This window comes from Pelodiscus sinensis, chromosome 5, assembly GCF_052426305.1.
Source record: "Pelodiscus sinensis isolate ZL-2025 chromosome 5, ASM5242630v1, whole genome shotgun sequence".
Taxonomy (NCBI): domain Eukaryota; kingdom Metazoa; phylum Chordata; order Testudines; family Trionychidae; genus Pelodiscus; species Pelodiscus sinensis.
The window spans coordinates 17,863,649-17,935,737 of NC_143056.1; the positions used below are offsets into that span (position 1 = coordinate 17,863,649).

The 72,089-nt window shown below is 42.6% G+C and overlaps 1 protein-coding gene across 4 annotated transcripts; it reads right to left on the minus strand.

Moving 5' to 3' along the window:
• Positions 1 to 19,885: 19,885 nt before the first annotated feature.
• ZBTB42 (zinc finger and BTB domain containing 42) lies at positions 19,886 to 27,099 on the minus strand. Of its 4 annotated transcripts, none has more exons than XM_006132423.5 (2): positions 26,800 to 27,099; positions 19,886 to 24,647 (listed from the first exon to the last, which is right to left on the minus strand). In XM_006132423.5, the coding sequence occupies exons 1-2, from the start codon at positions 26,843 to 26,845 to the stop codon at positions 23,203 to 23,205; spliced, it is 1,491 nt and encodes a 496-aa protein (XP_006132485.3). In that variant the 5' UTR covers positions 26,846 to 27,099; the 3' UTR covers positions 19,886 to 23,202. The 4 variants fall into 4 exon arrangements, with proteins under 4 accessions (XP_006132485.3, XP_075782565.1, XP_006132487.1 ...); XM_075926450.2 differs by lacking the exon at positions 26,800 to 27,099 and adding an exon at positions 26,147 to 26,278; XM_006132425.5 differs by lacking the exon at positions 26,800 to 27,099 and adding an exon at positions 25,313 to 25,436.
• Positions 27,100 to 72,089: the final 44,990 nt, after the last annotated feature.

The following is a 72,089-nucleotide window of genomic DNA, read 5'->3' on the forward strand; positions in this document are numbered from 1 at the left end:
ACTGATGTAAGGCCGATCCAGTGCTCTGTTACGTTCTCTGATGAATATTTAATACCAATCTCTTCATATTGTAACTTTCTGGCTGGTTGGGAAAGCAGACACCGCGGAGGGAATACTTGAGTGACAACGTGGTCTCGTTTGTTAGGAATGGCTGGGTGGAATTCAGCTCTGGAGGACACACTACAAAGAAACTGCTAGGGCAGCAATGTTCCAGCAGCTGTTGAGAGGGAAAGTTGTAGGTTTGCCCAGCTTGACTTCCCAACCTTTTCTCTTCCAGTTAGAGGGACCCAGCTGGTCTCTCTCTTCAGTCAAACAGCACTAACGCTAAGCTCTAAAGCAGGGGTTCCCAAACTGGGGGTCATGACCTCTCATGGGGTCATGAGGTCATTATGTGGGGGTCATGAGCTGTCAGCCTCCACCCCCAAACCCTGCTTCCACTCCAGCTTTTGTAATTAGGGCCCTACCAAAAGTCATTTGAAATTTAAGACTGAAATCTGGTGTGTTCTGAACTTTTACCATATACTTTACAGATTTCAGGGAGGAGACCACTGTTTCTCAAATTGGGGGATCCCCTAACTCCAAAAAGAGTTGCAAGAAGGTTGGAAGATTATTTTAGGGGCAGGTTGCAGTATTGCTACCCTTACTCCTTCGTTGCCGTCAGAACTGGGTGGCTGCTGGCTGGGTGCCCAGAGCTGAAGGCAGTGTCTTGCCAGTCAGGGCTGTCCGTGAGGGGTAGGAGGGGATGCACGGTCTAGGACAAATCAGCCTGTGTTTCTAATCCGCTGGGGGGGGGGGGGGAGAGGAGTGCTCTCCTCCAACTCTGCCTAGGCCCTGCCCCCACTCCACCTCTTTCTCCAATGTCCCATCCCAGTCTTGCGTTTTCACACCCCCACAATGTGTATTCACACCCCCACCAGTACAATTATAAACAGCTGAAATAATAAAGTTTGTGAGTTTTTTAATCTTGTGACTGTAAAATTGACAAAATTGAACCAAGAATTTGGTAAAAAATGTGGTTTTAATGTATAGGGGAGGGAGGTAATAGTATTCAGCAGTTTCTGTGTGGAAGTGTGAGAATGACTGGTCTAAAACAAGAGCTCAATGGTACATGGCACCTTTCTCCCGCTAGAAACTGGGCCCCTCAGGTGCAGTGAAGTTGGTGTTAACACCACTGGCGGAAGAATGCCCCCCTCTCCCATCCCTCAAGACACACCCATTAGCGACAGTAGGCCTGACCTCGACTGCCCAGGCCATCCACCTCAGGGTTGGTCTTCACTAGAAAAATAAAGTCAGGTTAGAACATGCTCTAGAGGACACAGGAGATTAAACAAAGATGTGTTTTAGCAGCATAGTCAGTGCCTATTTGAATTCAATGTAGGGCTTGTTAATATGAACCAAGGAAATGTTCTGCCACAGACTGATGTTTCTACTGAAGACCAACCCTTAACAGGAAGTGGCCTAAATACTGTCATCCTGGCCTGAGAGAGAGAAAGCATGCACACACACACACAGAGAAAAAAGTTTTTAAGTCAGTGGGAATGCAATAGAAAAGGAAGGGAGTGGTTTTATTTGTATGTTACGGAAACAAACAGCAAGATGTCACACCTGCTCTGCCAGAGGGCAGTACGAACATGACAGAGAGCCAGGGCAGGTGTAGTATTGTTTTAGCATCATTTTACAGTCTAGAACACACCCTCTTAATTTAATGCCAGTATCATCCTGTGATGTAAGAGCCAACTGTAAGGGACAGAGCAAAGAAGAGAGAAATTTGTAGGGCTGCAAGTAATTACAAAATTAATCACCATTAATTCCTCTGTTAAACAAAATAGAACAACATTTAAATGTATTTTGGAAGTTTTCTATCTTTTATTTCAGTTAGAACACAGAATATGAAGTGTACAGTGCTCACTTAATTTTTATTACAAATATTTGCACTGTAAGAAACAAAAGAAATAACATTTTTCAATTACCCCATGAAAAATACTGTAGTGCAATCTCTATCATTAAAGTTCAATTTAAAACGTCCACTTTTATGTTGAAAAAAACCTGCATTCAAAAATAAAACAATGTAAAACTTATAGCCTACAAGTCCACTCAGTCCTACTTCTTTACTCAGACAAAAAAGTTTGTTTACATTTCCAGGAAATAATGCTGCCAACGTCTTGTTTACAGTGTCACCTGAAAGTGAAAGTAGGTATTTGTATGGCATCATTGTAGCCAGCATTGCAAAATATTTACATGCCAGATGCAATAAAGATGTGTGGGTATGTCTAGACTACACCTGTCTGTCGACAGAGAGATGTAGATTAGGCACATCTAAATTGCTAATGAAGCCGTGATTTAAATATCCCAGGCCTCATTAGCATAAACATGGCCACCACTTTTTTCAAAATGGCGTTTTTTCGAAAAAAATGGCAGTCTAGATGTATGGATCTGTAAACCTCATCCCTCGACAGAGGGATGCAGTCTAGACGTAGCCTATCTGTCCATTTACACTTCAACCACCGTTCAAGAGGACATGCATCCCTGCTGCTAACAGGTCCTGCTTGATAACAATCCAAAGCAATGAGGACTAATACATGTTTGCTTTCCTCATCTGAGTCAGAAGCCATAAGCAGAACGGTGACTCTCTTTTTTGGTTGTTCAGATTCTGTAGTTTCTGCATCGGTGTCGCTCCTTTAAGACTTTCTGAAAGCAAGCTCCTCATCTTGTCCTTCAGATTTTGGAAGGCATTTCAGATTCTTAAATCTGAGGTCACGTGCTGTAGCTATCTTTAGAAATCTCACATTGGTACCTTCTTTGCATTTTTTCAAATCTGCATTGAAAATGTTCTTAAAATAAACGACACGTGCTGGATCATCATCCAAGACTGCTATCACACGAAATATGGGTAAAAAAGAGCAGGAGACATTTAATTCTCCCCCAAAGAGTTCAGTCACAAATTTAATTAACTTATTTATTTTTAATGAGCGTCATCAGCGTGGAAGCATATACTCTAGGATGGTGGACAAAGGACAAAGGGCATATGAATGTTTAGCATATGTGGCATTTAAATACCTTGTAATGCTTCTACAGTAGTGCCATGTGGATCCCTATTCTCGCTTTCAGGTAAATAAGAAGCAGGCAGCATTATCTACTGCAAATGTAAACAAACTTGTTTCTTTTAGCAATTGGTTGAACAAAAAGTAGCACTGAGTGGACTTGTAAGCACTAAAGTTTTATCTTGTTTTGATTTTGAATGCAATTAGGTAACAGTCTACATTTGTAAGTTGTACTTGCATGAAAGAGTATAATCACTTCAGTATTTGTATGAGGTAAATTGAAAAGCATAGTCTTATTTTTACAGGTCAAATATTTGTAACAAATACAAAGTGAGCGTTGCACACTTTGTATTGTGTTTAACTGAAAAAGTAGAAAAACATTCAAAAATATATAATACATATAATTGGTATTCTATTTAGCAGTGTGATTAAAACTGCAATTAATCATGTTTAATTCTGTTGAGTTAATCACATGAGTTAACTTGTGGACCACAAGTTGAATATGAGTCAACAGTGTGATGCTGTTGCAAAAAAAGCAAATATGATTCTAGGTTGTATCAACAGGTGTGTTGTAAGCAAAACTCGTGAAGTCATTCTGCCGCTCTACTCTGCACTAGTTAGGCCTCAGCTGGAGTACTGTGTCCAGTTCTGGGCGCCACATTTCAAGAAAGATGTGGAGAAATTGGAAAGGGTACAGAGAAGAGCGACAAGAATGATTAAAGGTTTAGAGGACATGACCTATGAAGCCAGGCTTCATGAACTGGGCTTGTTTAGTTTGGAAAAAAGAAGATTAAGGGGGGACATGATAGCGGTTTTCAAATATCTAAAAGGGTGTCACAAGGAGGAAGGAGAAAATTTGTTCCTCTTGGTTTCTGAGGACAGGACAAGGAGTAATGGGCTTAAAGTGCAGCAGGGGAGGTTTAGATTGGACATTAGGAAAAAATTCCTGTCAGGGTGGTCAAATATTGGAATAAATTGCCAAGGGAGGTGGTGGAATCTCCCTCTCTGGAGATATTTAAGAACAGGTTAGATAGACATCTGTCAGGGATGGTGTAGACGGAGCTTGGTCCTGCCTTGAGGGCGGGGGGCTGGACTCGATGACCTCTTGAGGTCCCTTCCAGTCCTATTATTCTATGATTCTATGACAGCCATAGACATTTTATGTCACTTAAAGAGAAAAGAAAGTGCTTAAGTCTCTCCCATCTACCCCAATTTGCTACAGATCCAGAAACATTCCAAAATACTTTTATGTGCCTCACCTCCTAGATAGTTAGGCTACAGGTCCATTTGCATAACTCTCCTGGTCATTTCTCCTACTTCTATGCATCTAGACAAATGCACAGAGTTGCCATTTTTTGATAAAGACCTCAGAGATAAGCAGATGGTTCTATTTACATTCTCTCTGTGTCATTTTAAAGCCACATTGGGCCAGATTCTAATCTCAATTATGTTGTAAATCAGGGCAACTCTATTAACTTCATTGCATCTCATCCAGCATCTTTACAGGACTGGACCCTGACACAGGATTTCCACAAGAGTTTTAGTAAGTCTGATAAGATTTCTTAGGTTTGTGACACTCATTCCATCATTCAGATTTCATTCATAATCACTGTTTTTGCTAAATTATGAAACCTTATATTATTTCAGACTACATTTTACTGCCGTAATTGAATTTGAAGCAGACCTCTGTGGGCATAGTCCCACATTAGAAATACATTCCCTCTCTTCCTTATAGATGTGTTTATGTTTCACTTTGAACTATATTAAGTAGAGCTAGCCAAAAAAAAATTTGCATTTTTTTTCCATGGAGCATGTCCTTTTTCAGACCAGTTGTTGTATTGATCTGACACAAGGATTCTTACATGAAGCAAACAAAAAAACCTTGTAGGTCTTTTGCAGACAGGATCAAGAACTGGTAACATGTGACTTTTATTGGTTTGCATCTGGCCCAGATTCAGTAGAGATAGACACACACAGTGTTACGAAGAGTGGGTGATCTTAGATTAGCTCCTATCTGACAACCTGCATCATGTTTGACACTCACAGGCAAAAGGCCACAGATTTAATAGCAGGCAGCCTTAAATACACTCCTACCCACAGAGGTGGTTTCTGCAGAACAAAGTTGCAGAACCCTTCCAGTGTCATGGCACATGCTGTGCTAGTGCTGGGAATAAATGCAGGATTTCAGAGCTTTTAATCTTATGCTTTTCAATCGCACTAAATTAACTTAAGGATTTTTTTCCCCCACCTACCATGCATCAGTTTGAGCTGTATTTAGTTTTGTTGTAGTTCAGGACATTCTGATTCTTGGCAGGGGAGGGGTAGGTTACATACAAGTATTCCCTTTAGCCTGTAATTTCAAGGTCCAGCTGAGGGCAAGCTATCAGCGAACCTACATCTTTTCATGAATATCAGCTTTCTGGGTACAGAACTGAGGATTTCATTCTTTGTTCCTGAATTCATTCTTTCCATCACAGGGTCCAATGGAATGTGATCTGTCTAGATGCCAGCACCTCTTAGGAAACTGTAATATAACAGCTATATCATTTAGGTGGATTATTCATGAGGAGAAAGAGAGAGGGTAAACACAGTTAAAATGGCCAGACCCTCTGCTGCAATAGCTCAGGACTGACACAGCTCCAGTGAAATCCATGAGCTGCACTGATTTATACCAACTAGCCTAAATAGCTGTGTTTCAGCCACGCAGCTAAAGTTTTGGGTTGCATATTGTATTCCACACATGTAAATATTTTTCTTGTAGGTAACTTACAGGACTTGGTTGAAGGTAGGAGAGCTATGAAGGTTGCTATAAACAGTCTCAGGTAAATTTCAATGATTTGACACCAGCTGAAAATTTTTTGTATTTTTTAAAGGGATTTGCTGAAATATTCCCTTTGGAATGAACCAAAAGAAATGCCTTGTTGAGAGGAATCCCATGCAGTAATTTGAAAGGTCTCATTTAACAAAACAGAATGAAGAGGCAAGAAAAGAAAACACATCTAGAAGAAAAAGGTAGCCCAAAGAGTGATTGCCAGATTACCACATGGACAAAGTTAAAAAGGGACGCCAGTTGTTGCCAGCACAACAGTCTGCAGACCATGCCAAAGAGCCAGATGCTGCTACCAGCACAATATCCCTCAAAGCTTGGGGAATGGGTTTCATTAGTGCCATCCAAAGCTCCATCCATGAAGTGAATGCTGGAATAGCGATTTGCATGGAAAGAAGACTAACAAAACTAACATGCTCAGGAAAACACGTGCAACACCTGTCAAGACCTCACAATGTTAGGAACTATTAGGAAAGAGAAAATAGGACAAAAATACATAATACCTTGTGATGCGGCAGACCAGGCCCTGAGGCCAGAAAAGGGCCATAGAGAAGTCCTCCAAGGAGGCTAGAGTAGCTGCAGAGAAACCAGGAAGGCCTATAAGAAGAAGCTGCAGGACCAGAATTAGCTCAGTGTCTCTGGAGTCTTGAAGAGGTGTAGACCATGGCTGGCTGGCTGAGAAAGCAGCAGCCCCACAGAGAGCTCCATGGAGAGAACTATTGTAGACTATGGGACTTGAGATACATGTCCTAAGGTAAGAGGGAGGAGCTGACTCCAGGAGGGGAAGCCCTAGAGGTACCACTCTATAGCTGAGTGGGGAAACAAAGAGAGAGAAATAGAGGGACACTACACAGGGCACCAGAACGGACCCCTATTAGAAGTGTATTCCAGAAGGGGTTTGAGTGACTCTCACCAGGCTGTGAGACTTGACTGGAGGGCTGAGTAGCCAAAAGAGGCTGATAAATTGAGGCAGTGCAGGTGCACACACTTAGCCAGACGGGATGCTCATGGGAGGTGAATGCCACCCTGTTACATGATCCCATAAAAATCCATAGTACAACCATAGCTTGAATACTGAGTGCAATTTGGTTGTTCCTTCTCCAAAAAGATAAATTAGAAATGGAAAAGGTGCAGAGAAGCACAATAAAAATAATTAGGGATATAAGACAGCTTCCATATTCGGAGAAAGATTAAAAAGACTGGGACTGTTCGTCTTAGAAAAGCGATCACTAAATGGGGAATATGATAAAGGTGTAACCCATCATGACTAGTGAGGAGGAAGTGAATAAGGAAGTGTTATTTACCCCCTTCATATAACACAAGTACCAGGGGCACCCAATGAAACTAACAGGCAGCAGGTTTAAGATAAACATAAGGTAGCATTTCTTGACATAAGAGTCAACCTGGGGATGTTGTGAAGGCCAAAACTGTAACAGGGTTAAAAGCATAATTTGTGGACCTAACTTACCTATTCACCAACAGAGTCAGGGAGACAACCCCGAGTGTCCCTTGCCTCTATCTGCCAGAAGCTGGAACTGGACAATAAGGAATGGATCACCCCACTTCATTAGCAATTGTGATACGTCTAATTTACATCCCTTTTACGAAAAAGGGATGTAATCTAGATGTAGCCAAGGACTGTAGTAACGAGGGACTTTGACTACCCAGAGATTAACTAGAAGAGTAATATGGCAAAATACAAAATAATCCAATACATCATTGGAATGTATTGGGGACAATTTCTTTCAGAGGGTGTAGGAAGTAACTATGGGAACAGACATTTTAGACTTAATTTTGTTAAAAGAAAGGATTTAGGTGCCAATCTGAAGGCTGAACACAGTTGGAGAAAAGTGATCATGAAATGATAGATTTCATGATTCTAGGGAAATAAAGACGAGAGATAATGAACTTTAAAAAGCAGATTAAAACTCAGAGAACTGGTCAGTACAGTCCTTGGGAGGAAATGTGTGTAGGAGTGCTAGCAGAAAGTAATAAGTAATAGCCAGAATCATAGAATAATAAAACTAGAAGGGACCTCAATAGGTCAAGTCCACTCTCCTATCAACCTAATTAGTCCAACCTAATTTCCTTCTAGTGGATAGAGGGGGAAGCAATAGACGTGCTATCTCTTGATTTTAATAAGGCTTTTTGACATAATCCCAGATGACATATTCATACGCAAACTAGTACCAGAGTTGATCGGACAGTGCTCTCTAGTTGATTTAGTGGCTCTCTTATTCTCTCTTGCTCCTTCTCTTATTCTCTATTAGATTCATTTTATAATCAAACTTTTTCCGGATTCAGTTTAACATTATATGCATACCTGCTATTGCCCGCCTGTGAAGGGCTTAAATACAGCTGGAGCAATATGGAGTAGCGATCCAATTAAATATGTTCACACACACACACACACACACACACACACACACACACACACACACTGGAATTTTTATAGCATGCTGTAGGATGGAGGGGGAAGGAACTGCGGGGAGAGGGTGCTCTAGGAAAAACTGAAAATTTAAGCCCTGTTCCTATGACTGTTCTTAAGGCACCTTGGATAGACGTCATCTCATTACCTGCTGCCTAACCCTAACCCTGAAAAAGTTTGATTATAAAATGAATCCAGCAAAGCAAGATTGAGAAGGGGTTTAAGGAAATGATTAGATAGTAGATAGTGATGCTGGATCCCTGCCTATAGCAATTTCCTCTTTGGAGATACAGAGATAAAATAATTTATCTCTAATTTAGAGAAAACTCAATGCCTTATTGCTATTCCCTTTCTGTAAAATAAATCAGCTTCTGATACACCATAGGGCTTCGCTTGCCAACGCCTCCATTCAATTAGGGAGGGCCAGGGCTGAAGCCACCCGGCCCTGGCTCCTCCTCCCTACTGCCAGGGAGAGTCCAAGGCAGCCCCAGCCCTTTCCTCCTTCTCCCAGTTGCTAAGGAGGGCCCAGACCTGAGGCTGCCCTGGGCTCTCGGATCCCCCCCAGATGTGAGGAGGGACTGGGCCCAAGCCGCACGGGGCTCAGCTGTCCCACCCGCCTCCGGGAGAGGCTGGGCCCAAGCTGCACTGGGCTCGGCTGTCCCACCAGCCTCCGGGAGGGGCTGTGCCCAAGCCGGGCTTGGGTCCCCGCCCGCCTGCTGGGAGGGGCTGGGCCCAAGCCACGCCAGGCTCGGTTTTCGCCCCACAAGCCGGGCCCAAACAGAGGCTACACAGCTCCCGCTTCCCCCCACTGAGCCACATGGCTGAGGGTGCAGGGAGGTGCTGCGGGATGCAGAGTAACGCATGACATCCCTCTGTCGTCCCGCTGGAAAATATTTTTTTATATATATAGAGAGAGATGAGTAAATAAAAGATGTATCCCTGGGATCTTCCCGTCCTTTCAATAAGTTAAAGCAATAAACATAGATGTGACTGACTTCTGAACAGTCTGTTCAACTTACATGTATTATGAAAAATTCTCCAGAGCCTCCAAGCTTTAAAAGTTCTTTAAAATATTTTGCCTTGTAATTACTTTTTACACAGACACAGTCCACCAGCAGTCAAACCCAATCACTAATTCAGGAATACTAAACCCAAGCACTAATTCAGGAGTTTTATACAGTGTTTTCTCTTACAAGAATATTCTTGCATGCACCATAACTTTGTGATCCTTTTCTGTAAGGAACTGGAACAAAATTTTAAAAGTTCAAATGTGTACAAAGGATTATTGGGTTAGGGATGCATTATATCCAGCTGATCCATTTCCTGAATCTGGGGAAATGATTTGTTTACACACAAACACCGACACCTCTTCAATCCTAGTTTAGTTTTTTTGAAAGACATCGTGGCTGCATCTACACTGGCATGATTTTGCGCAAAAGCATCTGTGCCAGTGTAGACGCTCTCTTGCTCAAGAAAACTCCAGTGGCCATTTTAGCCATTGAGCTTTCTTGCGCAAGAAATTAATGTTGCCTGTCTCCACTGGCCTCTTGCATAAGAACACTTGCACAAGAGGGCTTATCCCTGAGCAGGAGCATCAGAGTATTTGCGCAAGAAGCACTGATTTTGTACATTACGTCAGTGTTCTTGCGCAAATACTCGCAGCCAGTGTAGACAAACGGCAAGATTTTGCGCAAAATCTTGCCAATGTGGACACAGCCCGTATGAAGGGAAAACTGAGGTCTTCTGTTTATTCACACAATAGCATGGGCACAAGCCACACAGACTGTCCTTCCAAAAATTTTTCACTCCAACCTTGAGTTGCAGAGACATAAAGATCAGAGGCCTGGCATTATCTAGTTCATGTCTTGGCCTTTCTAATAAACCTATAAAAATGCCAGTGATGAGGACTTTCCTGTGACAGGGATACCAATCCAGTAGGAGATTCATTTCTTACACCACGGAAGCCAGGACTACCTATATGTTTGGACCAAACTAGATAATTTGTACTCATTAGCTTGGCAGTGAAAGGATCTGTATCCTTTATTAATCCCCTAGAGGTTTGGCTTGGTTTGCTTTTAAAAACTCAGAAGAGAGGCATAGCAAATGATTATTTTCAGTCAAGCCAGTCGTGCCCCTGGCAGTAATGAGGTCACATGCAGCAAGGGAAGTCACGTGGAGGAATGTTAAGATTCTGAGATCACATTCATGAATAGTGTAAATGTAATATCTGCAGGGTTTACCTGGAACACACCCCACCCTCTGAAAAATTACTGAACCAGCTGGGAAAACATTAAGCAGATTCTGTAGATTCACTGACGCTGATACTTCATAATACCACCTACATAGAAGGGAGGTGAAGTGGTGTCTGCAGAGGGGGAGGGACTCAAGGGCCTTGTCTACACTGAGAGATAAGGTCAAATTTATTAAGGTCGATTTTCAGCACCCGGTTTTGTAAAGTTGCTGCATGTCCCCACTGTGTGGAAGAGTACAGCGCAGTGTGTCCCCAGTAGTGGCTACATCCCTCCTCCCCCTACCTTGAAAGCAATGCCATACCATCTTTTTGTGCCCTTTTTTCTCCCTGTTCATCTGTGCAGACCGCACAGCAGGGCAATCGTGAACCCCATTCAGCAGCAAAGCACTACAAGAATCATCACAAACATCTCATGCCTTTTTCTGCAGCATATCCAGAGCCTAGCCAGGGCCTGCTGGAATGAGGAAGCATGTGAGGATGAGGAAGCCATGAACAGACACTTACGCGAAGCACTTGAGTTAAGCAATAGGCAGATGCTGGCAGCATTTGATCACCTTCACAGAGTGGAATGCCGGTTCTGATGCCATGAGGCAAGCACAGACTGGTGGGACTGCTTAGTGATGTGGGTTTTGGACAATCAGCAGTGGCTGCAAAACTTTCACACGCATAAGGCCACTTTCAGGGTAGTTTGTAAATTGCCTTCCCCCGCTGTGAAACGCAGCAATACCAGAATGAGACCCGCTCACTGAGTTGAGAAATGACTAGGAATAACCCTCTTGAATCTTGCAATGACAGACAGCTACTGATCAGTTGGGAATCAATTTGTAATGAGGAAGTTTACAGTGGGGGCTGCTGTGATTCAAGTAGCAGAAGAGTACTGATTGCCTTGGCTATGAAGGGTAGTGACTAGGAAATGCACAGAACAGAGCAGAGAGCTTGGCTACAATGGATTCCCTAACTGAGGAATGCATATGCCAATCTTGGCACCTAATCACCTTGCTAGAGTACATAAACCACAAGGTGTGTACGGGGAAACTTCGGCAAATCCATAAAGTGCCTGAACCACTATTGCTTACTGCTAAGAGCAACCAAGCTAGCAGGCTCAAAATAGGCCTAGACAGTAGCCTCATCATGACCAAGTTGGGGGGAAAGGGGAAGAAGGAGGTCTGGGTGCCACAGAATGGGCAACCTGACCCCATGTCCTTTCTGAGGGCCAGATTGGTGTTGAAAATGCTGAGAAAACATCATTTAGAAAACAGGAAGCTTGTCCAGCCCTAAGGGATATGTCTGACAGGGCCCCCAGGGCTTGCAGACTCTGAAAAAACACTTCTGGCTAAATTGATGATTAGAAGAAAACCTCTTGCCTAATCTTTAAAATGTATTTGCCCAACACGTTTTTTTTTTGAGTGACATATTGTAATACTAATGGATAAGTAGGGAAGGAAAGTTTGGGATAGTTGGACTCTTCAGAGATTCTTCATGGTCTCTACATCTGGACACATCTTCGGTCCCCAGCAGCAGATGGAAGACTCGGCCATCAGAAGCCTGACTGGTGCTACTTGAAAGCCCACAATTCAGTAATTATCAAGAGTGGGTGTGTTTTACTAAGTTGTTGGGGTGTATGTAAGTTTAGCTTTAAGTGAAAGTACTCTTGTGTTGTCCTGTTTGTACCATCCATCTATCGGTCAGACAGCTGTGTCTTCCTTGAGTTATTTCCTGACTCCACCTCATAGAGAGTAATGTTACTGATAGGTTTGGGTTGAAAGAACCCCAGCTAACAGGGGACTTCTCGATGGTGTTGTAGGTGCTGGTGGATCACAAGGGCTGTTTCACCAACATCGTGGGATGGCCCAGCAAGGTGCGGGACATGCACATCTTTAGGAACGCCATTCTCTACAGAAAGCTGCGAGATGGAACTTTCTTCCCAGACTGGAAAACTGCCATCAGAGGCATTGAAATGCCAATAGTGATCCCTGGGGGCCCAGCTTACCCCTTGCTCCCACGGCTCTTGAAGCCGTACCCAGGCAGCCTGGACCACAGCAAGGAGCAGTTGAATGACAAGCTGAGCAAGTGCAGAATGGTGGTTGAATGTACTTTTGGCTCTTTAAAAAGGAAGGTTTTACAGTTTATTGACTAGGTTAGACCTCAGTGAAAGCAACCTTCCCATTGTGGTGGCAGCCTGCTGTGTGCTCCATAGCATCTGTGAAAGTAAGGGGGAAAGTTTTTTGCCAGGACGGGTGACCAAGGCACAGCACGTAGCCACTAATTATGAGAAGCCAGACATCAGGGCAGTAAGGAGAGAACATCAAGGGACACTCCAAACCAGAGAGGCTTTGAAAAACAGCTTTGTGAATGGCCAGACAGTGATATGACAGCCATGTGTGTTGCTTTTAACTGAGTGCCCCTTGCATTATGTCTGCTTGCCTGTAAACCCCCCTCCCACTGCAACACAAACAATAAATATATTGCTGAGAAATCATGCATTTTTCCTTAAGGAACACAAGCAAGCAGGGACAGAAAAGGAGTTCAGGGAGAGAGCTGGGGGAGGGAGCACCTGCCATATTACAATTCCCCTATGCAGCAATCAGCCTTTTGTTCCTTGACAGATCCCTGGCGGTTGAGTGTCAGGCTACCCTTGACTTCCTCCCTCTCCTAATGCATTCTAGGACCCCTGGGAGAGGAGGCTATGGAACTTGGTGAGGAGGGAATATGGGGCAGCATGGGCCAGAGGGCCAGCATGGCTCTCTGGAGAGTCCACCACACACATCAACAGCTATGCTACGTCCCTCAAGACATTCTCCTGCCTCTTCACTTCACCTTCCCTGCATGCTCTCTTGTCCTCGCTCGCTGCTTGCATTTCCTGCAGCAGCGTTTTCCTCCACTCACTTAAATTGCACCCTGTGCAATCAGACAGATTGCATTTGCTCATTGCACATGTCGTCCCTGGCACATTTTCACCTTCAGAGGCGCGCTAGCCATACAGCTGGAGGAGCTGGACCTGAGGGAGCATGCAGCTATTGCACCTGATGTAATGAAAAGTGAACGGCAGACTTCACAGGGAATCTATTGTGGAACGTAGAACCTAATCCTTTAGCATCAAGGAAGGTCTGTCTTAAGCCAATAGGGATGTATTATGGACAAGGCCACAGTTCTGCTTTAAGCGCCCGCTATGCAGCAGGTACACCACAGAAATTTTAAGGGAGCAGCTGGACTCTGGGTGATGTCAGATATGGTAAGGGACAGGTTGCGGCTTGCTCTTTTGCTTTCACTTTGAAAGCACATCTGACACAATGCTTGCAAATACTATTGCCCACAGCTAGGCTAGTGGCAATCCGTTCATAGGCGCAAACTAGGCAGTCACCTAGGGTGCCAAATTAAACGACCATTGAGGGTGGGGGCACCGATCGTGTGTTTCTCCTAGGCCGCTAGTTGCTGGCAGCTCATCTAGGGCCACTCCTGAGCTAGGCAAATATCTGCATTTGAAAAGCAGGAGGGCCATGGTGTCATGGCAGTAGGGCAGGGGCTCATGGAGTGACCATGTGATCAGCACTCCCCTACTTGCAGGGAAGAGTGCTACATTCCCTTCCCACAAGAGCCTGTGGGTGGTTCGAGGATCCGGGCATGGGCAGGGGTTCATGCCTACACTGAGGAGCATATAGACGGGAGGGGTTCCAGGTGTGGCAGCAGCCTGCAGGGAGGGGGCTCAAGCAATGCTCTATTGGGATGAGCAAATGGCCGTGTTCTGCTCTTTTACCAATTACATGGCTTCCCCTGTTTCTTCCAGGTTACCATGCATACTATGTTTTTCCCAAATCACAGAGTGATAGGGAGCGGATGCTGAGTCAGGATGGCCTTCAGTCTAGACATTGTGCTGCAATGGCACCAGACCATTTACTGCTGGCTTGGTGTGGAAAGGTGTCCTACCCTGGAGGACGGAATAAGACAGGCCTTCCCCGAGACCTTGTGAGAAAGAGTTCCTCTAGGAGAGCTCCGTGGAGATGGGCAGGGAGGATTCGTGTTCCACCTCCAGACACATTCAGCTGTACCAGGGAGCCCCGGCTGTGCAGGCAGCTGGCCACCACAGATCCCTGATTATGTTATCATGCTGCACATGGGCTAAGGCACTGTGAACTCCCCTGAAGTGCCCTCCCCTGCGCTCAGGCCTGGCTACGAGAAGAGCTGGGAGGAGGGAACAGTCTCCAAGGTTATAAAACGATCCCGTCTGTGGGTGAGATCAGATGTTCTACTCACTTAATAACCAACCCTTCTCCTCCTCCACACTGTCCTTCATGCTGCTGCTGGCAATTGCCAGGAGGCTCTTGGGAGGAATCCATGGACTGGCTTGGGAAATTGGTTGGATCCCTCCCTAGAATGCCATGCAGCTGCTTATAGAAGCCACAAGTTTGTGAGGCTGCCCCTTTGCCTTCTGGTACAACTGCCTCAGCTCCTTTATTTTCACACGGCACTGCTGGGCATACCTGGCATAGCCTTTCTCCACCATGCCCTGTAAGATCTTGACATAGATATCAGCATTTATTTTCCTGCTTCCTCTCCCCATACAGCAGTGAAGTCCAGGATCTCCTGCACGCTCCATGCTGATGCTTGTTTGTGGCCCAAGGGATTTATGGTGAGGGGTACTGCGTGCTCGGAGCTCTGCTGTCCACACAGGAAGTGAAATTCAAATTTTCCCACAGCTTTTCCCGTGCATCTGGAAAAGCAGTACAATTGAAAGTCCTGGCCAGAGCAGTCACAAGGGGGTGCTGTAGTCATCATCCAGAGACCAAGAACCAGAGAGCAAGACTTTCACAGTGCTGCTACGGTTGCCAGGTATCTGGTATTCAACCAGACAGTCTGTTTTGCACCCTCTGTCCAGTAAAAAAAAATCAGAAAATACGAGACATGTGCAGTGTCCAGTATTTTCTGCTTTTCCGGCTGGGTGTCAGACAGAAGGCGGTCAGGGATGGGGGGAGTGGCTGTGGAGGCGGGGCTGCGAGCGGTGCTGGGACGTTCATGTAGTCTAAATAGATGATGTAGAGTGTTGCTTGTTTATAATAAAGTTTCCTTTTTTTTTTTTTTTGTCTCGACAAACTTTTAGTACATTTGTTCGGTATATATGGGAGTTCCTCCCCCCCCCCATCAAATTTTTAGCACATTTGGTATTTTTTGGGAAACCATCTGGCACCCCTAAGTGGTGTGTCTGCACTACCCTTAAGTCAGTCATGTAAGATCAAATTGATCATTACTCCTTGCGAAAAGCAGGAATACTGAAATGGACTTTAACGGCCCTTAAAGTAGATAGAACAGGCGGGGTGGTCTGGACTCATTGTTAACTAATGCGATTAAACTAGTGTAGGCCAAGCCCAGGATATGGGTTAAGTAGCCTGGGGATAAGGCTTCAGCTAAACTTTATTAATAAAGCTCAATCCAAGAAAGGACAAAAATGTAGGTGTCCATGCAGCATTTTAGAACACATTGTAGAAGGCAAAAAACACTTGCTTATAGAAACTTATCACAAAAACTGGACTGGGGAGGCTCTGGATAGGAGCTCTTAAAAGGAATAACTTTTCACAACATGTGTAATTAACTTGCGGAACTCATGAGCACAGGAAGTGATTGAGGTCACAATATTAGTAAGGGCAATGAAGGGATTGGATATTTATACAACATCAAGACTATCCAGTTACCATAATTAATAACAGCAGTTTTAGAATGACCTTGTGTTTTTGGTCACAAGACAATCTCTAATTATGAAAAATCATCAGGAGTCCTAGGTTTGAGGGCAGATAATTTCACATCTGCTTACTACAAACTTCTTGCACCACACTATGAAGCAACGGGTCCCAGCCTCTATCGAAGGCAGGATACTGGATTGGATGGGACAGAGTCAGATCCAATCCAGCAAGTCCTACATTTGTTAGCTGCCAGCAATGTGCTTGATGCTATGCAAAACACAGACTGTGTCCCACAAACACTACTCCGCCAATTAGAAAGAACACAAAATACACTGGGGTATCCTGAGGCAGAAGTTGTTTAATATAAATGGATGAGTTAACAGGGAAGTACCTAAAAATGCAAGTTCCAAGGACACTGTCTCAGACAGTTTAAACACAAAAGTGGACTATTAAAAACAGAAAGAAAAAAAAAAACCAATCAGAAGGAGGTAGCTATGCAAGTGGATGGGAAGGGACAACAGGAAGAGGCCTGGGTGTTAATTCAAGTGGGTGGCTAGATACTAGTTTGTCAGAGCAGACCCTCCATCTATGGAAGCTGTCGTCACTGCTGGCCTGCATAAAACGTTTTGGCTGGCAGCCTGCAGCAGCGCAGACTTTTCTCCCTGTTTGTGCCAGACTTCTCTTACTGGGGTAGTATAGGGCTGTCACTTGGATGCATCGAAAAAGGCCAAAAGATATTAATGGATTTTTTTTTTTTTTTTTGGTTAAAACCAGGTTGGCAAATACTTTTATTTTCTGTGACAAATCACTCTGAAAGGGCACAAGAGCCAGCTGTGCACAGAAGCGTGCAGCTGTACTAAAGAGAACAACAAACAGGAAAAGGTAACAATAAGCAAATTGTTTGTTCTCTCTTCCTATTAAAGGGGGTTAGCAAATATTTTTAATGTGGATGAAAGGCGCTAGTCATAAGCCCATCAGAACTTTACAACCTCAAACACGCAGGTTACTCGTACGGACAGCGCTTTTGCATTCTTCTGCAATGTCTCACCACTACCGCTCTACGTAAATAAAAATGAGTAAGGAACCAGAGTCTCTCCATCATTATGAAAGATGCAGCTCTGTACCAACTTGCTTAATCTGCAGCACTTGCAGCCAGGCCCTCCCCAGAATAAGCAAGAAGCAATTCAAGACAAATTGTTCTTTCGGCTGGTGCCTTATACTTTGAGCACAAAACGTTTTCATAGGCCAACTGCACTGTTGACTCCATTTTACTTGTTACCCGCTTTGTCCTACATACACTACTTCCACTGGGTCACACCTGCCGCAGCTTTCCTTAGATAACAGCTGCTGATTCATATTATGTTCAGGAACATTTAGAGCAGAACAAAAAATTCCCACAAGAAAAATGACAACTGTAGTTCAAACCGGCTGACCAGTAAGCAGAATGGCATTACCCAATAGTCATTCCCCCACATTCACTGGAAAAGTTCAACTTCCCAGAAAGTAGCAACTGCCACAGATCAGTATTTACTGACCTATCATGGCCAATACTGAATCAGTCAGACTTTGGTATTTTAGGCCAGTTATTCAGATTATTCTCGTACAAAAGTTACAAGATGTTGTTCATATTTACTTCCAATGGCGAGTGTCCTTCTCTAGGACAACACATCAGCATGAGACCTGGGTGCTTAATTTTTTTATTTTTTTTTTAAATACAAACTAAGTGCTGTTTTGACTCAAAGCCTGGACACCACAGAGGCCATCTCTCAATCTACAATCCAAAATGCTAATGGAGAACCCATTTGATTAGAACCTCCGATAGCACTTTGCTTCCAAACAGATAGCAAAAGGCTGGTAGGATGTAACCTTATCTTGTGCCACATCAGCCAAGAGGGAATAAGACGTATGTATTTGTGGTTGCAGTGGCTTGCATTATGACATCCGACGGAGTGCACTGCACAACTGAAAACTGTGTGGCTGGCACCAAGGTGTTTTGCTTTTCCCAAGTAGTTTTCTGTAGTATAGGGGACAACCTGTAAGTCTTGACAGCGTCCTTACAAGCTACCGAGTGGAAGACAGTTGGCAGCTCAAAGAAACGTAGCACCTTCCAAGACTGAATTGATAGCTCAACAGCAAGTCCATCTTTCAAAAGATATCACAACCCAGCGGCCATGCTGATTTGCATCCTTCTCCTTCCCTCTAGTTTGTTTAGAATCTGCTGAATCTTCTAATAATGGGAAAGCATGACATTTGCTGTGTATTTCAGGTAGCATAGCTAGGACTTGGCACCAGTATCTAGAGTGCTAAGATACATGAACATTTTTAATAAATAAAATGGGCATATATACCTAAGCCAAAGTTTTTTTAAAAGAATGGAGTCAGCTTCTCTCAGTTTGGAGGTGTTTGATACATCATCCACTTTACTGAGTCAGCTTTAAATTTAATAAAAAACACTGTTCCTGTGTCTGCCAACTTGCACAGGAAGGTATTTTGTACAGCAGCACAATACAATAGGATGTGTTCAGTTTGCATCTTGAAAACAAACTTCTATATCTGAAAGTATATTCAGAAGGCAAGGGATGGAAGAAAACAATAGATACTGGTGCCAGACAGACAGCTGTAAGAATCCCACTAGCAGACACTTGCTCACCTCCAGTGGTGGCTACACATCCAATAAAATTACACAAAATTTGCCAACACTTCATCACATCACAGCCGGGTGCCGTAGGAACGATAGTTGTCTCCAACAGCATTCTATCCTCCCTACAGAGCGAGACAGGAGGTACTGAAGCGCTGCAAGGCAAGAAATGTGCTTGAATATATGAGGCACATTGCAATAAAGATATTACAGCAAAAGAAAGGGCAAAAAAAAAAAATACTTCCCTGCACTATTATGATTTCCTTCCTTGCAGCTCTCTGCAGTACCAGTTCTTTCAAACTTTCTGTCCCTGATTGGGTCCTTCAGAATATAGCAAAGGACAGCTTATTTTGTCTCTTCACGGGCAGCCAGCCAGCATGTCCAACTTGTGTTTTCTTTTTTAAAGGGCCCCATTCCAACTCACACTGAAGAGAGCCTTTACATTTACTTCAATGGGAGTAGGCTCAGTACTTTAAATCCCCAGTCCTGTGAATACTTATACATGCAAGTAATTCTGCTTACAGGAGTAGTCCAGTTTATTTCAGTGAGGCTATTCCCCCAAAATACAATTTATGCAAGAGTTGTCTCAGGTGAACCAACTGTACTGTATGAGCAAAGTCTTTACGTATTTGCAGGATAGGAACTGTGACCTGGTACCCATGTTCCCAACCTACGAACAACAGCTCCAGAGACAGAGCATATACTGCGGCGTTCTTCACAAATGGGCCAGATCAAAAAATCTCATTCAAGACAGTGGAAAGACTCACAAGGATATCAGTAAGCTCTGAACTACATTCAGTATCATTAGGACATCAAAACAGAAGAATAGGGTGTGAATATTTAGTTTGCCTCAGGGACTGGGGATTAAACCTTAGAGGTCTGTCCCTGACAGACAAGAATACAGCAATTCCCCCAAATACCTAAAATCCAAGTGGCCCTGAAAAAAGTAGTTTGTCTTTCAAAGAGACAGTGAAACCATGCTCATGGATTTTTTTTAAAGTGCAGTTAAAGAGGGAATACATAAAATATACAACTCTATCACATTTTATTTTGTGTAAATTTATAAAGACAACAATCCTCATCACGATTGTCACATTTTACAGCACACACCAATACAGCTGCAAACAAAACTGCACGCAAAAATACTAAGCGCTAACAATAGTTTCTTAAAGTCACTCTTTACGCGATTGTCGTATCTAGACTAAACAGTTTAATACTAACACTGAAGAAAAAATAGCTCACTATAAAACAGTGATAGAACATTTTTATAAAATATATTCCATTCCAAGAGCTTTTCTACATCCTGTATACTATAAAACTCTCACAAAAATTAGTGTCTTTAAATATACATATTTAATCTGAACCGCACCAAGATTAAAAACAATTAAAAATATTGATGATTTTTTACATTAACTTCACAGTATTTGTTTGTAGTAGTAGTAGACAAATCCAGTGTTTTAAAATTTAGAGCAGTACTATTCTCTACAGAGAAGGAACTCCCCCACAGTGAAATATTTTATGAAAACATAAGTGTGCAATGTTTTTAGTACTTCTCTGTAATAAACATTTTTGAAGACATGCTCAAAGCTATTGCAACTTTAAAAAGATCCCAAAGACAGAGTGCACCAAAAAAAAAAATCACTTTAAAATAAAAGTGCAAACATCTTTAATTTAAAAATTCAAGCTATTAAGGTTGGGGAGAAAAATACTAAGCTATGAGTAAAGAACAATGCATTAATGCACTAAAAGAAAAAAAACCCACCCCTTGTTATTTTTTTAAAACCAGTATCCCATTTTCAATGAAATACAGAGCATGCTCACAGCATTAGTTTCGTGAGTTATTTCTAGACTAAAGTCAGATACAAACTTGTTTTGACTTTCCCCTGCCCCTATATTAATGTCTTATGGCACAATTTAGGATATTGGATCTTTAATAAAAAAAATAAAAAAAAAAACCACACACAAAAATAGGAAGTGAGTGAAATGCAACAGCAGTATCGCAAAAAATGCAAAATTTAAAAAAATATTGCTAGTTTAGATAACACCACTACTGTATTAGTTGTTCTTTACAGCATGTACAGACATTTGTGTAAGATTGAAGGTGAAGCATAGATTAACTTACTTTGAAATAGTTTAACAGTAATAATTCCACTTCAAATAATTCTAATAAATACTATATCAAGTATCATCAGGAGAAAAAAAATAACTTAATTTTAGTAGATTTTTGTTCAGTGCTATTTCCAATCACAGCAAAAAAAAGTGATTAAGTAAAAATAAGACCACAGTACCAAAGTACCAAAGCCATTTCTGTTTAAACATACAGTGCTCTCCCATGTTCCTATGTAACAGGTTCAGCAAAAGATATTTTACAGTGATACAAAGAAGTTAGTCTGAACAAACTAAAAGTAGAAGTAAAATTTCACATTACATGTACATTCATAGTTTAAGAGATGAATAAAAAGGAGGTTGCAACAAGTGACGTCCTGATTTTTTTTAAAGTACTTTCACTAGTAGATCAATATCACAATTACACTGTTGAAACCACATAGGTAGTAGTGCTTACTTAAAACATATAAAAGGAAATGCTGGACAATTCCTTCTTTTGGGATGAAATCCAATATTCTGAAGAATCCACTTCAGTGCTTCAAATTCATTTAAAAATAAATGATTAAACTTCAAGAAGCCATCCCAGGAGTGTCAGTAAACTTGACAAAATAACTTATTTTTCTTAACTAAAAAAGATTCAGTCCAGAAAAAATGAAATTCAAAACCACAGATATAATAAGAATTCAGATCTGCATGTGTGTGTTCCTTGAATGGACCCTTTAAAGTGGAGAGGCACAATCTGATATTTACTGACATACAGACTAAAAGATAGTTATCTGCCTAAGAGAACAAGAGAATTCAATAACTAGTTATATTAAGAGAACAGTGGGAAAGTTAATATATCATTTGGCTGGTGTGAAACTAGCAGGGCCAAGTTCCTGTGCTGGATTGCATTTGTGCTACCCCAGAAATTAGTAGAATTCCACAGAACTTGGCCCAGGGCAGTTGCCAACTTTAATACCACGTAAGCCATGAAAAAAAAAATTCAAGCTTCTGATCTTTACCATAAGTCATTTAGTAAAATTAAAGATTTGGGGTTTGTTTTTTATAGTATCAAAAGATTCTACAGGATCTTGAACCAATCAGAAATCTCTGTTAAAGAAACTGATTCATTATTATACTGACCAATTTCCTCTTAAGGATACTGGTCATCAGTTCCTAACTAGCTGCTCAGCCATTTCATTTCCTTCACCAGCCTCTGCACAGTTGTGTACTTTTATCCAGTCCCCAATGTGTAAGCAAGGTTATGGCACATATTACAGGCCCAATCTTGCATCCACTGATAGTTTACTCACTGAAGTAATTGTCCTCCAATGGGAGCAGGATTGGTCCCTGTGTTTGTTGAGACAGGGATGAAAACATGTTCATATATCATATGAGCTTACAAGTGTACTCTAGTGCGTATCCTTGGACAGCTAAGGCATGAATACAGTGCAGATAGAAACATGTTTCTACCCACATTTTAAAGTTCAAAAGCAGCTCAGTGCCATTCCACAAACAGTAGTCCTTGGAGGAGGGAAGGGGAGAAAGATGTTTAAAAAACAAGAACAAAAAACCCTTTACTTCCAAGTATGCCAAATCTGTATGCAAGACTTTTCATTCAGATTTTAGGATTGATTGAAAACCTACTTTGATATAATAGTAAGACTCAAAGGCCAAACTGTACCAGATACGTAAGTACAATTCAAGGAATTCTCAAACCTCTTTTGAAAACTGGGCCAATTAAAAAGCCACTTTTTGAAAAGACTGTATGGCTCATCTAGAGGCATATGGAGTTCAGTGAGCAGATTCCCTCAATACACATTAAAATAAGCTATAGTTCAGCTCTTTTGCTGTCATGAGATACACAGGTAGAATTTAGGGGACTTTAGTAAATCTTGGCGTATTTCTCTAATTCTGGGGGGGCGGGGGCGTTAATTGGAAAAAAGGGGATGGCAAACATTAAGCAAGTACTTACAGCATGAAAGATAGAAACTAAATCACTGCAGAAGTACTTAAATAATTTTCTCCCTACTAACTTGGAAATAATGTAACAATGGTGCACAGCAGACAACAAGCGGCGAGGGAAACAGGAAGAAAAAAAAAAAGGCGGCTATGGCAAAAAGGCCTTTGTAGTGTACCCTTAAGCATCTTTCAACATCGTTTACGGATATGAAGATCAGTAAAAAAGAAAATCAGATGCTGCCTTTAAAAAAAACCCACACATTACATTAGCAACACAAAAGTTAAAAGCTTGTCCTCAAACCACCAAGGACTTTACGAGGCCACAATGAAATTTACGGATGTGTCTGTATAAGTCACCGGATTGTGTAAATCGTCTCTCACACCATTTGCAGCCATGGGGTTTCTCTCTGGTATGCACTACTGCATGACGGCTGAGATTGTGGGAATACTGGAAGCTCTTTCCACACTGGGCACAGGTATAAGGCTTTTCACCTGAGTGAGTTCTTTCGTGTCTCTTTAAGGTGTACATGCAAGAAAAAGTCTTCCCACAAAGCGTACAGGTAGGCACCGAACCGTCAGGTGACAACCTGGTCCTTGAGCCATCTTTATCTCTGAAGTGAGAGCTCAAATGCAGCTGCAGGATGTGCGGGTTTGGAAAAACTTTGCTACAGAGCGGGCAAATGCAGATATGTCCAGGAGGCACAAGCACACCAGAGGAGGAGATATCTGATGAATCCATGTCATCTTCACTTTCATCTCTGTCTTGATCTATCTCATCTTCTCTTGTGTGAGAATTGCCGTTTCCCGCGAACATGTGTCCTAACCCTGTCACTAGGCTTTTGGCTGAATTCCCAAAATGCTGACTCTCTGGACTCCTTGCTTCACTGTCCTCCTGATCTGACAGCAAGTCTTGTTCATCTTTAACAAGTGGCTCAGTACCCTGCTGCTGGCTGTCGGAAGCCAGCTGTCCAAAGACGTAGGAGGGGTGTAAGGAATCTCTCCCAGACACAGGCTTGAAAGACAAATCCAGAGCACAGTCCACATCACTCGGAGCCGGGGGATGGTTAACAGACCTTTGGGACAAAGGTCCTGAGGAACTATTGACATTAGCTTTTGTTTTTCCAGCTGCTATGGTACACGATTCTGCCTCTGCAGACACAGAGCTGACACTTATAGAATCAGAGGACCAGCCAGGGTGACCACTGACCTTATCTTTATTAGTTGTTCTATCATATTCTGCTACATTGAATTTTTGTTTGTGTCCCGGGTCAAACTCGTGTACCAGGTGCACGCCAGGGTCTAAAAAATGCTCTTCCTTTTCCAAATTAGCCACATCCTCATTCATCTTTTCTTCCAAACACAATTCTTTATCTTTCAGCTTGCCCTTGCAGACTTTCACAATGTCATACATGTGAAGGTAGCTCGCTGCAGCGAGCACATCTTCAACTGGAAGACTGTTAAACTCCAGCTTGCCTTCGTACATGAATTCAAGCAGCAGACTGAAGGCTGGGGCTGTGACAATGTCACTGTTCAGATGCACAATATCCCTTTTGTCTAACTGGTCCCTGTAGAAAAGATGGAAGTACATGCTGCAAGAAGCAAGAACAGCTCTGTGGGCTCTGAACTGAGCTTCTCCAACTAAAACAGTACAGTCACACAGGAAGCCCTGGTGACGCTGCTGACTCAGACACTGCAGCAATTGGCGGCTATGGTCTGGAAACTCCATTCTTCCTTCATAACCTGTTCAAAACAGGAAAAACTTGAATGCTACTATACACTAAAGGCTCCTAGCAGCTGTAACAGATTGGCTTTTGGGTAATACCAGCCGAAGAAACAGCCTTGGAGATAACGTTTACTGTTAATTGTCTAATCGGTTTTTTTTTTTGTTTTTTGTTTTTTTAAAGAGAGAAATCCAACATGCTTCTCATCCCTCAACACCTGCTCCAAACAGGAAAAACTTGATTGTAAGTAAACAAAAGCTTCCAAAGAAGCAGCACCTCCAACCTTTGTCTCTTTCACTAACAAATTGGGGGTGGGGAGAAAGAGGGAGGGAGAACCACCACCCAGCAGTTTAAGCATTCCTGGAAATGCTTAACTCGGGGCATCCGTTTTGTTCTTTTCATGAAAACCAACAAATCCACCCCCACACTTAACTTTATGCACATTCATTCTACATTAAAGAATAGATCACTCATTCATTGCTTGCACAGTGGGAGGAGGTTGAACACTTCAGGGATTTGGGGGAGGAGAACGGTCCTGTGAACCAACCCCCCCCCCCACACATACAAAGTTGACTCCCCTAAAAGTTATTAAAAGCAAACAAATAAGAGAGAGAGGGGGGAGGCTACAAGTCCAACTACCTGCAGTAACAGCTCCGAGGAGGGAGATCCAACAAGGCGGCTCACCTGACCCGGCTGCCACGCTGGGATTGAGGGGTGCATGGAAAAAAAAATCCCCTTCTGGAGGCGCCCAAGTTTGAGGCGGGCGAGCGCTCCCGGGGCTGGGCGCTGGAGCTCGGCAGTAGCGGAAGAAAAGCAGGCGGGTGAGTGCGTGTGCGAGAGAGAGGAGAGTGTGCGAGTGAGGGAGGGAGTGCTCGGTTTGCTAATTACACTGCAAGCTGGAGAGTCAGCTGCTCTGACTTCACTGCGATGGAAATGCTACCTCCAGCTGTGCTCCTTTTAATGCCATATGTTACTCCAAATCTAGCTACCAGCCAACCACAGCTTGCTGCCTTTTAAAGTTCCAGCAACCCCATTTATAGCCATCTATTAAATCCCATAAACTTAAACCGAGTCCTCCCCTAGCGCTGCTCCCCCCTCCCCCCTCCCCAGCCCAAAGAATAATACTGGGAAAGTTGCTTCATGACAATCCCCCGGCTGCAGCCGCGCAGAGGGACGAGGGAGCCCGTGTGACCTTTGCTGGGAAAAGTTCCCAGCTCCAGCGCAGCTCGCAAACGCTGCAGGGGAGGGCAGGCTCCGAGTTGCGCCTGGGCTCGCTGAGCTGGGTGGCCCATTGCGGTTCCCCTCCCAGCCCCCCAGAACTTTATGGGACGATTTGCCTGGACTTTCCCTTTGTGATCAGACTCCGGGAGGGGACTGGGGGGGGGGGGAGGGGACAAATGCACCCGAGAGGACCGAGCCAACCCCCGCCCCGGGGGAGGGCAGGAGGGTGCCCCCGGCAGAAGGGGTGCAGCCCAGCCGGGGAGGGGGGCAGGGAAAGCACCGCTGCTGGCTACTTACCAGCCTGCCTTGCTGGCGGCTCCGCGCCCGGCCCCCGCACCGCGCTTGGCGGCGGCCGCACGTGCGGGGCTCGCCCCCCGCCGCCCCAGATGTGGCTGCAGCCGGAGGCAGACGGGAGCCCCGGGCGCTCTGTTGCTGGCAGCCTAGCAGCGCTCTTGTGTTGTGAAGCAGGTTGTTAGCCAGCCGCTCTCGCGATACTTTCCCTCTGAGCCAGCGGGGGGTGTGTGGCTCTCCCCCTGCCTGCCTGTCTCGTGCACACAATAGCCCCGGCCGCGCTCGCGGCTCCGGCCCTGGCCCCCGGCCGCCCCCGCCCCGCATGCTGCGCGGGCCCGCCGCCCGCTGCAGCCGCTGCAGTGGCGGGGCTTGGGGCGGGGAAGGAGCCGCGGGGCGCCCCCGGCCTGGCCAGGCTGGGTTGGAGCGGGGGAGGGAGAAGCCCTCTCTTGCAGCCGGGCTGGGAAGTATCGTCTCCCCCCCGCCCCGCGGAGCCCGGGTGGCGCGGCGGCTTTGCCAGCGAGGGGACTGCAACACAACGTGCTGCGCGGAGCCGGCGGCAGCACAGCCCGCGCCCTGGGAGGGGGGCGCCCTTCGCTCACGTAGGGGAGGCCGGGCCGTCCTGCCTGGCCGAGGAGTCAGCGCCTTGCTGCGAAACTAACCCTCTTTGGCAGCGGCAGAGCCGGGAGTCGGCGCCAGCTCGCGCATGGGGAGCCTCTCCTGGGTTCGCAGCGGAAGCTTTTGCGATGAAAGCCATTGGCCTCGCGCCACCGCGATGAGCCCCAACTTTCCAAGTCCTGGGAACTTTTTTTTTTTTTTTTTTTTTTGGTGCGCCCAAAGGGGTTAACTCTCACTTTGGAACCCCGCGGGCTGGGCTGCTTCTATGCCGGCCGTGTCCTGCCTTAGCTGGCCGCACAGCTGCTTAGGGCACCGTTCGGTCGTGCCTGCTGCGAAAGACCTACCAGCACAAATCTCTAATCCACGACATGTGGCTAGGATTGGGTCATGTGACTGTCATAAACTAGGGCTAATTGAGTCACGAATTACAGGTAGACTTAAGAAAAATTCTGATGCGGCCTTGAGATCACCGCCCCCCTCTCCTTGCAGTGTGTTTTGACGTAGCCAGATTAATGGCAAGTATATAAAAGAGTCCTTTAAGAGGCTTCTACTAAGTTTGGTCCGTGTCCGAGAGCTAAAGATTATGGAGCATGCGTTGCATACGCGCTGTGGGGTTAAAGAAGAAATCCCTTAAAGAGATCAGAAATGTATATTGAAAACAAATCGAATTGAGCAGCAAGTTTTTATTACACATTATCACTTTCCCCGAGCGGTGCTAATTGCTCGTTGCCTCTTTCCTGCTCTCAGTGCGGGATTGACTGAAACATGACACTTAGAAAGGTGGCGTGCTTTCCTGGATTTATCTTTAGTTGTGTGTCAGCTGATAAATACCAGATGCCTACGGATTTTCAAGATGACCTTTTAGATAGTTAATTTGAATTTTAAATTTTAATTAGCTGTAATCCCATCAAAAGTAATTTTTTTTTGTATTAAAAGTGTAGAATTCATTGACCGATTTACCAGGTTTTCTGTTCATTGTGTTTTAGGTACCACCAACTAGTCCCACCTGAGGAACCTAGGATGGAATCCTGGCCTAATCCAAATCAGTAGCAAAATTCCCAAGTGATTTCAGAGGAGTCCTACTGCCTGATTCTACACCATTGAAAGTTGGGCCCTTAGGGAGTGAATTACAATAACACTGACTTTCATTGTTCTGCCTTTATGTGGCTTGTGAACATATGCAACATTGGAGCCGTGTCCAACCAAAGATGGTTTCATAATGAAAGCTCTTCAGTGGGACCCAGTTTTTAAAATGTTGATTTTAAAGACATTAATTTGCATGAAGTAACATCTTTTATTGGTCTAACTTCAGTGGAGGAGGGAGATAGGAGTTCTGTGTGGCTTGAAAGCTCTTCCGCTCGTATAAACTCAAAAGCTGGTCTCTCTGACGGACAGTCCAATAAAAGCTATTACCTCACCCAATTTGTGTCTTTAATATCTCAGGACCAAGAGAGCTACAACAATTGTGCACAAAACTTGTTGTGACAAATTAATCCTGTTTCTTAACTTGTCATGCTCAGGATACCTGGGCTCACTTCCTAGCTTTGCTACAGAATTCTTGTGGGACCTTGGGCGGGTCATTTATCAGCCTGTGCCTCAATTCCCAATCTGTAAAATGGGGTATACTTTTTGTATTGTCCTGTCTAGATTGTAAAATGGCCTGGGGCAGGGACTGTCATTTACTGTGTGTATGTTACAATATCTAGAGCAATGGGGCACCTAGGTACTACTATAAAACACTGAATTATTATAATTAATGTGTTTGTTACTGTCAGTTTAATCCAGACTTTTGTCATTTTATTTCCAGGCTCTTTGTCCATAGACGTCAGGAGCTGTATCGCCTTTGACTCATTGCTCTCTGAGATCAAAGTTCACCATGGCTGGTTAATTAAAGACATTTCTATTATTTCCAAAGTATGAGAGTCCTGCGTGAAAACTAATGATCAGGGCTTGCCGAGCCGCGGCGAACCCCGCTCGCCAGCCGTGCTGTCCGGTGATCTGCGCATGCACAGATTGCCCGAACCCGGCTCTTCCGGGTTGTAATCTACTCGCCCTGGGCGAGTAGATTACATAGTTTGTCAAGCCCTGCTAATGATTGTATCTTCACAATGCCCTTTTCAAATAGAAGTAGTAGGGTTATTTCCATCTTATAAATAGGGAAATGGAGGCAATTAGTGGTATATATAGATTCTGGTTCTGCAAAGCCCTGATGCAGCATATGCTTAAATCCATCCCTATTCAGCAAAGCCTTTAAGTGTAAGTGATTTGCCCATCCATGATCACACTGGAACAGAACAGGGATATAACTTAGATTTCTTATTGTCTTGGAACAGCCCCTTCAACTATGGTTTCTTACATTAACCAGTGTAGCCAAAAGTCCAGCCAACACTAGACAATTATTCCTGATTACCTCCCAAATTGCAGATGTTTTCATAAGGTTTTTCTTTGTTGATGTCTGGACTGACATAGTCTCCATACATTTGTGTATTTAAAATGTTCTGCAGTCTCTTGCATATATCTGAATTATGCTGCCTGGAGTAGGGGCTTTTTCTTGTTTGTACAGTGCAGCACTGTACAAATCTATGACTCAGACATACTAGTGAACTGATATCTCAGCATCTTCTTCCTGAGTTTATAATGTCATTCATACAAGCATTTTTTCTTTACCAAAACCATATTGAAATGAATGAGACTTTCTGTTTTTCCCACCTAGGATCTGGGAAATCCCTCCATTTCAGATCCCAGGCTACACTTTGCCAGTCTGGGTACAAGGGGAATTTTCTCTTAGCACGGTCTGTAAGGATCAGTCCCTTGCTTTGTACTACCACATTTTTAAGTGCCACTTCCCTTCTTTGAAAATAAGGGAAAGATAAAGCAAAAGGGAAGCAGGCAGAAAAGGTTAATTTCATTTCTGTTGGCTTCCCATCAGCTAGGAATAACGGTCTACAAATAACAGCACTGTATTTTTAGTAAAGTGATTAGAATTCTACAGTAATTTTAGATTAGTTACTGTGTTTGAAATGTAACTAAAATATGGCAGCCATTAGTTTTTCTCCAGGAAGAACATTTATGTATTTTTAGCCTCCGCTGAACTTTTAAAGAAATGGAAATAGCTTCACCTTACAAGAATAGCTACCTGTGTATCCACCACCTTTATACTGCTATAACTGTGTCCACACTAAGGGATTGGAACACTTTAGCGATACCAGTATAATTAAAAACGCACAACTTTCTAGTGTAAAACAAGGCCTAAGTGATGACTTTGGCAAGGGCAACCGGGACAAATGCCTCTGGCACTACATTTTGAGAGAGCCTACACTTCTAAAGACCTTCATGTAAGTACAGCCAAGCAACCTGCTTTTTCCTCCCTTACAGGTGTCTGAGTCCCTCCCAGCCTGCGGTATGAAAATTCTCCTGCTAATAAACTGAATAGGAGGCTCCATTTCAAATTCCATGAGAGGAAAGAGCCAAGCAAGAGGTTATGTCCTATCTAAACCACTGCTTCCACCATTGCAAAGATATTAGATCGGATTCTTCAGCTGGGGGTGAAGAACAAGTTGTGACCAGGCTGCTCTTTCCATACTGAATGCAAGCATTACCCCATCTGGGAAAAGAAGAGAGAAAAGGCTCAATACAGAAAAGATTGAGAAACTCTGTATTAGACTATTAAAAAGTGTACCTATAGGCTACGTCTAGACTGGCATGATTTTCCGCAAATGCTTTTAACGGAAAAGTGTTTCCGTTAAAAGCGTTTGCGGAAAAGAGCATCTAGATTGGCACGGACGCTTTTCCACACTTTTTGCAGAAAAGCGTCTGAGCGTCCGTGCCAATCTAGACACGGTTTTGCACAAGAAAGCCCCGATCGCCATTTTTGCCATCGGGGCTTTTTTGCGCAAAACAGTTTTCAGCTGTCTACACTAGCCCTTTTGCGCAAAAGCATTTCTGGAAAAGGGCTTTTGCCCGAACGGGAACGTCAAAGCATTTGCGCAAGAAGCACTGATTTTGGACTGTAGAACGTCCGTGCTTTTGCGCAAAATCAAGCGGCCAGTGTAGACAGCTGGCAAGTTTTTCTGCAAAAGCAGCCACTTTTGCGGAAAAACTTGCCAGTTTAGATGCAGCCATGGTGTTATATACTGTCATCAGGCCTTGTTCTGCAGTCAATACTCCTGAAAAACTCCCATTGACTTCAGTGAGGATTTTACCTGGGCAAAGACTGCAGGGCCATAGATTGAGAGTAGAACTCTGCACTGATATCAACAGATGTTTCATGTGCAGATGAAGAGTAATATGTGGCCCTAATAATTTATGCTATGTGGGCCTGATTCAAAGTTCACTGAAATCAGTGGAAGGACTGATTACTAAAATGGGCTTTGGAACAGGCTCATAAAGCTTCATTTATTTTCATTTTTCTTCTTTTGATTCAACAAGAATATCTGTTACCTCATGGTACTTCTCTTTTCTCTCCACGGACAAGCTTGGTAGCAAAAGGTTTTTTTTATGCATCTTAATAATCTTTTGCTTTCTCTCATCTCCTTATGTAGAAGGCTCCCCTGTGTTTTCTCTCTGTTATTTAAGTGTTATCTGAGCTTGCTTTTATGTTTTCTAAATTATGTCTTGTTTGTGATCGAGTTAGTCAGGTACCAATTCAGAGGAAAAATCTGTTTTAGAAATAGTATTATTCTCATAGGGCCTTACCATAGACCTTAGTTCCTCCTGATTCTCTGACACATCAGTTCTGCCACTGATTATGCTCATTTGATACTTTGGTACTTCTTCTTGGGTGATGCCTGTGCATTCAATAACTTCTGTTTTTCTCTTCTGCCAGTTCTTCCTGGGCCTTTCTCACTTTCCACCCACTTCGGTGCCTGCTTAGCATGGCTCCCATCTTCCATTTGGTGTGCATGTCCTCATAACCTGATCCTTCTTTCTATATACAGCTCCCTTTCTCTCACATTTGTTATTTTGTCTTTCCATGAAATGTGTAATATCTTCCTCACCGTCTGTGATAAGCTGCCTCCAACCTCTTAGTTAGTCACGATCATCAGCCAAATCTCTGCTCCATACAGCAGCATGCTCAGTACAGTCCCACGGTATAATCTCAATTTTAGTTTGGTATGGAGACCACAGTCTTTAACAGATATTGTTCATTCTTTCAGTGTTTGCTTTCCCTAACCTCATATGAATAACTTTATCACAGCCACCTTGTGTTGTCTTCCTACTCACTGGATGGCAGAATTCTTCTACCTGGTTGATTTCCTTTCCATCCATGGACACCTTTGCATTGGTTGTCCAGTTTCCTACCTTCATAATCTTGGTTTTCTCTTTTACTTTCAATCCAATTTTTACTGCTTCCTGTTTTACCTGTGAAGTAGGGGCAATAATTTTGTTCCATGTCATATTTAGTAAAGCAGTGTTGTCAGCCAAGTCAAGGTCATGTAATTCATGTCTGCTAACCCAATTTACTCTGTCCAGGATATCTTTTGTGGCCTCTTCATCACCCAATCTACTGCTAATGCAAAGAGGATTGGTGGTAAGACACAGGAGAGACTGATAGGAACTGAAGGGATATTAAATACATTGGTCATAACTGATTTTATATATTTAAGTTTTATGCTTCCGTTTCTGAAGCCCATTTATGCCATCTGGTTCACAGTACACATTATAAAGGCTGCCAGTTACATCTCATCCTCTCAGTGCAAGTGGGAGTTATACCAAACAGAATGTGGAGCCAGTTGGTATAAATTGGAGTGGCCCCATTGAAATCAGTGGAGCTACTCCAATTTACATCAGTTGAGCATCTGGCTTGCTATCTTACGATTTTATAGACACGTGATATGGTGCAGACTGCTCACTCACTCCTTGGACCAGCTGAGGAAAAATGGGTGTGGCTTTCTAAAAAGGAGATACGGTAAAGTGCCCGGTGCAGTGAATAAGGGAGCTATTTGAGATAGCTCTAACTTGCAGATTTTTAGCTCTTTATATGAATCACAGTAAATATTGCAGCCAGTGTGGTCTCCTCCCAGAATTCTGGATGCCAAGCCAAAGCACCAGTGATTGCTGTTTCAAGAGACTTACTTGTTTTATAGATGTGCTATGGATATCTCACGGACACCCACAATTTGGGTGTCATGGTCTAGTTGATGTACATATATGTGTAATTAAGTGTGAGGGCCCTGAATCCCTCGTATATTAATCTCTAAAAAATGTATTCACTTTATTTCAGTGATGGGCATTAGAAAGAACACACCAATTCAGAACTGACATGCATGCACTGATACATCCAAATTGATATTGTTATACATGGCATCATCTGCACACTTTCTCATTGAAGCCAGCCAAGCATTTCTTCTCTTACAGCTCTGTTTTACCCAGCATTATGGGGTGATTATCACTCCTGAGATTTGGGGGTGCATTCCCATTAGACACTCATCTTTCACAATGATGCTATCTGCCTGTCTTTTTGCTGTCTTTTTGTTAGCTATCAGAACCTCTGTTCTGTGCCTGCTAGACACCTTTCACTACTGGTTGTTACTGTTGCAGGCTGTGCTCTGTTTTGTCAACAAAAGGCAGTTTTGGGCAACAAAACATGCCAGTGTATACAAGGCCTAGGTCTTTTTAGGAGTTCTCAGTAAAGGTGGCTCTACAGCCTTTAACCATAGATTCCCTCTTCCTTATATGGAACATTTACCCTCATTGAAACATCTACTGGCTTCTGCTGACATTGCAAATTTGCATGACTATGGTAGATACAGTTTACATTTTCCTGTTTTGTATAGTCTTTGAATATCTCTCCCCCCTCCCCATAGTTACACTTTTTTACTCCAAAAATAATGTTTGGGGCCCACCTTTGTGTTATATGCTTACATTCAGAATGTCTTATTCTTTTAAATAAAAAAATCTAGTTGAGATAAAGGAGAATTTTTATTTTTTAACATTTTGTTTGTTAAATTTGTCCAGAAAAAAAATCTGGACTGGTAGCCTTCATTACAAAATAACATGTGAATGCAAGTTAGCGAAGACACTCTATGTCACAGTAAATGGCAATAGATCAAGTTGGTGTCAGCTCAGTTGGGTACTAGTTACCAGGAGTTATGTCCTGACAAGGTTGTTTAAATCAGAAGTCATTACAGTCACAGATAAGCCAAGTAATGCAGTTAGGAGCCACAGTGTCAGGGAATAAGAAATTATTCTATTAAAAGAAAAGAATTTAAGCAACACTATTCTTTTTAAAATTGTATAATGCACTATTTTAACAATTCACCACAAGGCTTTATTGTATCTCTAGAGGGAGAATACATTGAAATGTATAAGTATTTAGCTGCAGCAGTGGTATTTTGCTATATCAGAATGGGGAAATTTTGAAATAAAATACGTATTAAACAATAAAATTAACAAGCATAAAGGCTTGAAAGCAATCCCTTTCTGAGGAAACTTCTTCTTTTAGCAACAGTTTCTGAGCACATCGTTTCACCTAACTGCCCCTGTATATCCCCCAACCACCACTTCTTGTCAGTCCCAAGAGATCTCAGTCAAGTCTCAGGTCTTCAGTCATCACCTATGCTTTGAACTGTCCCACTCCTTTCTGACCAGAGGTTTGAACGCTGCACAGCCCTCTGCTTTATCCGCAGCAAGCCAGGCTGCCTAAAGAGCAGCATCCAGGCATTACTTTTTTTCTGAGGGCTGTGACTAGTGTATTGCTAGTAATTACAAGTTAGCACACATCTCTTTCTATGCACAAGCACGTGGATCCTTACGGTAAAAGCATTACTGAGAAAACAAAAACAATTTAAGTGCCTATACTATGCTACAAGCCCACCAGATGTCACCCACCACTGGTGCACTACTGGTCCAAAGTCTTCCTAATGCTTCTACTTTGAAAAGGAGGCCCTGTTTGTTTGATCAGAAAGAAGTTTAAGCTCAGAATTTTTATGTCAAAGTCCTTTCATTGTCGGTTGGTATCTGGGAAACCCAGTTTGAACCAGTGTATGCAAGTCGCCTCAGGGGTTGGTACCTTTCTGAAGGTATTTACAACCTAAGTGATTCATTTTAATCTCCTCTCCCCCCCTCCTCCCCCCGCCTCACTATTTTTGATTCCTGGAGAAGCTGTGGTGAGCCTACCCCTGGAATTGCAGACAATCCTTGGCCTACAGTGACACATACAGTTAATACCATGTATGGACCCCCAAATACTGCATGGGATTGCAATATCTGTCACACTTACATCCCAAGATAACTCAGCTTACCCGTTACCCGGAACTTTGCAAGGCAGAGAGTTGATGCACCTATCTCTTTGTCCACCAAAGGTTTTCTAAGTAGGATCAGTCCCTTTTTTGTGACTTGAGTAGCCAGCCTAACACCTTAGTAGAAAATGTGTTGTGGTCAGTATTAAATAAATTCCTCTCTCTTTCTCTTTCTCTCTCACTCACTCTCTCATAGCTTTAGGGTACGGCTAGACTACAGGGGAACGCGTTTGCTCTTCTGCTTTTTCTGAAAAAAAGCAAATGCGCTCTTTTGGAAGCCCCTGTATTCCTCGTTCCACGAGGAAGAAGAGGGCTTTGAAAAGAAGATTTTTTCCCACAATTTGACTTTACAAAATCAGGTGCTAAAAATCAACCCTCATAAATTTGACCTTATTTCTCAGTGGAGACCAGGCCCGTGGTGTGGATAAGGATTTCAGGAGGGGCAGTGCCGAAGCAGCATCTGACACAGTGAATGTTAACAGGTTATGGCGGCTTTATTGTTACAAGAACTGTGGGGCCTGACCCTGAAATCCTTGTGCAACCCAAACTGCAGTTGGTTTCCCTGGGATCACTGGATGACTAAGGCCTACCTGGCTGGACATGTAGGGGCAGAAAAGTTCAGAGGAGAAAAATGGAAGATTGGAGAGGAGGTGAGCGAGGAAGAAGATTGTCTAGTACAGGGTTTCCCAACCTATGGGTCAGGACCCAAATGTGGGTCACCATTACATTTCAAAAGGGTCGCCAAGTGTCTCCCCAGGTGGCTCTGCTCCCCGCCTCCCCTCATTTTTGAATTGCTTTGGGTCACCAAATCTCCCTGAATTGTCAAAATGGGTCCCCATCTGGAAAAGATTGGGAACTGCTGCTCTAGTAGAAAAGACTCAGAGCTCTCTTTGTAATACACAGCAGAAGGAAGCCAGGGTGGTAACAATGGCCTGTCCATCTTCCTCAGTCATATTCCAGTTGAAGGGAAAGCCCAGGTAGTGCAACAGAAGAAGTTCAGATAGACATCTTTCCAGATCTTTCTTCCTTCTCTCTGCCAAGAAGCAAACTCCAGTCCCTATTTTATTTGGCTGATTCATTTGTTTTACACTTTTGCATTGCACTTTCACTGTGCTTGCTTTGGGGTTGATATACTGTGTCACCTCCTGCCCAGGAAATAAAAATGGGCCACTGGTCTTGGTTAAAAAGAGTCCAGTGTAGGCCCCGATCCAGCACTATGCACACACATAACTTGGAGAATCTAAGTAGTTCCATGACTTAAAATTAGTCACCTGCATACTTTTCTGGATGGAGGCCTAGCTTTGTATGTAAGTAAATGACCCCATGACATTTGGAGCCCCGGTTTGGAGAAAATAATTATGGAAGAGAGTGAATACCAGGCCCCAGCTGTATAAGATACTGAACTCCTTCAACAAACTACTGTGGGACCTCAAATCCCATTTACTTCCATTGGAGCTGGAGGTTTTCAAGGGCTTACAGAAGACTTGGAAACTTAGTCCATTTGAATTCTGGTGATGTGAGATGCTGGAGACATTAATAAAGAATAGTAAGAGTATATGACAAAATATTAAAAAGTTGTCTTTATTCTTTTACAAAGTATAAATCTCAGCTGACAAGACTGGTGGCATTTTTAAAGGGCATTTAGAAAGCGATGGATGCCATCTACTTGGCTTTGCACAAGGCACTTGACACTGCGCTGAACAGAAAATTAGAGTATATGATTAGTAAGTACCAGGGAACAATCCTGAATGATAAGGTCCTGGTTAGGTAACTATAACACATATTAATACTAGCATGTCATTGGCCAGGAAGAAAGAAGGGATGCATGGAGTATTACCATGGGAACAGCATTAGTGATATTTTTCATTCCATCTGTAAATAGTTTAAATGAAGTTGACTCTATCATGGAAACCAATTTTGCAGATGGTATTAAACTAAATGGAGTAGGAAATAGTATAAGGCAGTGGTTCTCAATCCCTGAGGCCCACGGGCCACTCGCAGCCCAATCAGCACGCAGCCGAAGTCCCTCTGACATTCTCATGGCCATACAGATAGTATATATGCTGCCCACATAACACAAACAGCTGCATATATGGCCCACAGTGGTAAATATATTGAGAACCCCTGGTACAAGGAAAAGGAACAGTAGGCCAAAAAGTCAGTTTTCAAATTTGAATTAGGTTTGGGTTGGGTTCAAGGTTATGGTTTGAGGGCAAGTATCGACTAGGGTTCAGGATCAAATACTGTGGCATCAGACTTGCATGACTGCAGTCCAAAAGGGCAAAAATCCCATGTTGTTTGAGGGATTTGTGTCCTCTTGAGGCCCATATGAACTGTAGCCAGAAAATAATCCTCCTTTGACGTTGCATGTGACCCACAATAAAAACAGAAGGGGCAGGTTCTGATCTAGAGATTCAAATCCAAACACCTTTCCCCACTTCTTCTCAGAGTTGAAAGATATCAGATTCAAGATTCTTGGTTTTGCCCATCTCTCAAGTGACGTGGTAATATCCAGAGATACAGTAGAATTCCGATAATCAGGAACCTATGGGACCTTGGTGGTGCCAGATTATCAGATATGCCAGACTATCAGGAGGTACTATAAGATGGTTATATATATATATATATATATATATATATATATATATATATATATATAATATATATATATACTGTATATATTATATACTGTATATAAAGTGTTCTTAACCCTTTTTATTGTACATACTGTACACAGTATACTGTAATGTTTTAGTTTTTTTAAGCCTTTTTTACCCTTTTTGCTCAGTTCAGCTGCTGCCGCTGTTACCTTGTGACTCATTTTTTGCTGAAGCTCACTCACTAGGCTCTTGCCATTTTGATGCCGGACTATCAGGAGTGCTGGACTATTGGATGCCGGACTATTGGAGTTTTACTGTATTTAAATAGATGGGGAGAATGGAGAATAAAGGCATTGTGATTCCCCCTTTAAATGAGAGGTCACGCCATTTGGAGTTATAGAGTCAATATACAGGGAAAGCAGGAGAACGCCTCAAAAAGCAAGCCATTGGCAAAATTAATGACTGATCATTGGGTCTGAAGACAAAAGAGATATTGTAGTTAATGGCCTAGGAAAGAATGGGAATGCATTATAGCATTTGGTTTACGATTATTCCCCTTTATTCGGCTCTGGTGAGGCCACATCTGGAATACTGTGTCCAGTTCTGGGTCCCCCTCTATAGAAAGGATGTGGACACATTGGAGAGAGTCCAGCAGAGGGTAACCAAAATGATTAGGGGGCTGGAGCGCATGACCTTTGAGGAGAAACTGAGGGATTTGGGTTTGTTTAGTCTGCAGAAGAGTGAGGGGGGATTTGATAGCAGCCTTCAACTTCCTGAAGGGAGGTTCCAAAGAGGATGGAGAGAGGCTGTTCTCAGTAGTGACAGATGGCAGAACAAGGAGCAATGGTCTCAAGTTACAGTGCGGGGGGTGTAGGTTGGATATTAGGAAAAACTATTTCACTAGGAGGGTGGTGAAGCACTTTGGAATGGGTTACCTAGGGAGAGGGTGGAATCTCCATCCCTGGAGGTGTTTAAGTCTCGGCTTAACAAAGCCGATTTAGTTGGGATTGGTCCTGCCTTGGGCAGGGGGCTGGACTTGATGACCTCCTGAGGTCTCTTCCAGCTCTATGATTCTTTGATTCTATGATTGTACCCAATATTAGACACACACTCTGGGGCCATTGACATGAAGGGCAACATTTGCACTAACTTCAAGGGGCCATATTTTCACCTTGTGTTATTATAAGCCCTGGTGTAAACAGTGTAGTCAACGGAAGTGTACTCATGTCACCAGGGCTGAATCTGGCCCACTGAGGCAACAGAAAAGTCCCAAAGAAGAGTAGCAAGATGTAACATTAGATGATACAAAAGTGAGTCTGGGTTAAGTTCTACAGGGAGGTTGAAAAAATAAACAGAATGGTAGTTACCAGAAAAACAAAGGCTATGTCTAGACTGCAAGCCTCTTTCGAAAGAGGCTCTTTCGAAAGATACTTTCGAAAGAGCCTCTTTCGAAAGAGAGCGTCTAGACTACACGTTGAACTTTCGAAAAAGCGGCTTGCTTTTTCGAAAGAAAGCATCCAGTGAGTCTGGATGCTCTCTTTCGAAGAAGCCCTATTTACATTGAAGAACACCTTCTTTCGAAAGAGGAACTTTCGAAAGAAGGCGTTCTTCCTCGTGAAATGAGGTTTACTGCCATCGAAAGAAAAGCCGCGTTCTTTCTATTTAATTTCGAAAGAACGCAGCTTGAGTCTGGACGCAGGGGAAGTTTTTTCGGAAAAAGGCTACTTTTCCCGAAAAAACCCCTGAGTCTGGACACAGCCAAAATGGGTAAAGGCCAGCTCCCAGAAACCCTCACTCACTCAGCCATTGATTTCAGTGGGAAGGCTGCTATAAGGTCTACTTCCAGTCTACTGGCAGGGCCCAGAGAGCAGTTAGAGTTGACATTTTCACAGGGAGGTATAGTCTTCAATATGCTGCAAGCGATAAGAAGGGGAATTATGAGAAGATTGTTTTTGTCCAGTTCCAAATCTAAGTGTGGGTGGGGAAGGGTAGCAGAGGGATAACAGGGAAGTGACTCAACGAAACTGGCAGGTAAGGTGGCCAGCTGCTAGTTCGCTGAAGGCAGACCCTCTGCCTATGAAAACTATTTCCAGTGCAAACTTGCACAGGTTGTTTTGGCTATTGGCCTAGAACAACACTAGGCTGTTTTTTCCCCGTTTGTGCCAATCTCAGATGCTTGGGACAAGGTGGGGTTTTCACTTTTATACATGGAAGGAACAAAGAATGGTTTTTGTGTGTGTTATTAAAAAGCTGGGTTGGCAAATAGTTTATGTTGGCAACAAACCTTCATGCAAAGGGCACAAGAGGCAGCTGTGAGTGAGCAGTGCACCTGTAATTGAAACAAACAGACAAAACCAATCAGGAGTGTTGCCTGTCCCTTCATTTTAAAACAGGCCTGACTAGTTTTCTGTGATGAGGCTCCCTGAAAGGGAACACAGAAGTGTACAGCTGCAGAAAAAAATGGAAGCAGAATGAGCAACAAGTGCCTATCGAGGGGGAGGGCTAAAGCCTGATGGTCAAAAAAAATGTACTGTTTATTAGAAATGACGCTGGGGGCAGGGGAGCTCTCGTGCACAATCTCACTGAAGCCAATGGGATGTCTCAAGTGAATAACTGCTCACCAGTGTGAAAGAGGAGCGCACAGTCTGGCCATAAGGGCTGATCCAGCTCCCACTGAGCACAGGCAAAAGACTCCTGTGGACTTCAGTGGTATTAGAATTGGGCCCTGAGGATTTGTGACTTTGTAAGAGGAAGTGGTAGCTGTGCCAAGAGAAAATCAGGATCCAGAATGTGACTCAAGTAGGGTTGCCAGGTATCCGGTTTTGGACTGGACAGTCCAGTATTTGAGCTTTCTGTTTGGGAAACAAATTGAGAAAATATAAATGTCTGGTATTTTCTAAATAAGATGTAATGTAGATTGTGATGTAATGTCAAGTGTGTCTGGTATTTTTGTTGAAACCATTTGGCAACCCTAGAAGAGTCAATGAGACTCCTCCTAAACTTAAAGTTAGGCATGGGCTTAAGCACCTCTTTGACCCGGGGCCTAAATGGTTAATTTTGAAGCGGCTTCTTGGAGCAGATGTTCCCATGCATGTGCCCTCCTTGCCTTGCCTGACACATTTTCTACACAAACAGCAGATTGCATCGCTGCTGTCCTCTGGATCTGAGGGAGGGGGAGGAAAATCCCATATAAATGACATCCGTTGTCTCTTTAGGCAGCATGGCAATGGTGCATGTGGAAACCAACTTCTAGCAGTTTCAAATGCATCCATGTTGCCACTTCATTCAGCATCATTTAACAACATTACAAAATACAATGGTAAGAAGAAATGATGTATTTCCCCACTGCCAACCATATTTTTCGGCCGGACAAATTAAAAGAGATATATAGTGCTCATAAACTTTCTTTAGTTTTCTGATTAAAGTAAGGAATACACATAAGATTTTAGTTTTCTAACATCAGTCTATAATGATAAGAAATGAGCACATTACATTTCATTTATTTATATTACGCCTGTGATCAAAAGTGCTGAGGAAGCATCACAGAAAGAAAGAGCAACAAAACTAGCAACAATCAACACTAAAAACAAGTCCACAACTCATAGTTTTCAGTGAGGACAAAATATTAAGATTTAAAATTATGGATGAAGATCAGAAAAACAAATGAAAGGGGAAGAGTTCCGAAAAGTTTAGATTAAAACAGGTTAAACCACATTGAGTGTGCCAGAAGATGACAATAGCAAGGTAACAGAGAGGTGGTTAATCCATCCCATTATAGCAAGATAAACTAGTACATAGGAGATGATACATTATGTTTTGGTATGAGACCAAATCCTTACAATTCTGCAATTGTTAGTGATTGGAAAATTCTCTGTTGTGACCTCTGTCCAGCTACAGCAAATGTTAAGGTCTCATGTCAGTTTCCTGTAGGAGGAGAAATCAGGGCCACAGAGTGGGGATATTTTCTGAGTATAATTTATGTATTTGCACTATGTACATTTGCACTATGTACATCAGCCCTTGAACAGAGATGGTCACAAACTGCATACAAGCGATTCCCTCTTTCAGAGATTTCAGCCCCAGCCACCAATGACTGGTTCTCAGGAACTCTAATTGGAGAGATTAAAGCAAGGATCTCTTGCTGTTTGCAATGGCTTCCCCCAAATAAATTTGCTTCACAAATTTACGTAAAAGCTAACACTATAATAGTGTAAAAGTTAACACTATAATACGTAAAAGTTAACACTATAATAGTTGGGACTGGATCCTACAAGCCTCTGGCCACATAATTCCATTTGGAATCCATAAGACTTCTGTGCACAGAAGGCTTTTAGGAGTGGGCCCTTTGTTAATTAATGTGATTGTATAGTTTTGCACCTGCACCTACAGACCACTTCAGATACTGCTTTTTAGGCATCCCAAGATAGGCTTCTAGCCATCCCAAGATAGGCCACTGATGCAGTGTCACCATATTTTATAAGAACAAATAGTTTTAAATGTTTTACTAACTTCAAAATTCTGCATAATATAAAACTGATATGGCTCCTACATACATGCTCACTAGAAGTAAGAGAATATAGATGGCTGTTAAATAGTCTCTCATATACCGAATATCTCTGTGATCCCTCACCCCCAAAAAGCACAGTTTAAATAAAAATCAAACAGTATTGATGCAGAAAAGGATAAGCCACATACATTCACCTGCAGGTCAGACCAGGGGAGCTCTGTTATTGGGGTTAGTCTATCCACTGAGCTGATTTATTTTTTTTAAAGTAAATGTGTTCTAATTGTTCAAATGCAAAATGAAACCCAAACATGAAAAAATATCAAAGAAGACTACTCATGTTGCAGATATTTACAAATATTTAAGTGACTTCGGTGAAAGAGACAGAGAATATCTTATTCCCTCTGTATAAATCCATGGTATGTCCGAATCTTGAATACTGCATACAGATGTGGTTGCCTCATCTCAAAAAACATATATTAGCACTGGAAAAGGTTCAGCTTACAAAAGAGGAGATCTGATAGAGGTCTATAAAATCATGACTGATATAGAGAAAGTGAAAAAAAAAAGTTATTTACTTGTTCCCATAACATGAGAACTAGGGGTCACCAAATGAAATTAGTAATTAGCAGGTTTAAAACAAACAAAAGGATGTTTTTCTTCATGCAGTGCACAGTCAACTTGTGGAACTCCTTGCAAGAGGTTGGTGTGAAGAACAGGATTTTAATAGGGTTAAAAAAAGAACTAGATAAATTCATGTTTGTCAGAGGTTGGAAATGGATGATAGGAGAGAGATCACTTAATGATTACCTGTTCTGTTCGCGCCCTCTGGGGCACCTGGCATTAGCCATTGTTGGAAGACCAGATACTGGGCTAGATGGACCTTTGGTCTGACCTAGAGTGGCCATTCTTATGTTCTTATGAAAGCGTTTGCTGGTCCCAGTCCAATGGATAGGACTCCTCATTACAACCTCCCCCTGACTCATGACACTGTTTTGGCAGGCTTGTACCAGCTAAGAAGCCAAGAACTGTGTTGGCTATGGTGTCTGACCCGGCCTCTGATCAGGCTAGTCTCTAGGTTAGTGCTGAAGCTCATTGGTAGGATGTAGTGGAGAAGCTTGCGTTGCCACTGCCCATGTTGCATCTGCCCTTTGGAGGTAGAGAATTTGATTCTGCAGAAAGTGCTACCAGTCTTGTTTCTCAGATGCTTTACAATCTCTCTTAAGGTGTGTCTACACTATGGAGACTGTACCTGGGTAGCTGTGTCTCTGTAGCTATGCCACCATAACCCCAGAACATAGACACTGTTTACACTAACAGAAGTTATTTTTCTGTCTGTGTAAGAACCCCAACCCACATGGTGGTAGCAGCATTGGCAGGAACATTCTTCTGTTGACATGCTTGTGTCTACACTAGGAGTTAGGTCATTTTTAATTACAATGTTCCCCCTTATCTTTTCCATCCGTGTGTGGAGATTTTCCATCCATGTGTGGAATAATTTTTATATGCACTGAGTTATGTACAAATGTACACCACTAGTAGCTATGGATGCTCTGCTAATCAGTTGAGCAGTATTTGAATCTTTCCTGAGCGGCTGCATAAGCGCACAGCTTACAGGGAACACTGCAAGTGATGTAGCTATATTGAGTTAAGTTTTAAGTGCAGAGCAACAAACAAAACAATCTGTTAACATCTTTTGTCCGCTCCCTCATTGAAATTTTGCATGGACGTGACCTTCACTGCTCAAGTCATTTCTTTGTGCTATCTAGAGGAGAAAATGTCTATTGTCCTCTCCTGTTGATTTCAAGGCATTTTTTCTCTCTCTCTGCACTTATCTCCATGGCATTACTGCATCAGGGGATTAATAAACTGATATTTAGAGAGTTTAGAATCCCACCTGAGGTGCTTTGGAAATGATGGGAAAATATTCATGCAGCAATATTACTTAGAGAAGAGTAGTGAAAATGAAGAATAATGAGAAAAAAAGAAAAGCATGTAGTTGAATAATTTCATTTCCATAAGTCATTTCACTCTGTCTTATGGCACAGGGAGTGTTATGAATATAAAAATGAAGAATTCCATATTTAAAAGGAACTTTTAAATCTATAAATCAGAACTTAGATCAAAGTAGTTTCTAGTATGGCAGCTGCCCCAACCCCTTTGACAAAATTTCTAGTTTTACAATCATATTTTCCTATTTTCAAAAACGTATTTTCTCTCCTTTTTTGCTTTGTGAGAAATGCACAAAAACTGCAAGGAAAGCTGATTGATGTGACAGAAGAAATAGTGAGATGGACTTTATAGAAAATCCTGTCAGACACACACAAAAATAGTTAAAATGCTTTTCCCCCTCTAATCTTTCAGTAATCTTAGATTTTCTGTAATAATGGTGACTAGCAACCTTTTAGACAGAAGAGTGATTTTTTTAAACTGATGTTTTAACAAACAGCTCAAATTTTAGCATGCAATGAAATAATGATATTGTACTCTGGCTATGGCAGCACGAGGAGGTGTCATGTTTAGGGCTCTATCCCACTGCAACTGCACTAAAGTCAGCAAGAATTAGATGTATGTGTGTTTCAAAGGACTACAAAAGGTCTCTGCATCATTATGTGCTAACTAAATGTTCTATTGCTTCAGCATCAATTCTCTAAGCATCAAATCCTCCAGACAACTAAATGCTTTTCTCTTCTCACTATTTTGCCTTTGACTTGAAAAACAGCTTCATATCAGCTGATTTAAGCAGTGGGCAAAGTGAAAATTACTATTATTGATGGCCTTGAAAATCTTGGTTTATATCAGATAAAGAAATTCAGTTCTTTCTCCAGAAAGTTTTTTGATCTCATGTCAGTCTCTATCAAATTTTTCACATTAGCTGTTATTAAAATATTAAAGCATAATTAAATTTCACATATATCTATATTAAATACAAATACACACACATATATATAATTTGTCATAAAATAATTAGAAACTGTGTGGAAATAGGCATGATAATGTGATATCTGTATATCCGGTGCATGTAAAGAAATAATCGTTTAAGCACAACATTGGACTGCTATATATCAGTGGGAATTAAGGATTCGACTCAGCACATCACAGTGTGGGATCCTTAAAGGGAAGCTTGCAATAACATACATTATTTTTCATACTGCAGGTCTGTTTCTGTTTCATACATCAGTTCTCTTATGACAACATTTGTCCAGTGGAAAAGAATAATGTTTGTATTAATTATAATGAGACTGTCTCAGAGTTTTCTGTGACTAGTAATCAAATTAGGGGTTGGAAGAATTTTGGCTACACCAATGTTAATCCATTTTCATATTTAAAAATGGCCTTTCCCAGAGCTCATTCACGTTTATGTTCCAGCCACATGTCCCCTAGATAAATAAACAGATGCTCTATGTAAAGAGTTGTCTCATATTCTGAATGAGTGAGGAACATATGTCATCATTAAGGGAAGCTTCACTGCCAATACTGGCAAGAAGGTACAGGAAAGAAAACAAGGAGAAACTTGGAACAGGGCAACATAATTCTAGAGAAATAATGAAAGTAGAAGATTAATTATATTAATTAGAACTGGCAGAAAAAATTTTATTAAAAATTTCCATAGAAAACAGGAAGTTTTAAAGGAAGTTTTAATTTTCAGCAGAGAAATCTGGTTTTTATTTCATTTTCTTTTACTTGTTTTTGACAGTTTTTGGCTGTCAAAAATTTTTTTTTGCCCAGAGAGTATTATTTAAAAAAAAAATGCTTTGTGCCAAAAATATGTGCCCTATTTTGGGGTGATGAATTTTTCAGTTAAATATTGGAATTTTTTTTAGGAAAACACCAAACTTTGTATAAATGTTCATTGTTTCAAAAAACCCAATTTTCTGTTTAAAAAAAGGTTTGATGGACAATTCTCCACCAGCGCTAATATTAGCATTTTCTTTTATTCAGTAAAAAGAGGAGTTTCATGAGGAAATCTGGACACTGCAGATCACATGTCTTCAGAGACTGAAATGAAACTAGATTAGGTCTTATTTGGAATGAAAAGCATGCACAACAGAGTGTGCATTTTGGCATAGTCAGCCAGTGCTTATTTTGAATACCTGTAAAACAAACTCCGTCACCATAAATAATTAAATAGTTCCTTTCATCGTGGCTCAGCCAAGCATGTCTTTTATCTTAATCTAATTATATTTAGTTCTTATATAGATCTTTACTCCATCGATTTCAAACTCCACTTTACAAAGGGGAACAGTATCATCACCCCCAATTTACAGGTAGTGGTGCACAGATTTCCGGTGTCACACCATTGATCAGTGGCAGGAACAAGAATAAAACCCAAAGCTGTGTCTAGACTGGCAAGTTTTTCCGCAAAATCATCTTCTTTTGCGGAAAAACTTGCCAGCTGTCTACACTGGCCGCTTGAATTTCCGCAAAAGCACTGACGATCTCATGTAAGATTGTCAGTGCTTTTGCGGAAATACTATGCTGTTCCCGTTCGGGCAAAAGTCTTTTTCCGAAAAACTTTTGCGCAAAAGGGCCGGTGTAGACAGCAGAGATTTGTTTTCCGCAAAAAAGCCCCGATCGCAAAAATGGTGGTCGGGGCTTTTTTGCGGAAAAGCGCGTCTAGATTGGCCACGGACACTTTTCCGCAAAAAGTGCTTTTGCGGAAAAGCGTCCTGCCAATCTAGATGCACTTTTCCAAAAATGCTTTTAACGGAAAACTTTTCTGTTAAAAGCATTTCCGGAGAATCATGCCAGTGTAGACGTAGCCCAAATATCTTTGCTACCACTTTAGTGCCCTGTCCATTAGAGCACATTGCCTGTAATGCAAAAGAGACTCATTGGAGATGTCCACAAAGCTCCAACTGTCATGAAACTCAGTAACACAGAGAGTTAATAAAGCAGTACTGTAAAGAAATCAAATGGAATATCAACTTCAAAGCTTGAAATGAAATTGGAGCTGAAGAAAGATGCCACAAGCCAAGAAATCACATAAGATGACCACAAAAAGTGGCTTGACTTAAACTGCCAGACAAATTTGTGACCATAGTAGATGGAAGAAGGATTATTGAAGAACACGGAACAAAAGATTTCAGAAGTGCTAACAAAAGTAATATAATTAAGTCATTGACAAAAGCAAAAATCCTTAAGTGAGTTTGAAGGTTTTATGCAGGACATGGCATCCATGTGCCATTTGACTTCCTAGATGATAGATATTTTAAAAGACATTTCTGAAGGCATAATAAATTACGTTAACGAGCAAAACATTGGCAGGACATTTTGAACTTACCATAGATGCTCAAACAGCTGTTGAATTTATAATTTACAATTGTCTTGTTAAGTTGTCCAAAAGACAGTTGATGACTTGCAAGAAACCCACAAGATAAAAAAGGGGGGAAATTGTAGGAAAAAAGAAAAACTTTATGGCAGACCTAGTAGATTGTGTTGAATAAAGAAGGCTTCTGAATTCTAATCAAATCAGGTGACAAGTTATTTATCTGCAGACCATAAATTAATTCTGGAGAAGGCTGTTGAGGTTAACAAGCCACTGTTGATGGCACTGGTTGTGTTGGTCAGTGAAGATGAATAAAGATTGAGGATGGAATCTTGATTCCATTAAAGTCAAGGTCAAAACTTACATGGACTCCAATGGGGTCAAAATTTCACTCCAGATATCCTGCTAATATTATATCTATCAGCTGTCTTTTATTATGAAAACAGATCCAGCTTGAAGTGTTAATTTGACTCAGGACCTTACCGAGGGGACAGCTTAGCCATTTGATCAATGGAAATGAGGTGAAAATCATGACTTACCCCTTAAATTTCTCGTATTTTTTCCCTATTCCCCCACCACCCAGTTTAAAAGTTGAGCAGGCACAGAGAGGGACACATCGCATACATGCTGACCAGAGGGTTAGAGATGCATTGCTCCAGTGTAAATTGTGACCTGAGCCTGCATAGTTTTCACTTGTTTGACTCCAGGTAGAGCTGAATTTTTTACACCTTTGGAGTGCAGCTATGTTGGTTAGGGTTGCCAGGTGTCCAGTTTTGAACCAGAGAGTCTAGTATTTGAGATTTCTGTTCAGGAAACAAATTGAGAAAATATCAATGAGAAAATATCAATGTCCGGTATTTTCTAAATCAGATGTAATGTAGATTGTGATGTAATGTCAAGTGTGTCCAGTATTTTTGTTGAAACCACCTGGCAACCTTAATGTGGGTATAGACAGAGCAAATGAATAGTTTTGCCCAATTAAGGACGACAGGAGTTAGCTCAAAGAGTTAAACCCTCCCTATATCTTCTGCTACACTGGAACCTACACACTAGTAGATTTGTTAAAAATAATTTGGAAAGAAAATGTAGCCAGTTGCTTATCGCCTAATCCAGTATCAAATACCCACTGTTTCCTGTGATACAAAAACTCGGGAAAGCCATAGATTCAGGCTCTGAGACAGGCATCTGATCCAGAGGAAACACTAGCCTGGAAACACCACATGACTCAAGAGAGTAAAGTTGTTGCCAGAGTTTGTAGAGAAGCTTAGTGCATGTCATTGAACTTTGTAACTATCCTGCAGGAGTTACAGCTGAGTAACACTCATCCTTCTGCATGATCCTAAAACAGACCGGCACCTGCCTAAGGGCAAAGGATATTTTAAAAACACCCACAGTCTTCTTCAGTGGAAAAAATAAGAAGCTCCTTGTATCATGTTACAGTTGTTCTTTGTTGGTCTGTCCCCAGTTTCCCATTGCACTTCATAGGAAAGATGGGAGAAGTGGGAGTGGTAAATAATGAAGATGAAAGGTCCTTGATACACAGTGGTCTGGATTGCTTGGTAAGTTGGATGCAATCATACACTATGGCCGTGTCCAGACTCAGGGGTTTTTTCGGGAAAAGTAGCCTTTTCCCGAAAAAACTTCCCCTGCGTCCAGACTCAAGCCGCGTTCTTTCGAAATAATTTCGAAAGAACGCGGCTTTTCTTTCGATGGCGGTAAACCTCATTTCACGAGGAAGAACGCCTTCTTTCGAAAGCTCCTCTTTCGAAAGAAGGCGTTCTTCAATGTAAAGAGGCCGTCTTCGAAAGAGAGCATCCAGACTCGCTGGGTGCTCTCTTTCGAAAAAGCGAATTTCTCTTTCGAAAGATCCGCCTGCAGTCTAGACGCGATCTTTCGAAAGAGGCTCTTTCGAAAGATGCTTTCGAAAGAGCCTCTTTCGAAAGAAGCCTGCAGTCTAGACATAGCCTATGTGTTTTAATACAGCTAAATGCAAATATATATGTACAGCAATGAAAATATAGGCTAGGCAGGGGATCCTACCCTTGGAAGGAACAAGTCTGAAAAAGAGCTGCCAATGTGATGCTGTGACCATAAGGCTAATGCGGCGAGGAGTCCTGTGGCACCTTATAGACTAACTGAAGTGTTGGAGCATAAGCTTTCATGGGCAAAGACCACGATCATAAGGCTAATGCGATCCTTGGATGCATAAACAGGGGACTCTTGAGTAAGACTAGAATGGCTATATTCCCTCTCTATTAGGCTCTAGTGTGACCATGATTGGAACATTGTGTGCAGTTTGGGTATCCACAATTCAAGAAGGATGATGATAAATTGGAGAGGGTTCAGAGAAGAGCCACAAGACTGATTAAAGGGTTGGAAAACCTGCTGGCTAGTGAAGACTCAAGGAGCTTATTAGATTTACCTTATCAACAAGAAGGTTTAAGGATGACTTGGTCACAGGTTATGAATACCTACATGGAGAATACATAATTTATAAGGGGCTCTTTAGTCTGGCAGAGAAAGGTCTAACACGATCCAATGGCTGGAAGCTGAAGCTAGATACACTAGAAAGAAGAGGCCCATTTTTAACAATGAAGATAATTAACTCTTGGGACAATTTACCAAGTGCTGTTATACAGTCACCATAACTGGACATTTTTATGTTAGGACTCGATATTTTTCTAAAAGATATGGTCTAATTCAAACAGGAATTAATGCAGGGAAATCCTATGGCCAGTGATATGTAAGATCACAACGGTCTGTTCTAGCTTTAGTATCTATGAAAACATCTCTATCTCTTTGTTTCCCCTCACACTCTTTGTCTGTTGCATCTGTTTTACTAAGAGAGTCCTTTAAGGGTGCCCTGATCTCAGTGAGGTGCTCTGTGTGTTACTAGAATACAAATAGCATACTAGAATACAAATATGTGAGGGAGAGACAGGCTTGTAATCAGACCTGCTGACAGGGAGAAGGGACACAGGGGAATGATCAATTGTCCTGGCAATTCAAAGGGCGATTCCCTTTAAATCTCCCTCAGAACGCTGCTTCGCATGTTCTGCAAGCTTTGCATAGTTCTGAGAGCTGGAGGAGGTGTGTGCAGCGCCATGCAGTGGGTGACACTGAGGGAGCCCGCTCCTGGCCCGTCCCCCTGAGGCCCTGTCTCTTCCAGGAGTGTAGAGGCACTCTCTCAGACCCTCCCCTCCCCTCCCCCTGTCCCCCATGCCCAGAGGCTATCAGCTCCCCTGCTTGTAATATTGAAACACTGCTGAAAAGTGAAAGAACTTTCTCGGGGAGCTGCAGGTTAGTCCTTTGAGCTAGTTAAAAGGGAGCGGGGAGATGTCAACTGAAGATATTCCAACAAGTAACCCACCACATACCATTCACACAGCCTGAATGATGGTAGTATTATCATCTGACCCGTTTGATATTACTGCTTTCTGGAGCTTAAAATACTAAATACTAAATGCTTAAAATACTAAATGCACTACTGGAAAAGGAGAGAGGTAAAACTGCTTGCCTATGATAGAACGTTATCCAAATGTTAAATAAATGAGAAAAAGAGAGTTTTCTGAAATAATTAGGTCACATAAAAGTTAACAAGCAGAGAGGGTTGACAGCATTTCAATTAAAAGGAAACTGGAGTCACTTGGCCTTTTTATTGCACGTCTCCATATAACCATCCTACTCCTGTATATATGAATTTCTGACAAGTTAAAATCACAAAATTACCTCTCCAAGACGATGGTGACAAAATGTATCAAATTATGGGTCATTGTCACTGGTTCCCATTAGGTCTACAGTGCGAGAGAAATTGGACCAGACTGTCAACTGGCATAAACTGGCTTGAATTCAGTGGAGTTACGCTGATATATGCTGTGATGGGGTGTCTGCCCTGCACTGGCCTAAGAATGGTTAAATCCAGCTCTGGGAGGGGGCAGGGGTGGTAGAGCAAGCAGCTGTTGCAGATAGCAAACAATTAGGGCCCAGCTGAGGGCTGTATAAATTAGAGCTCCTGAAAGAAAACACCTATTCACGCTCCAGCTATGGAGCCAGGGAGGACCTGGCTGCCCCAGAAGCTAGGGGCAGGGTCATGCTGGGAAAAGGCAGGCAAAACTGGGGATCTCTGACCTGATCTTGCTCCCAGGCTGCAGGGCCTGAAGGTACCAAGGAGGCAGCCAGGAAAGAAGGCAGCAGGTCCACACCCCTTGTCAATGATGAGTGGCCATATCAGATTGCAGTTTGTCCCCGAGGCAGGGGCTAGATGATGACTGGCAGGGATGAGTAGAGAAGAGTGGGGTTCCCTGAGAGGGAGGATCCCAGAGTGTGGGGGCACACTGCGGTAGGACAGTACTAGGAGGAAAGGACACTGTGGACAGGTTGGGACTGAAAGCAGAAGACCTGTAACAGAGGCTGAGACAATGGCCAGAAGGAGGTGCTCCAGGGCTGAATAGAGCCAATTCCCCAAGTGTCCAGCAGGTGATGCTGTGATGGTGAGTCACATCCTGTTATATACGCCTTCTAAGGATCTGATCCAGTACTATGTTTTAATAAGGGTCATAGGATAAAATGTCTGAAGTTCTATATTTGCCAACTGGGTTTTAAAGTTAAATATTCAGGGCCCAGTTCTGTAACTCACACAACGAGCCCTTTTGACTAAGACAAAGAGTTTAAATGGCTCTGGTTCTCATGTGGCCTGTACAACCCAAAGCTGCAGTAGGTATTTACGTAGCTACAACCCATAGTCTTAAAAATGTGTATAAAATGGGGGATATGAAAAACTGAAGTATGTTGTCCGCTTACACAAATGATAACAGCAGTATCCATACTCACCAAGGATCTGGTGGTATGGCTTGGATGTTATCTGCCTGATCCTGTATGGTCAATCTCTATTAGTGAAGCTAATTTGAGAATTTACCCCCCTCCCACCGTACAGAGAGCTGACCGAAAGCCTAGGCGCTAGTTAAGTCCCAATTACTGGTAAGTGATGCAGGGTCTGTACCAGCTCTCTGCACAGGGATGAAATTCATCTTTCTGAAATATCAACACTTTTGTCTCAAGTGGGGTCTGTCCTCATTAAATAGAGGACATCCTGCAAGAGAACTTCTTTGGATCACAGTTCCTTCCTTAATGGCCTGGTCATGATTCCATTAATTTTTGTTTGCAGTGCATGGAACAGTGGCTCCCCAGTTTAGAAACCTAGGCCCTTGCAGGCAGAATAAGCCAGACTAGTCAAGTAGGTGCATGGGACAAGTGGCAGCAGACAGTGGGGAATGGAAAAACTTGCAGAATCTGTTTCCCACCCAGTGTCAGAAAGATCTTGTGGCAATAGGAAAAGCACTGGATGATTCAGTGACAGCCAGCTACTGTCAGTACTCCTACAACATCTCTGTGACAGAACATACCCCTGTGTCCACACACTAGTGTAAGGATGGTTGTACAAAGTATGCCTTGTGAGGAATCATTTGAAAACTCATAAATCTACTGGTCATTATTGTCTTGAAAATATATATGGCAGCACTGTATTTGAAATTATACGATTCCATTGTAAGATGTTCTCTGTGCACATTCCAGACTTAGGTTGGCAAACAGATTTGTCTCAAACACTTAAGCAGTGAATGAAGTCATCAAGCAGGAAGGGAAATGAAGAGCTCTCAAACAGGTGAGAAAAAACAACAGGGAACATCCTTCCCTACAAACTGTAGTCTCTCGAATCTCAGTGGGAAATATTTTTCAATATGGAGACTGACACTATAAAAAAGAGGGACAAACAATCCTCCCATGCTCATCAAATTCATGGAACCTGAAACAACAAAACAAAGGAAGCATTTGTTGGATTCTGGGGAGAAGGGACTCTGACCTACGAAGTTTGGTCAGTAACCATACTGAATGCATATGGTGAGAACTTTGAATTTAACATAGTTTCTTAAGTTAGGCATCAGTTAAGTTTTATCTTTATTTGTCCTGCGACCATTTCTGACTTTTATGCCTCATTACTTGTCCTCCCTGAATATCTCTCTTTGTACTTAATAAACTTGTTTGTTTTATCTTATCCTATGTGTTTAAATTGAAGCGCCTGGGAAACTCTATTTAGGGTGGGAAATTATGTGTTTGTTTCTATTAAAGTGATAACGAACTTCTTTTATATAAATTTGTATTGTCCAGGAGAGGCCTGGGCAGTACAAAACACACATTTCTGGGGGGGAAATCTAAGACTGACAGCATATTGGCATCACCCTGGAGTAGAGCCAAGATGGATTGGCTGGCTGCAGCCCACACACAGACATAGCTGGGAGTGACTTGCATGCTGGAGGCTGTTTGTGAGCAGCAAGGCACTGTAAAGGACACTCGAGGTTAAAGGGCAGAGGTGAAGGCTACTCATTAGTCTGGTTTGTGCCCTAGGATGTCACAAACTTATAATTAATCCAGTTTTCAAAGAGCAGCTCATATTTACAGGGCTGCAACTTTCCTTTGTTCCTTCTGCAGTTAGCTAGAGGAAAAGAGCACAGGGGACTGCAGAAGTATGCTCTGGCCCAAGCATCATGAAGTCAGTTGCTGAATAAGCCACTGGGAGGAGAAGCCATAGCAAAAGAAACCCCACAAGAATAAAAACTGAAAAGTACAGCAGGCAAGCAAACCAAAGGCCGAGGATAAAGAGATGAGGTAGAAGAATAGTCATGCTAGTAGCTCACCCCCTGCATAGCAACAGGCTCTTCTCAGCAAGCTGCCTTGGTTGATGGCACTTAGGCCCAGCAGGTGTCTGCTGCTCTCGTGACAACCCTCCATCCAGATATTTAGTCCCACTGCCTTCCAAGGTAAGAGAGTCCAACAAGTAAGAGGCCGCTGTCCTTACATAAGGTTTTTGGTGACATATATTCTCCAGTGGTTAGTGGGAAAACTCAGGTCCTGCCTCACCTCTAGGCAAGATCTGTCTCTTTAGACCTATCCCAGCTATCTTCCTGGATGTCTTCCTACCTTAGCCTGTCAGCATGCCTTCCCACAGCCCCTTCCTTTGGCCCACTGTGTACCTCTGTCCCCTCAAGGGTCCCAGCCTCCTAAGGGTCTCCCTTCTATCAGGGCCAAGAAATCACTAGAGCCCCCAACAAATTCAAGCTGAAAATACAAACTTAAGCCAACTTTTTATCTCTCTGGGCTTGATCTTTCACCCCTTGGAAATTTCCAATGCTTCATTTCCCAGCTGAATACCTGCCAGGGTTCTCTCCCTAAAAGTCTTGATCCTGTGCTTTTATCAGGGCTCCTAGCTGCTGTGAGAGCAAGAACCATGAAGGGCTGGCTATGTGAGTTTGGTCCTCAGTCTCACCCCTTCCACCTGAGGCCCTGCCACTCCTGGGGGCCCAGAGACACCCCCCTACCTTGCCAGAGACCCAGCTACCACAGGCTGCATACCAATAAATCCAGGTACTTACTTTCATCCCTGGTCTCATCTTAAATTGGTTCTGCCCCATCACTGAGCTCCATTAAGCCCTGTCAATGCTCTTGTGGAGTTCACACCACCTTACAGATGAGCAGATACAGAGAAAAGAAATCAGAGCTCTGTGGGGATATTGTGCCTGAGGCAGAGGTAAACATGCCCCCTTGACGGTGCATTCTAAAGAGACACTGCTGGTAAAAGGCTAGGAACCAAAAAAATCAAGGGGACTGAGCTTTATTTTTAAAAACCCCCCAGCTGGGGTAATCCTGTAGGGCTCCATCCAAAGTGAATTGATGGCCAGGTAAGGGTGTGTCTAGACTACTGGGTTTTTTAAAAAAAAAAAAAGTGGCCTTTTTGAAAAAACTTCCCCTGTGTCTAGACTGCTGCCACGTTCTTTTGAAAGTAAATCAAAAGAACACGGCAGTTTTTTCGACAGCGGAAAACCTCGTTTTACGAGGAATAACGCCTTTTTTCGAAAATGCTCTTTCAAAAAAAGGTGCTAATTGTGCTTTTTCAAAAGAACTGGTTGTAGTTTAGATTCTCTTTTTCGAAAGAGGCTTACAGTCTAGACGTAGCCTAGGTGATGTAATGTGGAGGAGTTAGATTTTTGTGGTACATTCCTCTACCTTCTGGAGGGAGTGAACAGCTGGGAAGGCCTCCAGGTTTGGCAAAGGGAATTCAATTTCTTTGGGCACAGGCTGGCTAAACTTGTCTGCAGGATGTTCTGCTAATAACATGTAACCCTTCTGCCAGATAGTGCCAGCAGCATCCAAAGCTGTGTTTGATATCTAGGGGTTCCTCTCCATCCATCCATCCAACCCAGAACTGGCTTGAGCAACCTGGGGAATTCACACAACACCTCTGGGCACCTCTGAAAGGCAATGATTCCCCACTGGCAAACACAGAGTCTGAGGGTAGAAAAGAAATCTTTAACAAAAGGGGAGGAAAGTAACGTGGCATTCATTTGGGAAAACACCACACCGTTCATAACCAAAACCATGAATAAATGGCCCAACTCAAATAAGTTCAGCAATGTCCTTTTCCTCTCAGGTTCTTAAGCCCAGCAATGTAAATGTCCCTTTCACATGCCCAATCCTTCTCTGCACCCCACTCCCAGTTGCTGCTCTGGGTCAGGGCAGACTCTGAGTTCAGAGGTGCATCTGCAGGGTTCACCTCCCATCTGGAGTTGGAGTGGGGGAGAAGAGGTGGAAGGCATCTTACTCACTCCACTGGTCACTGGCACTGCTCTGCTGACTGTTCGTCGCCCCTCACTGCTGCCACTCTGCTGGATGCTCCTTATGCCTCTCCATCACCATCCTGCTGGCTGCTCATCATATCTGCCATTGGCTTGTGGTGGATTTGGCTCTGGGCCAAACCTAGTGATTTCAGCGCTTACCAAAAAGTACAGTCCAGCCACAAGATATTCCAGCATCCGCTACTAGCATAAATTTAAAAGGCTCCTTATGGAGCCTTTCTTTAGCTCTATCATTACAACAGAGGGGAGGAACAGGTTGAACCAGTCTTACAGCTCACCCCTGGAGGGCATGCAGCCTGCTGACTCAGAGTCCTCCCTCCACAGTTTAATCTCATGTGGTGCTGGAAGAGGAGCCTCTATCCATCCAAGGGTATTTACACTGAAGGGGTCTCTCCTTTTAACGGAGTTAAACACAATCTGACTTTTCTGCATTCCAACAATAACTGCAAGCATTGGTGATCATATCTCACAATGTTTGCATTTAGTGTTAACACAATTTGTGACCCCACAACACCCAAATTGGTTACAAGGGGCAAAACACCATTGTAACTGTTCAATATCCAGCAGGCTTCAGCAAACTGAGTGAACTACATTTACATGCACATACCCAGACTCTCAGGTTAAGCACAGACTTTCTTATTTTGCATTCCCCCAATAATTACAGACATTACAATTAGTATTAACACAACTTGTGACCCAACACCAGCTAAGTTGATTACAATGAGGAAAACATCATTGTAACAGCTGAATATCTAACACATCTAAGTGAAGCAGGGGCAAACTTTATTTACATAAACACACCCAGGATTTCTTTCCCATTCCAGCTGCCTGGAATGGAAGCATTGATTCAGACACTGCTTACAAACTAAAGGGGAGGGTGAAAAGGAAGAAGAAATGTGTACCCATTTAAAACTCAATCATGATGTTGAGAACAAAAATAATCAAGGCACCCAGGAAAATGAAGAGACTAAACTTTTTAATTGCATATACAACAAGACTATTAGCTGGGGTAATAAACAACAGGAATTGGAATTTCTCATGTATGAGCATAAATTCTATCTAGCTGATATTAGTAAAACCTGATGAGCTGGTTTACATGATTGGAATATTAAAACCACTATTTAGGAAGGACTGAATGGGCAAAAGGGGAGGGGAGAGGCACTTTATGCCAGAAATGGTATTACTGTTTCGAAGATGCTGACAACTTGGAAGCAAATGATTTTGAATGCTCATGGATCAAAGTCCTAACAGATAAAGCACGACAACATGGGGTGCTAGTTAGCAATGTTCCCTCTATGTTTTCCATCCATGTTCAGAATAAATTTTGTTATGTGCACGGAAGCATGTGCAGATGTGCATCGCCAGTAGAAATACATGCATCCTGCCGGCTGTGGGCGTCCTGCTAATCGGCTGGCCGGTACCTGAATCTCTCCTGGATGGCAGCCCAACCATACAGTTGACAGGGAACACTGCTAGTTAGTGTCTGCTACAGATCACCAAATCACACTAGGGAGCAGGATGTCTGATTCCTTCCACACTTATCTATAAAGTGTAGAAGGGAAAACAACATGATCATGGGGGATTTCAGTTTGAGTGACACATGCTGGATATCTGAATATCCTTCTAATCTTTTCCATCTATGTGTGGAATAATCTTTTCCATCTATGTGTGGAATAATTTTTATGTGCACCATTGCATGTGCGAATGTACACCAGTAGAAACAAAACCTAGCTGTGGGTACTCTGCTAATTAGCTGGGTGGCATATGAGTGTTTCCTGAGCAGCTGCACAAGCCCGCAGCTTACAGAGAACACTGTGTCTGATACTTCAGAATGTCTAAATATTACAGATGAAAATTTCTTCGTCAAAAAAATGTTGCATTCAATATGGGGGAATTTATTAGACCTCATCTTGACAGATAGGGAGGAACTGATCATAGAACTAAAAATTAGTGGTTGCTTAGGCACAATTCATCATGACTTAATTACATTTGTTATATGCAAACAGAATAAAGTCCAGACCAGTAATATATACAAATAAGCAACTTCACAAAGCTAAAAACAATTATGAGCTGAATCAGCTGGAAGAATTTTAACATTAACATGCAAATGCTTAATAATATGTTACTAAATGCCACAAAAGTCCCAATACTACTGTTAAGAAAGAACGCTACATGACTTTAAAAAACCAACCCGGCTTAGCAGGGAAGCATATGCAGCTAAAAAATACCCAACAATATATAACAAATGGAAAAGGGGGAAGTTGATAATGAGGAATATAAATGAAAAGTTAGAAATTGTAGAAAATTGATATGAGACGCAAGAGGACAAAAAGATAAATCCAAGTCCAGAAAAGTTAACAATAAATAAGAGTTTTAAAATATTTTGGGAACAAAGGCAATCCTAATCATATCGGTTCATTGGTAGAATGGTAGAATTGTGAATCATAATACTGAAAAGACACAAGCATACAATAAACATTTCTGTTCTGTATTTAGAAAATAACCAGAATGATGTTATCATACTATATGATGATGAAGAATTACTTTTCATTCCAGCAGGAACATAGGAAGATGCTAAACAGCAGCTAACAAAGTTAGCAAGTCTGGATGAATTGCATCCAAGAGTCTTGAAAAAAGCTGTCCAAGGAACTCAATGGATTTTTACAAAGTTGATTAGAACAGTAAATAATGAAGAGGATAGGACAGAGACACAGAGCCATCTGGGTCACTTGATCAGCTGGGGACAAGCAAACTATATGCATATCTGAACTTCATTCATGCTTAAATTTGACACTTTACAAACGGGGCTTAACAAAGATGCTAATTATCTCACCATTACAAAGATAGCTTCCCCAATTATCACCTCTAATATTACCTCATAGACATTAACCACCGCCCCCCATCCCCTCTCTGTTCTAAAATCTGATTTTCTATTTTGTATGTGTTCACCTTTTTTTGTTTGTATCCCTTTGGTATATATGGTCATGCCAATTTTCTTCCACAATTTGATCTGAGGAAGTGGGTCTGGCCCACAAAGCTCATCACCTAATAAACCATCTTGTTAGTCTTTAAAGTGCTGCATAGTCCTGTCTTTCATATCTACGTGGTCATCTAGCAACAAAGAATGCAGCCATACTTTCAGGATGAGAGATGCTATTAAATTGGGGGTGGAGGGGTGTCATTGAAGAGCTGCATGGATGGTTAACGGATTGGAAAACCTGCCTTACAGTGAAAGACTCAAAAAGCTCAATTTATTTAGTGCATCGAAAAGAAGGTTAAAAGGCGACTTGACCACTGTCTCAAGACCTCCATGGGGAACAGAAATTTGATAAGAGAAGATAAAGATATAACAAGACCCAATGGCTGGAAGCTGAAGCTAGACAACTTCAGACTTGAAATAAGCTGCAAGGCTATGTCTACACTACACGTTTTTGTGGCAGAAAATATGCTAATGAGGGACTCATTAGCATGAGTCACGATGTCATTAGTATATTTTCTGTCGATTCTTTTTGCACAAGGGGTTTTTGCACAAGAAGAAGCAGGGTAGCCACTTCCATTTTGCACCAAAAAAAATCCCTTTTCCAACAAGATCCTTATGCCTCTCTGGAACAGGCATATGGATATTGCACAAAAGGGGTTTTTTTGCGCAAAATGGAAGTGGCTACCCTGCTTCTTCTTGTGCAAAAACCCCTTGTGCAAAAAGAATCAGCAGAAAATATGCTAATGACATCATGACTCATACTCATTTATTTTATTTCTATTTATTTAAATATTGTTACCCCGCCTTTCTATTTAAAATATTCAAGGCAGCTTAAAAAAAACCACAATACAAATATATATAAAAATTTAAAATAGGAGACCCCAGAGGGACATAACCAGCTAAAAACATAGGGAGGAGGAACACACACATACAAACTCAAACATTAATAAAAACATGAATAAAAAGGGTGGCTTTAGCCTGACGCCGAAACAACGCTAGCGTTGGCGCCCTGTGAATATCCCGAGGAAGAGAATTCCACAGCATGGGAGCAAAAGCTGAGAATGCCCTGTTCTGCGTAGATGTTAATCTTATCTCCACAAGTGGGGGAACACGAAGCAAAGCCTCCCCAGCTGACCTCAATCCCCGGGGCAGGTTCAGATATGGGAGAAGACGGTCCTTCAGAGTCCCTCATTAGCATATTTTTTACCACAAAAACGTGTAGTGTAGACAAAGCCCAAATGTTTAACAGTAAGGATAATTAACCATTGGAAAAAATTATTTAGGGTTCTGGTGAATTGTCCATTATTGGCTACCTTTAAATCAAGATTGCGTATTTTTCTAAAAGATACTGTAGTTCAAACAGGACTTGCTTTAGGGAAATCTTATGGCCTGTGTTACATAAGAGGCCACACTAGAGGATCACAAAGCCCCCTTTATCTGCTCATAGATGCATAGATTAGAAAGTCAAGACTTCTTGTCAAGCTATCTGGAGTGGTGCACAAGTGTGAACATAAACCTCAGGACAGACTGTGAAGAAGTAGGGCACAAACCCTAAACTGGTTGCGAATTCTATACTTATATTTCACAAACCAAGTGTCAAGTGTGAACGCCTCAAGCACTATAACTGTAATAAGGGCAGTCTCCCGTATTTTGCATTTAGGTGAGCTGGCCTTTGTGAAAGTTAGTCTCTTAGGGTACACTACAGCGCTAGTTCGAACTAACTTCGTTCGAATTAGTTAATTCGAACTAAGCTAATTCGAACTAACGTGTCTAGAACTAAAAACTAGTTCGAATTAGCGTTTTGCTAATTCGAACTAGCAAGTCCACATTGAGTGGACACTGAACAGGGCTTAAGGATGGCCGGAAGCAGTGCCGGCAGGGCATCAGAGGAGGACTTAGAGTGTGGAGCTGCTGTCTCAGGCTAGCCGAGGGCTGCGCTTAAAGGGTCCCGACCCCCACCCCGGACAGACAGTTCTAAGGGGTGCCCCGCTTGAAAACCAGTCCTGGCTTGGAGTGCCCGGAGTACCCACACTGGGCACATCACACCACTCGGCCATCAGCCCGGCTGCACTTGCCGCAGGCTGCCATCTGGGGAGAGGGGGCAATTGGGGGCTGCAGGAGAGCTTCCACCCCCAGAAGCCCACAGAGCCAGCCCAGTCCTCCCCATCGGGGGCTCGTACCCCATTCCTCCCTCACCTCCTTCCACTTACCCTTCCCTAGCCCCCCTTCTTATTGATGTACAAAATAAAGATAATGTTTCTTCCAACATTGACTCTGTCTTTATTGAACAAAACTGGGGGAGACTGGGAAAAGGAGGTGGGAGAGGGGATGGGAGAGGGGAGGGCAACTACAATGATCAGGGGTTGGGAACAGGTCCCAGATGAAGAGAGGCTACAGAGACTGGGACTGTTCAGCTTAGAAAAGAGGAGATGGAGCGGGGACAGGATTGAGGTCTCTAAAAGCAGGGGTTGGGTGGAGAGGGTGCATTCAGAAAAGTTCTTCATGAGTTCCCATAAAGAAGGACTAGAGGACACCAAAGGAAAGGAATGGGTAGCAGGCTTCAAACTAGTAAGAGAAAGTTGTTCTTGACAAAGCAAATAGTTAACCTGCGGAACTCCTTGCTGCAGGAGGCTGTGAAGGCTGGAACTAGAACAGAGTTTAAAGGGAAGTGAGATCAAGTCATGGAGGTTGGGTCCATGGAGTAGTCTTAGCCAGGGGGTAGGAGTGGTGTCCCTGCCCAAAGTTTGTGGAAGGCTGGAGAGGGATGGCACGAGACAAATGGCTTGGTCACTGTCTTCGGTCCATCCCCTCCAGGGTCCCTAGGGTTGGCCTCTGTCGGCAGACAGGCTACTGGGCTAGATGGACCTTTGGTCTGACCTAGGACGGCCATTGTAAGCTCAGGGCTCAGGGTCGGGGGTCTCAGTGGACCCCCTTGATTTTCATGCACACCTGCTCCTGGGTGGCCAGGCTGGCAACTCTCCTGCCCTAGACGGACACTTTCCTGTGCCTAGTGCGGAGATCGTGGACGAGGTCCATGATGTCCGCACTAGCCCAGGAAGGTGCCCGCCTCTTGCGGTCCAGGGCAAGCTCCCGGGAGCCGCCAGCCTGGTCCCGGGAAGAGGGGGTGGGCTGGGGGACATCGGGTGGGTGGCTCTGTGCCGTGCCAGGTGCAGGGTCTGCTGGCTGGGTGCTGGCAGGCTTGCACCTGGCACGGGCACCGTAGCCAGCCCGTGCCCCTTTAAGGGGTCCGGGGCCGGGAGGGGGGCATAGAGTTTCCCTGGTGTTGGCCAGAGTGGCCACCAGGGAAACCTGGGGAGGGCTAGCCTCCCACTAGTTCGAATTATGGGGCTACACACCCCTTAATTCGAACTAGCTAGTTCGAACTAGGCTTAATCCTCGTAAAATGAGGTTTACCTAGTTCAAACTAAGCGCTCCGCTAGTTCGATTCAAATTCGAACTAGCGGAACGCTAGTGTAGCAGCTATGAATGTTAGTTCGAACTAACGTCTGTTAGTTCGAACTAACATTGTAGTGTAGACATACCCTTATACCATAACCCACAACAATATTCAAGTTACTGCCAGGCCCAAAGGACCAGTCACATACCCAAGGACAACTGCACCTTACGTTCTATGCATCCTTTAGGGATATCTTTGGCTAAGCAACTGGGGCTCTCTTGCTTATACTTAGAAGCCTTTGTGCTTCAGAGTCCAAGCAGCATAGAAAGGTACAGTTCCTTGTAATCAGGGACTTTTATTCTCTTCCCCAGAGTTCAAGCTGATGGTATAAATTCACCTGCACTAAGGATGTTAAGACAGAATTTTTATCGACTATATGATGAGTCGATAAGGGAAGAAGTGCTTAGTCCCGACTCGAGCCGGGTCTGGGAGCTACCCCCACTGCAGCTCTACAGTTTAAATGTAGTAAAAGCCAGGAGGGTGGGCAGCCCAGCTCCTACTACATTTAACATGCAGAGCTGCAGCGGGGGTAGGTCCCAGACCTGGCATGAGCTGGGACTGAGCCAGGCTTCCTGCCTGGCTGGAGCAGCTCCTGAGAGAGGCAGCAGTGAGGGGGGGGAGGGGCAGGTGGTGCCACAGAGAGACGGTGCTGGAGGGAACTGGCTTTTAAGCTGACTCCCCCCCCCCCCAGCACCTGCTCCCCACACCCTGCTGCCTCCAATATAGAGGCTTATTGGTTAGTTGACTAGTTGCTTACTTCCCTAACCTGTACATCTCCTTTTCATAGGTATAGGGGAAGCAATCAACAAAGTATTTTTTTCTCTGATGTTCCACAATTTGTCTGGTGTCTGTGGGCCTTCTTTTGTTGAGTAGATGATGACACCTCCTGTGGAAAACTTGGTAATGCTTCTCTCCTAACCATGGGCGTTTACCATTTTAACAAAAACTTAACAACAAAGACTATCTTATGACGTGGGATACTGATATTATAAGTGAGATTAATGCAAGGAGTAACTCACAAGCATTTATTTCATAAAGACTAGACACATTTGTATAACTCTAACACCTATTTTAACACTATTAACACAGCGGTGAGCCAGACTGGTTTCTGCATTTGTCAATATTCAGTGAGACCTAGAGGCTTTGACATGAGATGCACCTGCTCTGCCAGAGTCACACTGCTATTGACTTCAGCATGAGGTCAGATTATCTGGGCAGTGATCTGATACAACAAACATATCTTGAACTGGCCAGCCCAAATGTGAAAATAAAATAGATGGAAAAATTCCTTTTCCACTGGATGGCTGATTAACATGGCAGTGAAGAAAGTAATTTAAGACATTTGTTGCAGCAAAAGCTCATTCATATACACTAATCACATGCCTTTTCATCTGCTCATGCCTTGTTTGATTTGATTCATTTTTCTCCTTTTACCTCTTAGTTTTATTTTGGTATGAATTGTAACCAGACTGTTATAGATTAGCCAGTTTGAAAGTGTACCTGGAGCATCCACTTTCATTCCCTATTTGCACTAACAAGAACTATCATTAATACAGCAGCTTTCATCCTAACGGATCAAGAGCAGTTTAATAAATTGCTCAACATACTATAAGACACAGGAATCACCTTTCTCACATTCATCTTTACACACACACGAAATAACTTTTGTTAAGTTTCAGATGAGAACACAATGTTCATGGCCCAGTTATAATACCCCTACACATGGGGGAAGGGATTGGTGGGAGCTTTTAAACAACATTAACACTAATACTTCATGACAGTGTGATGGTACTGGAATATATAATTTGATCTGCTACTCCAAAAAATATCTCACATTCCTAAAAACAATGTTTAAAAAAGATGTGGTGGGTTAAAAGGTGAATTTCATAATGCAGAGCAGAGAGATGTCTTGGCTGCTTAAAAAAACAACTTAATTCATATCTGTAAAATAATTCAATCTTCAGTTTTCCTCATCATCACTTACTAGGTCCAAAAAACTTTTGAGAGTTTGTCTGGGAATTGTGGCTTTTCAAATTCTGACTCTCTCAGCAGTTGCAGGTACAAGACCAGAATGCTTATTAGTCTTAAGATGACTTGAGAATAAAAAAAGGACCCCAAGAACATAATAAATCAGTGGATATAAATGACATAGTTTTGGTGAACAGTGAGTGGGGAGTCTGAGCCCCATGTAGAATCCCAAACAATATATTTTAAAATAATGATTAGTTAAAGCTTCCAATTTTACAGGATCACAATAAGCATTTTAGATTATCACTATATATACACAGAGATGTGGGTCAATTGAATGACTCAGCTATCAAAGTTAGTCTTCCTGCAGTCAGAAGACTGCAGTTTGATTTGAGAACCACGGTTTACTATTTCAAGGGGGAGTAGGAGGGGAAGATGAGTCAGGGAATGAGAACAACCTTGCATTACTTAGCTAGTGCATGTGTCTTGATCAATAGCATTGGCAGAGCTCTGCTGTAGAAACCCCTGCAACACTGTCGCAGTCTGCTCACTATTATGAGTGCTGTGGTGGATACTAGTGCTTTATTGAAAGGGGAGAAGGAGAGAAGAAGTATGAGTATGAAACAGTACTGGAATTTCATCTCAAAACCTCAAATCAAATGGCAAATAATCTGCTATATGAGGTAATGCACACTCTATCCCAGCAATTAAATAGACAGATGAAAAACTTTCTATCGTATAGTCCAAAAATATTGTGATTTTCAAGACACAGCAATCACTGGTAAGATGGGATGCACACACAAACACACAATGTTCACAGAACAGGAGTATATATCTCCCAGTCAGCTACAACATTAGGCAGGTAATTAAAGAATATCGGGATAAAAGGAACAAGGGCTTATTTATCAATCAAAATAGTATTAAGTATCTTAACTGTGTCCATTTTAATTGAAATTATTTAGACTCGCAATGCTGATCTATGTAAGTCCTACGGCATACCTAGCTATTCGATAGCTATTTGCTTCTTTGTCTAGCATCAGGCAAACATACTAACAAAAAAAAAATACATTAAGGCAGTTTCAAAGTGGGAAATGTCTTGAAGGTCCAGGTTTTGGTGGATATTATTAACAAAATCTGCCTGAGAAAAATCATTGGCTAAGAGCTTTTTCTGGAGTAAAAAGAAGAATGCTATAATGTAAGAAACTGTCTAGTGGAAGACATATCATTAGAAAAACTCAGACAACATACATAAAGGACTAACATTATTCACAAACTATAATGGTAGCTTTCCACATTTGCCATCATGAAGAAGGAAAGCTGGATAGATGGTAATATTTTATCCAAGGTTTTAAACCATCCATATTGTATTAAACTTTTAAAAATAATATATTTTTAGTTCATATATTTATTTTTTTCACTTTATTGAAGCACTTTAGTTCAAGTTATACAGTCATTTGCAGGAGAACCTCATGTTTTTTATGAAAATATCCCTTTGATATTGCATCTCTCCAGGCTTAGTTTTAGCCCAAAGGCGCGTTTTTGAGGACAATCCCTTTAGATGTTGGTCAGTTACTGGGATTTATTGTTAACATATTAGTTGCATTACAATAGAGCCTAGAGACCCCAAACCTTACTGTGCTGTCTTGACATGTAGTGAAAGACACTATCCTCCCCCAAAGAGCTTACAGTCTAAACAACCAAAAGACATAAAATGCTATTAGCCCCATTCTAAAAATCAGGATGTAGGACATGGAGATGTTAAGTGACTTATCAGAGGTCATGCAGGGAGTCTATAGCAGAGCAGCAAACAGAACACAGACCTTGAGTCTTAAGTCCCTAACTTAACCAGCCAGCCTTTTATCACTAACTGAATGGTAGTAGCATTGAGAAGTCCATGTAAGGTGTAGCTTCTATTATGGATAGAATCAGGGGTAGGCAATAAGTGGCCCACGGGCCAGACACAGTTCACCAGAGTTAGCTCCTGACATTTTATTTACCGGCATGTCCACAAGTACAGCTATTTGCAGCTCCTACTGGCTGCTGGTCGCCATTCCTGGCCAATGGGAGCTGTGGGAAACAGTATTCCAATCCGCACCGCTTCCTGATCCATGGAGTGGCGATCCGCGGCCAACGGGAGCTGAAAGCAGCCATACTTGCAGACACATAGATAAATAAAGTGCTGTCAGCCCACCCCGGGCTAACTCCAGTGATGGATAGCTCAAAAATATTTAACAAAGCAACTTACCACAAAACTCCTGAAATAAATATTGTATTCATACAAATAGTTTTTATCGAGGAACAGGCTCTTTGCTAATTTAGGAGGCGGGTGGGTAAATAGGACATTAAAAACAGAAATATTGGACTGAAACAGAACTGTGATTATGCTCAATGGGCATCTGCTAAAATTTTATCAGTGTCTAAAGATGCTCTAGCCATTCTGTGACATCACTTTGTCCTTACTGACTATGCGGCTGCTGTTGGCACAATGTATCGGAGGCAGATCAAAGCCAGCAGAAAAATACAGTGTGTCTGTCATGCAGTAAGTATCTAATTGAAACACAACGCAGAGTCCTTCATCATAACACAGATTAGAAGCCAGGCTGCAGGACTGATCCCCAGGTTCTTCTCTATTCCCATTGCCCCTATTGCTATTTTCAGCATTTAATATTTGTATTTCAATAACTCCCAAGATCGAGGCCACATTGTGCTAGATGCTGCACAAAGACATATTAAAAATGAGTAGTCCTGTGGCACCTTACAGACTAACAAAAATATATAGGGTCATGAGCTTTCGTGGGTAAAACCCACTTCATCAGATGAGCCCACGAAAGCTCATGATTCTATATATTTTTCTTAGTCTCTAAGGTGTCACAGGACTGCTTGTTTTTAAATGTACAGACTAACACAGCTACCCCTCTAAGACTTTTTAAAGACACATTAAGAGACAGTTCCTTCCCCAAACTGCTTTGAATATAAGGCCCTCACTGTGCAAAAACTTACATATCTTCTTGATGTTATACCCCTGCATAGTTCAATTGATGTTACCTTCGAATAAGCTATATGTGGAAACTAAAGCACATGCATAAGCGGTCTGGGGCAGAGGCTATCTTGTTGTTCTGTGTACAGCACCTAAAACAAAGGAGCCTTGGTCAAGGACTGGATCTCCTGGGTCCTATGGTAATGCAAATAATAATAATAATAAAAAAAGAACTATAAATTCATGGAGGTTAGGTCCAGCAATGGCTATTAGATAGGATGGGCAGGAATGGTGTCCTCAGCTTTTGTTTGTCAGAGGCTCGAAATGCATGATAGGAGAGGGATCACGTGATGATTCCCTGTTCTGTTCACTCCCTCTGGGGCAGGGGTGGGCAAAAGGGCCTCTGCGGGCCAGATCCAGCCTGCCAAGAGGGTGGATTCGGCCCACAGAGGCCCTGCCGCTCCCCCGCCCCCATACGTTTGCGCAGGGTGAGGGAAGCTTCACACAGGGCAAAGTGCCATGGGCTGCTCGCAGGGTGGAAGGAGGCTTCCCATGCTTCCCCTGCCCCAGGCCAATCAGTGCCTGGGGGCGGGGGAGCATGTGAAACCTCTTCCCGCCCTGCCAGGGTCATGGGTGCCTAGTGGGAAGATAGGGGGAAAGGGACCTCCCCACCCCCAGACCAATTATGGCATTCTGGCCCCACCCCTTCCAGATTAGGCCCCACCCCTTCCAGCCCGGCCAGGCCTGCATGAAGTGGATCCTGGCCAAAAATTATTGCCCACCCTGCTCTGGGACATCTGGCATTGGCCACTGTTGGAAGACAGGATACTGGGCTAGACAGACCTTTGGTCTAACCCAGTATGGTCATTCTTACGCAAATAAATACATAAATAAGATAAAATTAAAATAAATTGTTTGCAGGATCAGAGCCTAAGAAGAACAAATGATATGCAAAGTGTAAGGAAGAGGAATGCATTCAAATATATATTATTTTAGTATATATAGACATGCATTTACAGTTTCTTATTATTAAATGAACAGGATCAATGTATCCCCCACTGTCACCCAAATGGCCATTGTTAATTTGGCTGATTTCTCAGAGGCATCACTGCAGAGGTGGGTGTTCGGAGCATTTGAAAAAGTAGAACACCAAAGGCGTGAGCTCATCTTGCCTTATTCACTCCATGAAGTGTGATCTCTTTACCCAGAGGCCATTCATCTTGATGAGGTAGGCGTAAGTGCAGGAATGGGGAAACAGGAATGACTAGGTGAAGAAATCCTATGGGCTTTGTTATGCAGGAGGTCAGACTAGAATGATGAACATAATGGTCACTTCTGACCTTTAAATCTATAAAATCTATGAGTTTTACAACTAAGGTGAGGCCATGCAAATGCTAACACGCACTGGCAGATATTTGTGTGTATGGTGTGTGTGTGCGCCAATAAAATAAAGTGTGTGTGGTAGAAGCATGTAGGAAATTAAATACAATCTCCTCTCTCCTAATGCTAATACATAGATAATAAAAGAACTGTTAATGCACTGTTAATGTGACATATTTAGATACAAAAACCCTAGGAAATCTATCTACATACATAAAGCACCTTCAATCATAGAACCTACGTGCTGAACTGTTCAATTCAAAATAAAATTCTTCCGCTGGAGGAAATTTCAGAAGCCTTCATTGGAAACCTTCAAACTGTTGGGGTACATGCAGACAGCGGCGCTATTTCAGGATACTTCCCATGTTCCGAAATAGGTATTCTGTGTCTTGACAGCAAGCCCGTTATTTTTAAATATCTTTCAAAATAACAGGCACGCTATTCCAAACTCCCTGTAAACCTCGTTCCTTAGGATTAAGGGATGTTTCAGAATAGCGCTCTATTTCAAAATTTGGCACTCTCTAAGCTATGCAATTTGCATTGCTCAAATGAGTAGCTTATTTTGAGCTAAGGGTGCAGTGTAGATGCACACTTAGTTTCTACTGGGGAACTTGTACCGTGAAAACCAATATAGTCCAATAGACCTTTTGTTCAATAGGAAGGCTTGGCAGCAAGAACCAAATGGAAATTGACAAGAATCTCTACTAGCCCAGGTTTCAGAGGAGTAGCGGGTCAGTTACATTAGTTTGCCTGTACATTTGCAGGTGAGGCTGGGGGTGACAGGGCTCAAGGCCCCCACCCTGTGTTCCCCAGTCAAATGCTCTAGCCTCATGGCCATTCCAGAGTCCCTACCTTCAGAAGCTCCCTTATCCTGCCTTCCTCATACAGCAGCCAGCTCCATCCCTTGGGCAGCCTGTGTTGGTTGTCCTGCCCCTCTCAGGTTAATAGCAAGTAGCAATATGAGTGAGTGATGTATTCTGCAAGAACCTTAATATTTCTATTTCTAGACGTTTTGTGTACGTATATAATCTTAATGCTAAAACATTGTAAGTTTTCCCTTTTTTACATCCCTACACAGTATCACACTGGGAGTTCATGTTTAGCCAATTATTCACCACAGCCTCCAAATCTTTTTCAGAGTCATCACTTCCCAGGAGCGAGTCCTCCATCCTATAAATATGAACTACAGTCTTTGTCCCCAGATGTACACCTTTACAATTAGCCTTACTAAAACCCATACTGGTATCAGAGTACTGAAAGGATATTTGTATATAACCCTCCTCCCTTCTCCCCCCAAAAAGCCTATGGAAACCCTATAACAGTGAAGCACTATGAGAATCCCTAATGGGAAAGTAGAGCAAGGGTTTCATTCTCTCCTGTGTCAGGGGAAAGGAAGTGTTTATTTCTCCTTTTCCATTAAAACTACAACTACAATCAAAAGATCACTGTAACACTTCCCTCCTAATGAAGGAATTTCACTGATATTACATTGCGTATGACTGATTACTGATATATGCTTGAATATATCAGCATACATTTTAAAATCTGCTACTTCTGATAAGTAAACAAGCTGATTTTATAAGAAACTGTTGCAAGCCAGCTCCTCTGGGTCAGACCCAACACCTGATATCAACACTGGAAACTTTTCCATTGACATCAATTTGCATTGAGGAACTCTCACAGTTTCACCTTCGTTAGGAGGGAGATGCACTGAAAGTGAACAAGCATAAGCAAATCCTGCTGTTTCACTTTTTTTTCCAGGTTTGTGAGCAAACTTATGCTTGCCATTAAATATCAAGCATATATTTAGCTGTAGATTGAAATGAATTTGAATACCAGAAGGTAGATCTAAAGCGTAACCTTGGGAGGTTAAAAGGAAGTTAAAAGTCAAAGTGTGGAGCCTGTAGCACAGGAGTGGGGGCCGCTGACCCATGGAAAAATCAATCGGGGGCCACACACAATTGAGAAGCAAAAAAAAAAAAAAAAAAAAAACCTGGCCGAGCAGGAGGAAGTCACTCTTCGCATTCCCCTCACACACCAGAGCCTAGTGGGGCCCAAGCTAGTAGACTTTGTGTGCTCCAGTCCCTCAGTAGGCGCAGGCTCCCCAATGCTAGCTTCAGGGGCTGGATCCAGGCAAGCCAAGGGCTGCATCTGGCCCCCGGGCATGAGGTACCCCATCCCTGCCGTAGCACATTAAATAGACCTGAATGAAAATTAACAGATAACTCTAGAAGAAAGTTAGTCTAATGGATTAACTTCTTTTCTATGTCCCAATTCTGTAATCAGAGCAACAGTCTGTACTTACAGATCTGACTGCGGGATACGAGTTACATTTCTTGCCCCTTTTTGCCACATCTTGGTCTGACTGGTAAAATTCCCAATCACTTTGTAGAACAAGTTCCGTAGGATTTCTACCACTAATAAAGCAAGAGGTTAAAAAGTAAGATCATACAAGCAAAGGCAAATATCAGCCCTGCGAGATAAAATGATATCCCTTTTTTTTTGTTTGCTAAAAAGGAAATGTTTTAAACAGCATCAGATCATTTAGATTTACCAGCAGCATATTTACAATATTAGAGATAGATTCGAACAGCGAAGTGCTGGTTCTCAAGTTCCCCTAAGTTTTGGGGGTGTTTAGTTTTAAGGCTTAGGTTCATCTCCATAAAGTATGAAAGTACTGTAGATAAAATACCTAGGTAAAGTAGGAAGTGGTTGCTTTGCAAGAACAGTTGGGACATGTATTAAAGAGTGAAAAAAAAAGGCATATTTCTCTGAGAACAATGAAATCACTGAGGAATTGTTATAAATGCATACATCGTGAGTTTTATAATACAGTTCTCACCAATGGCATTACACTCTATGAACCTTATTTTTCAGGGAAGTCCCTAAGTTTCCCTAAACACTTCCTCAAATTTCAAATCTGTTTACTTTGGTTTATCAAATACTAGGAGACAAGGTGTACAGACTGTTCCCATGGTATTATATTACCATAAAAATACTGAATATATAATTGCAAAGGATGGATAGATTACCAGAATATAAATCAACAGAGTCATATGAGAAATGCTAATCCATTGTTTAAAAAAATTGAGAGATGTGATAAAATATAGAGAGATGATAACATTTTATCACAATCTTTAAATAGTTTACTTTAAAACTTTTTAATTATGTAACTTCAAAGAGCATATTTATATCCAATGACAGGAAACAAAAATCTAAGAATAAACTGAAGTAGCAGAACAAAATTAACCCTTGGAATAATGGGTGCTAATCCA

Coding starts and splice junctions, on each gene's coding strand:
- ZBTB42 (XM_006132423.5), bottom strand. CDS start 26,845: ATGCGCGAGCTGGCGCCGACTCCCGGCTCTGCCGCTGCCAAAGAGG. Junction 24,648..26,799: donor CTCTGCCGCTGCCAAAGAGG/GTTAGTTTCGCA, acceptor TGTTTTGAACAG/GTTATGAAGGAAGAATGGAG.